This window comes from Myodes glareolus, chromosome 10, assembly GCF_982192425.1.
Source record: "Myodes glareolus chromosome 10, mMyoGla1.1, whole genome shotgun sequence".
Taxonomy (NCBI): Eukaryota; Metazoa; Chordata; class Mammalia; order Rodentia; family Cricetidae; genus Myodes; species Myodes glareolus.
Genome location: NC_142035.1, coordinates 21,565,638 through 21,636,595, shown reverse-complemented (window position 1 = coordinate 21,636,595; position 70,958 = coordinate 21,565,638). Strand labels below are relative to the sequence as shown.

The following is a 70,958-nucleotide window of genomic DNA, read 5'->3' as shown; positions in this document are numbered from 1 at the left end:
TCCTGACCTGTTGGCCTTTTGAAACAGGGACTTGCTGGCCTAAGCGGATGCTGGAGCTCTGACCTTTCGGCCCGTGTCTCTAGAGTAGTGTGGGATTACAGACTAGCCACCATGCCTCCTTTAAAAAATGTATTTAGTTAGTTGGACCTTGTTATCCACGGTGAAATTCTGTGCAGGCTTTTATCTATTTTATTTTATTGTAGTGCTGGGGGAATCCAGGGTCAGGGGGGTTCTACTGCCGACCTGACCCTTCGCTCCATGTTTATAGCTATATTCTGTGGGGCTGTGTAGTTATATGTGTTTGTTAAAATCTGCACAGCAAAGGAGTGAAGGTCAAGGCCATGGTATATAAATTATACCTCAGCCAAACCAAGTTAAAAAAAAACAAAACTCTTTCTGTAGCGTGCCACTTGGTACAGCAGCTTTGTTAATCCCTGCAGAAGTAGCTCCATCCTGAGAACATGCCAAACAGAAGTGGATTATAGGGTCCCCAGGGATGGGTGCATTCAGAGTGTCCACAGCATCTTCACCTGTCACACCCAAGCTCTGGGAACCACCCACACACTCACCGACAGAAGATGGATAGATAGATGGGTCCACTGATGTATTCACACGAAGGAATCCTATGTGAAACGAGAAAGAACAGGGCCTGGGGCCGTGGCTCAGTTGATAACGTGCTCGCTGCACAAGCAGGAGGCCCTGGGTTCGATCCCAAGACCCTGTAAAAAGCTGGCTGTGGTATCATACACTCGCAATCTCAGCACTGGGGAGGTGAAAGATGGCCCCTGAGGAACAACACCCGAGATTGACCTCTGGACTCCATGTGTATCCACCCCCAGGAACACACATGTGCATGCACATACACACACACATGCAAGCATACACACACACCACACACATGCAAGCACACATACACACTACACACACACAGCACATACACCACACACTCACATACACACCACACACATGCAATCACACATAGGTACACACACGCAACTGACTCTCACAGATATACAACATACATTTCGTGAAAGAAGCCACTGAATCAATCACATGAAGTTCAAGAACAAGCAAAGCCCGTAGGGTGATAAAGTCTCCTTCTGGGAGGAGGGTGCAATAGAACCTTCTAGAGGGATGAAATTGTTCTATATCTTAGAAATTTCTATACAGCATGCAAACATCATTAAGGAGTCAGCGAGCCACACTGGCCAGACATGACATGTTCCCCAGATGTTTACCTAGGTGGCGGGCCAGGGGTGGGAGAAGAGGAAGAATAACATGAGGGTACCTACAAGGCTACCCTCATCCACAGACGGAGACCGCTAAGCCTCTGGAAGGACAGCAGGGTCACGTTCCCCATGAAAGAGAGCTGCTTTAATTAAGTCAGGCTCAACCTAACCCCTGTGATTATCTGATGATCCCTGAATCTGTATCCTCGGCTCCATCTGCTCTCCGGCGGTCACATGTCACATCCTTAATTGCTCTATGCCCCAGGCTCCCGCTTCTCAGAGCACACACATGCTCAGCTTGCCCGCTTCATGAGGACTGGTGTCCACAGGACCCACCCCATTCCTGTCAGTTGTTCTCAAATGACCCCTAAGCCCCCTCCCCCAAGCATTCAGGAGCACCGTTCCTTTCTGACTCCCGCCAGACTTGGCAGCTCACAGTCTTCGATAACCACGCCCACCTTCTGGAAACACCCTCCCTTGGGTGCCACGGGGACCCAGGCCCCAGCTCCTACCTGTCAGCTTCTTGAAGTTTGTCTTCAGGGATGCCCTACGCTCCCACCTGTCTCTTGCTGTGGTTCCAGGATGAGAGAGAGCGTACAGAACAATGGGGCTCTAGGTGGGAACCAGGGCACCCACAATGGAGAAAAAAGGAGGTTGTGTCTGTCTATTGCAGACTATTAGCGGAGAGACTGAGTTCCACAGCAAGGAAGCCAGGAGTCACAGAGAGAGGAGGAAGAATGGGGGACAGAGAAGCCCCTGCCTGAGTCCCCCAACCCTCATAGCTCTCTCCAGTCTAACACCTGCTTCCACAAAGTGGGGAGCTACTGAGATTAAAGGGCATGTCATGAAGGGGGCTCTCAGAGGTTTGAGGGATCGTGTTGTCCTGTGAGAAGCCTAGAACCCCTCCCCAGCATAGCCTCTCCTTCCTCAGCCTCCCTCTTCCCCCAGCTCCAGAAGGTTCAGTAATGTCCCCTTTGACACCTCAGTTGGTTTCAGTAATTAAGAAAGATTGAGCCACTTACTTTATGTGAGCATGTTTATTGGCCGCTGCCAGGCTTCGTGCACTTTGCCAGGTGCTGAGGCCCTTCAAGGGAGGAAGACGGGGGGCTCGAGCTATAGAGTGGGGTAGGATGCTGTGGACGCCAGTTGCTACCGAGCCCCAGAAGATGTTCAGCTCATGTTTCTTGGCAGAAGGAAAATGATTCAATTTTTTACCATTCAATGAAAGGCATGTCCTTGTCCAACACTCATTTCCATAGCTGAACTGTGTCCCCCAGACTGCTGGTGCCCCCCAGCACACTGGTGCCTCTGCTGCCTCCCTCACTTAATGCCATCCTTCCCTGAAGTGTCAGTATGGCAAGCGTATTCTCTGGTTCTAGGTTCCAGGTTTCTACAACATGAGTTTTATTTTCTGTGCTAGATGCCTCTGTGAAGGGGACCCAGGGGCAAGAAGGACAGGAGACAGGCTTTTCACCGGGCAGTGTTTTTGAGTTTTGCACCATATAAATCTTATTTATTTATCTATCTATTTATTTATATTGGTTTTTTGAGACAGGGTTTCTCTGTAGCTTTGAAGTCTGTCCTAGAACTAGCTCTTATAGACCAGACTGGCCTCAAACTCACAGGGACCCACCTGCCTCTATCTCCCGAGTGCTGGGAGTAAAGGCATGTGCCACCACTGTATGGCTATATCTTTTAATTTTTTAAAATACTAATTTTTAAGAGTTGAAAATACCTACCGGGCTGGGTATAGCGATGCATACCTCTAATCCTAGCACTTAAGAGACAGAAGAAGATTAATCTCTGGAGGAGTTTGAAGCTAGTGTGGTCTACATGGTGAGTTTCCAGGATAGCCAGGGCTACATAGTGAGATCCTGTCTCAAAACACCAAACTGTACCACCCGCAGCAATAACAAAAAACTTCTCGGAAGCCCACTGTCTTGGCGTTTGTGATCCCAGCACTCGGGTGGCAGAAGCAAGCAGGTGATGGTTAAAGACCAGCCTTGGCTACACAGCCAAGACTCTACTCTCCAGTTCAGCATCCCTCAGCCTAGAGTCCAGTTTGTCTCCTTTGGTCAGAGTTCCTTAGTGTCCCCTGGAGCTGCTCTGGAAAAGATCCCCAAAGCCTCTCCATGGGTAAGCCAGCTTCTTGGTCTCCTTGGGCATGGCCGCTGTTACTCAGCCTTTGGGGTGCTATGTGTCCTGAGCTGGCAGGCCCTCCAGCCCACATCTGTCTTCTGGCCTCGCCTTGTCCCTCCCCTCCAGCCTCTGGAATCTTGCTCTGTGTCGGCATCTCTGGTGCTGTAGCTCCTAGTGGAGCCTGTGACCTCTGGTGTACAGGTCACACCCATGTGTGTCCTGCCTGGGGTCTGAGCTTATGAAGGAGCTTCAGGGTCCAGTCCATCTGTCTCTAGGACACCCCACTTGTTTATCTCAGGGATGGCACACTGTGTGTCTGGATTGCCTGGCTCATGTCTGTCCTCTGTCACCCTCCTGATGTGGGACAGTTTCTCCTGTACCTGTTTCTGTTTGAAGAGACACTCTCATATAAATGAATAGGGGGTGGGTGGGGTGTGGCTCAGTTGGTAAACAGCTTGCCCAGTATGCATCAATCTCTGGGTCCTATTACCAGCACTGCAAAACCTGGGCATCCCAGAAGGCAGGAGGATCAGGAGTTCAAGGTCATCCTTGGCTACATAATGAATTCAGTCAGTTATGAGACCCTGTCTTAATTTTTTTTTTTTTTTTTTTTGCTGTAAACCAAGCTCTCAGGGCAGAACACATATGTGAGATGTCCCAAGTCAGCTCCCAGTCTTCCACTTGCAAGCCCTATCCTATGGCAGGACCAGTCTATTCGGAATGCAGGAGCCCAAGGGTTTTGCCTGACACATCCTTCCAGGGCACGCCCCATCATGAACGCTCTACCCTGCCTCTAAACTGTCTGTCACCACACCCTGCCTGGCCTGCGTCTCATGAACTTGTTCTCATTAGCTCATCAGTGTTCTACTAATTGCCAGATCAGAAGGAAAGATGCGGCCTTCATCGGTTTGGATTTTCTGCTGCATTTGGTCCTGCTGATCCCATTCTCCTAGAAATGGTTCACTAGCTCAGTTTCCATGGCAACCTGGTCTGCCCGCTCTGCTCACTCACGTGCCACGTGATGCTGTCATTTCTTTCTCTCTGATGCTGTTGCAAGTGTCCTGGGCTCCTCCAGCCTCTGAAATGGTGGTGTAAAGGCCCTGAGAATGCTGCCTGAGAACTTGTTACCTCCTCATTTCCCCAAGGATGGTTAGATTTTCAGTGAGCACCTCATATCTCAATTGAGATATCCTGAGAGCCAAGCTATTAGACCTAGGTCCCTGCTGGTCAGTCCTTCCAGGTGTCCTCAGACCTCTCAAAGTCAACTTTGGTCTGTTTCCTTCTCCAAACCCCGGGGAGAACTCCACAAAACCTAACTCAGAGGCTGGGGATGAGCCCAGTGGGCAGCGTGCACGCATGAAGCCCTGGCTTCAAGTCCCAGCACTGCGTGGTAACACTTGCCTGTAATGTCAACTCTTGGCAGGTTGAGGCAAGAAGACCAGAAGGACAGAAGCTCAGGATCATTCTTGGCTCCATAGTAAATTTGAAGCCAGCCTGAGTCACGGGAGATCCTGAATAAAACAAAGCAAAATAACTCATAACTCAGTCTTACCCACTCAAGTCTTTTCTGGCTTGGCATTGCCTACAAGGTTAGATTCAAGTTCTTTAACTGCAAGGGGCCGTGACACACGGATGTTTTCAGCTGCCCTTCCCACTGTGTCCCATCTCATCTGAAACTCCAGGGGCACCTAACAGGGCTGTAATACCTGCCACGAGGTTCCTGCTCTGTGCCTTGGTCTCCTCAGTCAAAGAGCCTGCTGGTCTCTCTCTCCAAGTGCCCATTTCTTGAGGTTGCAACTCAAGTAGCAACTTCTCTAGGAAACCTCTTCCTGACAGCTCACCCTCATTTCTGAGTCCCCAGAATGAGGTGACACTCCCCACCTGCATTCTTGGCACACTCTAAGCGGTAGATCTACTCTTCCCAGGGCAGTTCTGATGGCAAGCTACAGACACAGGGAGGGATTCACCGGCTCGAGGAGAGCAGAATTCTTTTGAGCTTTTGGAAAACTGAATGGAGAGGTGAGAGACGGAGGATGTGTAATAGAAACCATTTTATCCTTACGTGTGTGCTGAGGTCTAACTCACATGCAAATAAATTAACACATATAATGTACTATCAGATGAATTTTGACACCTGCATACACTTATAACAAGCCAAGAAAACGGCCATGCCCATCAACCCCTGGGATTCCTTAAGTCCGTTGTGACTCCTCACACTTCATCCCGCCTACCTTTCTCCCTCTGTTCCTCAGGCAACCACTGATCTTGTGGCTACAAATCATCTGTAGGATCTAGAGTTTTAGGCAGAAGGACCCATAGCCTATTTACTATAGTTTTGTCTGGCTTCTTTTCTCTGTGTCATTATTTGAGGTTCTCCATGTTGTGCGAATAGCTTATCCCCATTCGTTGATGGCTGGCAGTCCATTGTGATGGCTTACCCATTCTCCCAGGGATGAATGTGTGGGAAGTTTCTAGTTTGGGGGCTTTTACAGATAAAACTTCTCTGAATGGTCACGGACCAACCAGTCTTTGTAATGGTCCATGCTTTCAGGTCTCTGGTTAATTTCCAGAAGAATGACTGGACCACATCGTAAATGTGATCATAAATGGCCGACCTCTTTTCCAAAGTGGCTGTGCCATTTCTCACTCCCACCCTGCCAACCGTGAGCGTGCCAGTTGCCCCACGTCCCCACCCACACTTGACAAGGTCAGTGTTTTTAATTTCGGACATTCTAATATGTGCACCATCGGTGGTTTTCTCTTCTTTCCTATGTGTGTTAGTACATGCACGTGCCGTGTGTGTGGAGGCCAGAGGAGGCTGTTGGGTACCCCAACCTCTGTCATATTACCGCACACTGAACCAGGATCTCTCATTGAACCTGGATATAGTGGGTGGGTAGTAAGCCTCAACAAGCCTCCTGTTTCTGCACCCATGGTGCTGAGTCTTTAAGAGCACATGACCATGCCCAGCTTTAATACAGGCATCGGGGATTCTGATGTTTGAGAAGCGGCCAGGTGCTCTTACCTGGTGAGCCAGTTTCCTAGCCCGCCTCCTGCGGTTTTAATTTGAGTTTCTCCACGAACAAATGCTGTTGAGGCTTTCTCGTGTTTGTTCCAATCTGTGTATCTTAAAGGACATGTCTGTTCAAATTTTTTGCTTATTTTTTTTATTGGCGATTTTTAAAATGAGTTTTGAGACTTCAAACAAGTCTTTCATTAGATATATTATTTGCAAATATTTCCTCCCAGTCTGTGGTTGGTCTTTTTATTCTGTTAGGGCTCTCTCCAAGAGTTTAAGTTTTTATATTTTCTGCAGTACTGAGGATTAAACCCAGGGCCTTGGGGCATGCTGAGAGAGTGCTCTACCACTGAGCCAACTCACAGCGTAAAGTTTCTTGATTCTTATGAGCTGGTATATCAATTTGTTCTTTTACATTTTCATTTAATTTATGTATTGTGTGCGCATGCATGCACAAAGGCATGCCACTATGTACAGGCGGAGGTCAGAGGGCAGAGGGCATCCTGCAGGGGTCAGCAGGGGTCAGTTCTCTCCTTCCACCATGTGGGTCTCAGGGATGGAACTCAGGTCATCAGGCTTGACCACAGGTGTCTTTTCCCACAGGACCATCTCAGCCCTGTTAGTTTGTCCTTTTGGGGCTCATGCTTTTATCACTGTGTCCTCTCAAGGTGAATTTAATAACTGTTTGCCTAACTCTGGGAGGTATACATTTTCTCGTATGTTCTGTTCTTCACAGTTTTTGGTTTTCTCCATTTTATGTTCTGCTTTTATTTTTGTGGCTGAGTTAATGGGTTTTGGTATTGCCAAGAAGAGAGACCTCACGAACAGTCATCTGTGAGAAAAGCAAAAGCCCGAACCTTCCCTGGCTCCTCCTTGATTTTGGATTAAAATCCCAGGCTCTTTACAAAGGGCCTGCAACAGTGTCCTGGCCCAGCTGGCCACCCCTTTCCTCTCTGTCACCTTCTCAAGCACTGTACTCTGGACACACTGACCAAATAGCTTCTTTTCTGTAAACTCAGTGGCCCAGCAACCCTTCTTCTGGACCAGAGAGTCAGGCTGAAGCAAGACTCGGCTGCCCTCTGGTCCACAGATTTTGACTTGGAGACTGCAGCCAGGACCCACTGGGCACCTTCCATTTCTAGCCCTGCGCTCTCACACCAACATGGCACCCGGGCCTCACTCTTTGCTTCAGGGTCCCAGCACATTTGCAGGTTTTTTTTTCTGGGTGTAATTTTTTGTTCCCACGGTGGAGATTATAGCCTGTATACAATTTTCACCCTGGCTTCTCTGTTGCTACTCACTTTTTTTTTTTTAAAATATATTGTAAGAATTTTCTAGAGTTTTTTTTTTAAAAAATACAATTAATCCATGAAGAATAGTCCAGAACTTTTTGTAAAACAAAAACAAACAAACAAACAAAACCAATTAGTCTTTAAAGAATCGTCCACGTGAGTGGATCTAGAACAATCTGCTTAGCGCGTTCCCGAGAGCTGGTTATTTTGGTTCTTTCTATTTTTTATTATGAACAAGGCCACACTTCTCTTTGTACATAAATCTTTTGTCAGTCTGAGATGATTCCCCTCAGATGAAGCGCCATGAGTGTAATTACCGGGTCAAAGGCAGTAGTAATTTACATTCCCATCACCAGAATTGAGTGTTTCCTCACACCCTAGCCAGCATGGGGTATTCTCATTAAAATTTCCCTCTTCACTCAGTGACGGGCAGTGTTATCTTGCTGTTGTTTTAATTTACTTTTTAAAAAATAATTAGACATTGGAAAATAGGTTCAACCTATGAGCCGTAAGAAATTTATCTTCTGCTAATGAGTGTTCCTACCCGTTCACATTTATCCAGCAGTGACTTGAATTTTTAAAACTCAATTTGTGTGGGCTCTTAAACACCAAGGATATCAGCCTCTCCATGGGGCTGCATTGTTATTTTCAATTTTCCTACAATTAAACATAGAAATTTCAAACCCTCTCTCTCTTTTCTTTGCACTTGCTTCGTTTACTTTGAAGCTTAGGAGTCCCATCCAGAGAGTTCCGGGAGAGCCTCTCTACTTTATTCAGGTGTGCTTTTTGTGTTTTGCTTTTTAATTAAAATCTTTAATCCAGCTGGACTTGGTGCTAATATAGGACATAAAACAAAGAAGAACGTGGATTTGCTTTCTCAAACAACATCCGGATCCTTCCAGTATTTCCCTCACACCCTCTTCACTGCTGAGGGTGGGGTGGCCCCTACCACACTGCGGAGTATGCAATGATTTTTCTCTTTGGACTCTGGTTTTCATGTGCTTTTCCTCGCTCCACCCTCTGTGTGAGCTTCTGGGCACACGGCTCTGTAGACTTGGCGCCTCAGTCTTCTCCCCTGCTTGGGCCGAGGCACTTGGGTGGGCTTTTGTGAGTTCCAGGCACAGAAAGTTGTTAGGAGTATTGATTAAACAATAGCCAGGGAAATGAAAGTCTCAGCTCTCCAGGGCTGGCTCTGGGGCTTGAAAAAGCAAAGGTTCGGGAGTCCCCAAAGCTTTAAGATGGGAGTCAAAGCTAAACCAAGTGGCAGAGCCTACGTGGAGAGAACAGACGGGGAATAATTCACAATACTGTATCCTGCGCCCCAGGGAGGGGTAGGTAAAACCTGGGTAGGAGCAGGGCATTCAAAAGGTTCTTCTAGAACCTGATACTGCTTGAGCCTCCACCCTCAGAAATGGCCTGTCCCTTGTCTTCTAAGTTCCAAGGAGAGATTCCCCCAAACAGAATCCTCAAATCTAACCTGGTGCTTGTAGGGCCCATGGGTCTGCCTCTACTCCTGGGGTTCATCTTGAGGATAGTTTCTGGTCAGCCAGCTAAAACATCCTGTTTGTTCCTGTGCCCCCTCTGCCCAGCCTGGTGATTAGCTGTAGGGCATTGTTTACTCCATCTTGGGTGTGGCAATTTCCCCGCTGCCCTGGGGGGAATTCCTTGTGCAGCAGCTAGGTATTTAAGGTTTTCCCTAAATTTGAATAAACGGCATTCGGCTGATCTCCTTTCGAATGACTCAGGTCTCTTGTGTGTTCTTTCAATCTCCAGGCCCTTGCCTGGCTCGCATATGGTGGCGTGCGAACTGTACCGAGGGCTAACACAGACGCAGGTGCTACAGGTGCTTATAGGAAAGGCAGAATGGGAGCCCCAGCATAACCTGTGGGGATCATGGACATCTGAGGGTTGATGTAAGCAGACTGGAGTCCCCCTCTGTCACTCACACAAGTGCTGCATACCAGTCTCTAATCACTAATCTGCTCAATGGGCTCAGGATTCATCTGCCTGGAGAATTAGAGATGGTGATACCCTGGCACAGGTCAATGGCTACAAACCCTGGGTCCACAGTGGAGCCCTGTGTCTCACTGGGGTCCTTGCCCTTGGTGACCAAGCCACCAGACACACCCTATCCTCCCCAACCCCTTTCACTTGACCACACTTAGCTTGCATACACGGTGTTTGTGTATTCCACCAATTGCAAGCTTTTAGGCTAAGAATTTTTGACCTTACATTTCAGGCATCTTATTTCAAATCAGAACATACTTCTTTGGCAACCAGCCACCAGCTGCCCCAGGCTGTCTCATTCAAACACAAACGGGACAGAGATTCCTGACAAAGGGAAGACACACTTAAGTCACAAAGGGTCACATGTACATTCCCTGGAAGGAAGCGGGGCACAGGTTTCTCTATAAAAAACCACACATGGACTTCTATCTGGAAGATAGTTCCTTCCCCAGCGGCCTCCTCCCTTGGAAGCCTCATTTAGCTAATGGCACTTTGCTCTGCAGTGACTTGGGTCCCATAGGCATCTTCCTCTGGGAAAATTGGTACGCAGATATTCTTCTAGATCCTATTGTCTTCTCTGGCCTTTTCCCACACACCAGTGGTCCCTAGGTCACCCTCATTCCTGACTCTTCTTCAGGCCCTCTGCAACACTGCAAACTGGTCCCAAAGCCCAAGTCTAGGGCCATCAGTCAGCCCTTGTGTCCCCTGGCCTCCTGGCATGGCCTCTTTGTTCTTCTGGAAGCACTCTCCCTGCTGGGTTCCTGGGACCTTTCTGGCAGAGACCTCTGTTCCCCCCTTGTCTCTCTCCCCTCCAAATTCAGCCCCTGCTGGTCTGTCTGGGAAGGCCCGGGCCTCTGTCCTCTATGAACTCCGTTTCTGTGTGTGTGTGTGTTCATGTGTATGTGCATGTGTGTATGGAGGCCAGAGTTTGATATCAAGTGTCTCCCTCAATCATTCTTATCTTATTTTCTGGACACAGGGTCTGTCCCTGAACCTGGAGCTCAGCCAGGATGCCCCAGTCTTTGTCTTCCCAGAGTTGGATTTGCCTGGCTTTTTATGTAGGTCCTGGGCATTCAAGCTTGGCTCCTCATGCTGGAATGGCAAGCACATCACCAACTAAGCCAGTTCCCCGGCTCTCTATCTTCTCTCCCTCCCTCCCCCACTCCCTTCCTTCCTCCCTCCCCCACTCCCTCCCTTCCTCCCTCCCCCACTCCCTTCCTTCCTCCCTCCCTCCCTCCCCCCCTCCCATCCTCCTTTTTTTTTTTCTTCCCCCCAAGACAGGAAACAGCTTGTATAACAGCTCTGGCTGTCCTAGAACTCACTCTGTAGACCAGGTTGGCCTTGAACTCAGAGATCCACCTGCCTCTGCCTCCTGCCTCCTGAGTGCTAGAATCAAAGATGTGCACCATCATCGCCTGGCCTATTTATTTATTTATTTTTATCTTTTTGGTATAGAGTCTCTCCATGTACTTCTGGCTGTCCAGAAACTCACAGAGATCCTACTGTCTTTGCCTCTTGAGTGCTGATTCAAGGCATGTGCCACCATGCCAGGCATATACTTCATTTCTTAATGTCACCCTGCCTGCCTCACCACCTTCCCTGAGGCCTTCTGTCTCCACCTGAGTCCTCCTCCCTAGTCCCCAAGGCCTCTCAGACCCAGGGCATTCAACAAACAGCTCTTTGCCCCCAGCCTGCCCCTTCCTCAAAGTCTCCCTTCATATGGAAATACAGCACTGACCAGTGGATGGAAATAAAGCACTGACCAGTGGATGGAAATACAGCACTGACCAGTGGATGCTACTCCAAACCTCTGACCTCCCACAGGTGCCCCACCCTTCAGTTCTTTTCTGTTCCTCCACCTGTGTCCAGTCCAGGTGTTATCATTCCTCTGGGTGACAGACAAGAGGCTGTCCCCTCGAAGACCTCCCCATTGCCCATCTGTGCCCACCATGATTCCCTCACCAGAGCCAGAGGGAGGACTGCAACACATGGATCAGGACATGTCCTCACGCCTAAATGTCCTCATGCTCTGGGACAAAGTGCCAAACCTTCCAAACTGGATGACCCCCATTGGCCTGAGTCCTGCTTGACCCCGTCATCTGTCAGTTCTCAGGGACGCCTCAGCCAATCCTTTGCCCTGGTCATGATCACCATTTAGTCTGCTGACTTGACAAGGGTCTGTTTCCCCATCTGGACTAGAAGTTCTGTGAGGGCAGACTGTTTCCTCCCCACGGTCTCCCCATTAGCCCACTGGAGAGGCTCAAAGATCATGTATAGAATTGAGTTGAAAACTCTCTCTCTTGGAACCTAGACACCAAAAAGGACCCTAAGAGAGACATACATGGAGCTAAAGAGGAAGGTGAAAAAGACAAGATCTCCTGAGAAATTTGGGAGCATGGGGCCATGGGAGGGGGTAGAAGGGGAGAGGAGAGGAAGGGAGGGGAGCAGAGAAAAATATCTAGTGCAACAAAAACAATAAAAAATAATTGATAAAAAGAGAAAACTCTCTCTTGGATTCACACGTTGCTTTCCATCTCTAAGACAACCCTGCTCTAAACTTTTCTAATTATCTGAACTTAATTATCTAAACCTCTGCACCAGGGCAGTTCTTGCCTCTATCTGTCATCCTCAGGCAGTGTGGTCAGGTTTCTGCTCCATCACACCCCAAAACCACTCTTGCTGCGGGCCCTGATAACCCCCTAATTACCACCTCCAGTGGGTGTTTTTCCATCCCTGTCTTATTGGAATTCTCTGCAGGGTTTGATATTGTTGATCACTCTCTTTCTCAGCAGCTCCTCTCTCTTGGTTTCCATGACAACCCCCTCTCCTTGTTTTTAAACCACCTCTACGACGACTTTTCCTCCCCACTCTCATTAATCAGAGTTTCTGACTCAACAACCCCTGAAATGTTAGGGTCCTGAGGATTCAATATTGCGAAGCTGTTGACTTACCACAAATTAATGAACAAACTTGATGCCTTCCTCATCAAAACATCACTAGTTTTTTTTTTAAATGGTATTTAATACATCAATTCTGAAAACCATATGGTAGAGGAAATGGTCAAAGGCATTCAAGGATGGTATTAACAGAAAAACAGGGTTGGGAACATAGTAGGAGGAAAAGGTCTGGAGTTGCCCTACGAGGCGAGAGATGACACAGGACTGTGGGGATGGTGCTGAGGAGTGTGGGGAGGGAGGGAGGGAGGGAGGAAGAGGACTGAAGACGTTAGTGTCAGTCAGTCCGAGGAATATTTGCTAGAGATGAGGAAGGCCCTTTCACACAGTGGATACTGGAATCTAGGAGCTCAAAGGATCTCAAACACACTCATTTCTTACTTCTTGGCTACCTCCCTCAGGCTGGACTGTTTCCTTCCTACCCCGAGTCCCCATACTCCACCCCACGCCCGCAAAACTTGCCTACGTGAGAACCATCTCCTTAAGGTGACCCACTATCTTCTTCTGAATTGTTCTCTTGTTCGTTCAGGTTCTCTTTCTCCTTGAGTCGGAGGCAGCCCAGGCTGGTCTCAAATTCTCCAGCCAAGGTTGGCCTTGAACTTCTTTCTGCTCTTCCTGGATCTTCCCTGAGTGCTGGGGTCACGGGTGTGTGCCACTACACTCGAGTTTTCCTGCTGTGCAAGAACTGCACTATCTGGGATGGTGAGTGTGTTCATCCTACCGTCCTTGCACTCCTCTGTGCTTTTAAAATAAGCTGCCACGAAAGCAATAATACTTGAACACGCACAAAGTTTGAAGGCTACGCGAAGCTTGGAGAGTTTGAAAGTCTCGACTAACAGTTCCAGCACCCGCTGTCAGGTTCTAGGGAACACATCCAAGAAGCATCTCTTTTCATACACTCATTTATGCCGAATGTTTTTATTATATATCTATATAATCCTGCACCATAGCTTTACACTGATTATATACTAGACATTTCCCTGTTAGCCAACAGTCATTGTAATTATTGAGTTTAATGACTGCTTAATAATCCAGCTAATGAATGGAACATAATTTGGTCAACTGCTCCCCTGAAGCTGGAGCTTTTGGCAGCTTTCTTTCCCCTCCTCTTCCTTCTGCCTCTCTTTCTTTCTCTGTCTCTGTCTCGGCACAAGGCACATTTTTTTTGCACACATCTTGGACCATGGCTTCCGATCATTTTCTTGGGATGAATTTCAAGCAAATGGAGCTCAGAGTCCAACAGTCCGGATCTTCACGTCTGAGCAAACTGCCTCCTAGACTTCACAGTCTGGCCAGCTGTGTGAGAGAGGTCTGAGGCCACAGCCTTGTGTTTGTAAAGAGCTCCTCAGATGGCCCCAGAGTGCCACCTCTGCATCTTCATTTACACCGATTTCGTTATGTGTAAGCTCAACATTTGCAACCGAATTTACCCTTTGACCTTCATTTTTCATAAATAGACTCAACACTTTATTGTGCCAACATTGCGTTATAAAAATCCTTTCTGCCTCTGAATGTTTTATTTATGAGAATTTCTGTCACACATTCCCTCTAGTCAACTATATTTCTATTTCCCAGTGCAGTTCTCTCTACGGCTGTGACAGTTACAGTGGCCTCCCCGCACCACAGTTCGGAACATGAGCCATTTCCACTCTGGGTGGTTATTAATGAGATTTTTGATTTTGCATTTAAATTACCTGATATTGATTTAGGTACTTGGTACAAAGGGAGACAAAGATTGTAGGTATTTTTTTTTCTCAAATAGAGAAAATAACCGCACAGCTTCACTTAGTGATGAGCTCAGCAATTTGTGGAATGCCCACACAATCATCACAGTGTTAGACTCTGGGATTGGCTCTGGACTTCCTAGTCCATTCCATGGAGATGGCTTTCTCTCTCTCTCTCTCTCTCTCTCTCTCTCAAATCAGTCTCTTCCTTTATGCCAGAGTATCTGTTTGCATTTGAAACTGAATTCTCCATCTCTTATCTGATCAGCGGCTGGTGACTCCAGTTCCACGTCTCATTTCCAACTTGGTGTCTCGCCTTTTATTTCTCTGTGTCACTTTTCACACAGACATATTTTTCTAGTTGCTTCTTCCCCCTGAAGAAAGACCACAGTGATAGGGCAGTGGTGGGCCCAGCTCTGAAGTCACAGGTAGGGCCAGGAGACCCAGATGTGAGTCTGTCCCTGGCAGCTGGGTGCAGGGGTGGGCCACCCCACCACACTTCATCTGTTGGGTCTGTAACATGGGGTTGTGAGGCCTATGGGAGTCAGAGGGTGTCAGCCCAGCCTCATTCTTCACTCAGCCCACATGCACTGCTCCAGGAGGATGAGGGCAACAGAATGAGGTCTCTGCGGAGGGAATTCACAGCCGGTGAGGAAGAACTATTCAGAGAGGGAAGGGGCTGCCAATGCTGAGGTTGTCCACAGGACCCGGAGCCACACTGGGGAAGAAAGATGGGCAAGTGGCTGTGGGGTGTGGGAGGCTCCCTGTGGGGACACTGAGGCTGAACCCAACTGGTTGAGAAGTGGGTGTCTGGGAATACGTTTGCGGAGTCCACAGAGACAGTGCCAGGCTGGGAGGAACTGAAGGATTTCTCAGGGCAGGAGGAATAGGTGCCAGGGTTCCCAGAAAGGGCAGATGCTGGGGAACCTGAAAGGCCCCCCAAGAGGGGAGGCATGGGCCTTTGTCCTAGGGGCAAGTGAAAGGGCACTGGAGGATGGCCAGATCCCATGTGACTCCTTAGACACGGGCTTCCCTGTGTGGGGGAGCAGAAGCAGGAAAGCGCGAGGCTACTGCAGACAGAATCGGAGGCCGTGGGGAAGGACAACCCAGGATTGCTCTAGAGAAAGGATGCCAGGACTGGCTGGGACTGAGGAAGGGACAGTCAGGAGGACTCTCCCTTCCAGCTCAGCTGCCACCTCTCTGCCTGCCACCCTGCCACACAGTTGTCACGCCTTTTTGACAAAAAGCATCTATCTGAATCTCCAATTCAGATATTGGAGTTGAGACAGACGATGATTATTCTGCCCCTACATCAACAGCTGCCTGTTGCTAGGTGCCCAGAACTACAAAGAATGCTAAGACATGACCCCAGCCACCAGGCAAGAAGCAGCCACAGCCAATTAGAGCTGCAGTTAGAATCCACAGAGCAGATGAAGGCTCCCTGAGAACATGGAGATCAGGTTCCCCACAAAAAGGAACATGATTGAATTTACTCCTTCCACCAACACGACTAATCCCTTCCCATCAACACTTAATCCCACTGCTCTGGGGCCCTTTGCTGTCTGTCTCTACTCTGCAGGAGGCTGGCCCCGCCTTCCCATCCTGATGTGACCAATGAGCACGGTGTCTTCCTGGCTCTATAGCCCCTCCAGCCCCCTTCTCCCTCCTCTCCCCCACTTGGGGGACTTCTGTCCTGTTCTCAGAGCTGTGCAGCAAAGGTCTCCAAAGCCGTGTCTTATTCACCTCTCAGTGCCGGGCATATGGTCTATCAGTGGCCACTCATCCTTCTAGAAATTCCTCCCTGGCTTCTGGGATCCTTCCTTTCCCTTTCTCTCAGCCTCCTCTTCCACGTCCCGTACATCTTCTTGCTGGGTGTCATTTCTTTCAGCCTCATGAGGCACCAAAGCTTTGTTCGCTTTCAGGAGGCGGCTTTCCCAGAACAGTACTGAGTGCTGGGCTCCCATCCTCTGTCACACCACCTGTCCATTTCCAGGTCCAAACTCTGAGCACAGATTTTGATAGCAATTCCCTTAGACATTTCACTATGACCATGTAGGCATCCCAACTCCACCCAGACATTCCAACACTACCATCAAGTATCCCAGCATCATCACCTATATATCCCAGCTCCACCCAGACATCCCAACACCATCACCCAGTATCCCAGCATCACCACCTGCATATCCAGCTCCACTCAGACATCCCAACACTTTTCAGACATCCAGCAGCCCCACTCCCTTGATATGCCACATTTCCCAGACATTTCAACACCACAAAGACATCTCTATCTCTCAGACATCACAACATCACCACCTAGATACCCCTATATCTGCTGCCTAGGCATCTGGATATTCCCACCCGGACATTCCCAACACGATCCAAGACATACCAGCACCATCCAGATTTCACAACACTACTTACACACCCCAACATCACTGAGACATCCCAACACTCCTACACATACCAACATCCCACAAGCTAAATTCCATTCATTAAAAAAAAAAAAAGGTATTTACGTAAGTATGACCAATGAGTTTTCACGTCCACCACGTGTGTGCCTGGTGCCCACAGAGACCAGAGGGCCTCAGATCTCCTGGAGCTGCAATTGTAGACAGTTGTGAGCTATCTGATATGGGTGCTGGGAACCCAACTCAGGTCCTCTGCAAGAGTATCAAATGCTTTTAGCTACCGAGCTATCCCTTCAGGCCCTGTCCTTTCCAGCCGACAGTCTCTCTTCATTCAAATTTCCAACTTGTCTTTGTCCAGTCTGGCCTTGTCTGGTGTTCTGCCTCGAGGGATGGTTCCAGCACTGTGGTGGGAGATACTATCATCCTTTCGAGCTGGCCATCACCGATAGCTCGATCCAAGCTGTCAGCACACTCTGACCTGCTGCAACTGCCTGCTCCGTGGTCTGCTCAGATTGCTTCTGCCCCCTCTGCCCCAACTCCTGTTGGAGCAGCCAATGTTTTCTCTGAAACACATAATTTTAATATCCACCTCTCCCTTCAAGATTTTCAGCAGACTCCAGGAAGAGAGCAAACGAACTTCTCCAGCCTTTGAGCACCACGTCTATGCCAGCATAGACATACCTAGGTTATTCCTCCTTGGTTCTGGGAAACGGGGGCCATGCTCCCTGTCCCACACAGAGCAGTGAGCCTGGTCCCTCCGGGGTGGTGAATCATGATTGATAATGCCCACCGTTTTTGATAGTGATTGGTTTATGAGTAACAGGTGATGCAAATCTGGTTCATGAAAAGTAACCCTAGGTGGGGCTGAAGAGGTGGCTCAGTGGGTCAGAAGACTTGCTGCTCACCTCTCACCTAGAGGATCTGGGTTCAGTTCCCAGCACCACAGCTGGTGGCTCACAACTGCCTTTGACTGTGCGCATGCACACATACACACATCTTTTTTAAATGAAGTTTAGAAAGTAACTCTGGGGGCTGGAGAGATGGTTCAGCAGTTAAGAACACTGGTTTCTCTTTCAGAGGACCTAGGTTCAATTCCCAAAGCCCACATAGCAGCTCACAACTGTCACAGACATACATGTAGGCAAAACCCCAATGCACATGAAATAAAGTGTTTGTATGTGTGTGCCTGTCTGTCTTCTGTGAAACGTCTTTTACTCCCTTTGAAGAGGCATAAGGAAATGGATATAATGCCTGGAGTGACAGCAGCCATGCTGTGACCATGGGGTCAGGGATCCACATTCTGAGGTTTAGTGAAATAAAAGACCAACAGTACATAGGTCCTTAATGACATTAAAGCTGCCCCAGGGATCCTCAATGTGTGATAATAAATCTATTATTGTTTCAATATTTCTGAGTCCAGTCTTCTGTCTCACATCTTCCTGGAAAGTGTCTTGGGTGTGCTAGTTTTCTTCTGGTTTCTGGAAGATGCCACATTCTTACCAGAGTCCCTCCAACTATTGTTTCATGAGTCTTCCTCCCGCCCAGATAGTGTCCACTCCACTCCAGGTTTCCCGGTTATACCGATCAGAGTATAAAATGACGGATGCTGGGCTGGAGAGGTGGCTCAGAGGTTAAGAGCACTGACTGTTCTTCCAGAGGTCCTGAGTTCAATTTCCAGCAACCACATGGTGGCTCACAGCCATCTATAATGAGATCTGGTGCCCTCTTTTGGCATGCAAGCATACATGGAAGGAATGTTGTATACATAATAAATAAATAAATCTTTAAAAAAATGATGGATGCTTTTACGTGCCCCTCGACACCTGCCTCCCACTTGGCCTGGCAGCTCTACAGTCAGTGGGCAGGTGACAGTGCACTCTACACCCTCCTATTGTACTGGTCACGGAGCTTAGACCACAGGCCACAGACTCAGTCCCCCAACGTCCTGTAGGAAGGACAGTTACTGTACTCCAGTGATTTGACCTGAAACACATTAAAAGAAGGAATCATTCGCCGGGTGGTGGTGGCAGTGCACACCTCTAATCCCAGCACTCGGGAGGCAGAGGCAGGCAGATCTCTGTGAGTTCGAGGCCAGCCTGGTCTACAAGAGCTAGTTTCAGGACAAATATCAAAAGCTACAGAGAAACCTTATCAAGGGGGGAAAAAAAGGAGGAACCATCCAAAAGCAGGATGGAGCCAAGGGTGCCAGAGATGACAGTGTGCCCAGCATGAGTGACAGGTGAACGATAACACACTTTCCAGTCTGAAAAGGTTAGAGACAGGTGTGGTCTTTAGAGAAAGATGGGGACTTTAAGAAAGCCACCTCACCATGACCATAAACCAGGCCACACAGCCGTCTCACAACAACAGGGAAGAAAGCCAGATATCCTGCCCTGCTGTCCCTGACATCTCCTGCTGTGTTCTCCCCTGGAACACAACTGGAAGCCAAGGGGCAAGAAGGAGCCTGGTGGCCTTAAGGTCAGCTATCTAGGGCACAGCAAGACTGCAGAAGGACACAGTGCAGCTTCGGGGCTAGTGATTAGCCCAAACAGGCACAACGGCTGTCTGCCTACTCACTTTAGCACACCCGTTTCCTTTTAAAAAGAAAATCTCAGCCACAGGGCAGATTATGAGTGTACTGAGCCTCAATACTCCTAATCAGGGCCAGAAAGGGCACCGCAAGAACCCTACTGTGCTTCCTGCCTCCCATGAGCCATTGCCCATCTGCAATCAGACCCTCTCACTTCATTTCAGCCTGGTTCAGAGGATAGATGCCAGATGACTTCCAGATCTTGTCATCCTCTCCCTCTCTGCGGGCACTTCTTTCAATCCTAGGGGCATTCCTGTTTTTAGAAAGCCTTGATCACCCACATTTTTCTCACTACCACCCGATTCCTCTACCCATTTACTCCGGTGCCTCTGAAAAGCCAGCTTTTAGCCCTTTACCCCTCAAAACAGTTCTTGTCACAATAGCCCCTTGATTGCCAAATTCAAAGGACTGTGTTTGCTCCTTATTTTTCTGAGATCCGGGCACATAGCTGTGTTGATTACTTTCTCCTTGAAACCCTTCACTACCTTGGTTGCCATAGCAACCCCCCCTTCTAGTTGTTCCTCAAATCACTCAGGTCTTTCCTCTCTTTCTTCTTTGTTGCCTGTCCACACCTCCATCAGTTCCTGAAGTGTTTCTCACTCTGATTTCCCCATTAGCTGCTTTTCCACCCTCTCCCTGGTGAGCCCACTCATTCCTCAGATCCTCTCCTTTCAACCTTCATCCCTTTGTTGGTCCTTTCTAGAACCCAGGTGGGACACCATGCCTGCTGATTACCTAGAAGTATCCCAGTCCTAGCTCTGCCTGACAGTGGGTCCAGTCATGCCTTCCTCCAACTGACTCATGTTCTGGACCCCAGCTCCAACACCCTTCACTGTCCCCCAATGGTCCCACTGAGAGGAGAAGCACTATCGGTCCCACCCTCTTAACACAATATTCACCAATTGGGGACTTTATTCTCTGAATTGGTCCTCTTACCTAGAGGCTGTTATCTTCAACTATGGTGTTCCCATCTGCCACCACAGTGATCTTCCAAAATCAGACCTGTCACTATGGTGTGAAACCCTTCACGGGCCCACTGACTGTAGGATAGTGACCAGATGTCTTCACATGGTGCTGTGAGGCTCTGCAGGGCCTGGGCTTTGCCCTTTCGGTCCCATGAATTTCATTCTTCTTCCAGGACCATGGCAGTCTCTTTTCTTGTTTTTCTTGTTTTCAGTTTTCTTGTTCCTATGGCATAGAATGTACTGGTCCCTCTGCCTACAGTGTCTTTCCAGTCCCCTTTACCTTACAACTATTGGCTCATTTTAAAGAAGACAAAGAGTCTAACCTCTTCTAGAATATTCTGTGCCATATAAACACTCTACTACTGCAGTTCCCATATTGTATTGTAATGGTCTACTTAGGTGTTGTGTGGTGTAGTACTATTTCACATATTACTTGATGGTCAGCCTTGTCATTTTTTGCTTTGGTGTGTAACAAGCTGCCCCAAACTTCCATGGTATGGAGTATAACTTAGGTCTTAAAGGCTATGGAGCTTACATAGCTGAGCAGAGTGCCAGCTGCAGTTAGTTGGCAGCAGGGCTCCAGTCCTCTGAAAGCTTGATAGGGCTTAGTGTCCAAGAGGCTCAGCAGGACCAGACACTTCCATGAGCTATCTCTGCACAAATACACCAGTCTGATGTCTCAGCACACAGCTGCCTTGCACTAGGTGGGCTCCAAAATCAAGTTGCTTCTTATGACCCTGTCACCAACCCCAGAGCACCCTTCCTGCCACATTGTGTTGGTCAAAGAGGTCACTAAAGCCAGCCTACTTCAAAAAGGAGAAGAATTTTCTCGATGGTGGATGTATACACATAAATGGTGGGTAGGAAGGGACAGTGGGGTCTGACATTCTCTCCTGACTGGAGCAGGGCTTGGGGGAGGACATGGGTGTCAATGAACTCCAAAGTCTTTTCAAACCCACAGCTGGGAAGGCATCTGGTTAGTGGCTGGGTATTAGGAGGAAATCAAAGGCAGAGGGGCCATGGAGATGCTCATCCAGCAAAGTGCACACTGTAGACTTGAGGACCTGAGCTAGATCCCTAGTGCCCACCTCAAAGGTTGGGCAAAGTAGCCTGTCTCAGGCTAACCCAATTAATATAAAAAGCGAAGGACACGGGCAACCTCTTTCTGCCTAAATGGAAATGTTAGGGTCCAGTGGGTGAGGGACCCTACAGAGACGTGAGCAACTTATGTAGCATTTCTCAGGGCAGGACAGACCAAATGCTCCTAGCATGGACTGGGGAGACCAAGGGCCCTGGATGGAAGACAGTGACTGCGGAGGGGCTAGATGTTCTCCCAGCAAGTAAGCAATCAGGACAGTAGTAGGTGAGGCTGCCTATGGTCAGGATGGAGATTTAGCAGGGATGCCTCAGGCCAGGGGAAAACAGTAGTCACTGGTGGAGGTAATCTTGCCAGGAGTATGCCCCTGGGGCCAGGGCAAGAGAAGCTCATGGATGAGCCATGGGGAGAAGGGCAGGTGTGGTGGGAAGAACCTGGAAGAGGAGGATATTTGGTGAAACTCTGGCTGTTTTCTTGGGAGCAGCTAAGTGTGTGCTCTTGAGCAGAAATGGATAGAGCTGGGTTGTGAACTTGAGCAAAGCAGCCCTCTTTGGGGAGGCTCCATTCTGTGACTGTCCCTGGGCTGTCTTCTACCTTCCATTCCCTCTGTATCAGCAGCGAGCTGGCTCTGGGCCTCCACCCCTTCTCCATCCACAACTGGACTTCATCTTCTATTATGTAGTCTGCCTTTATTGACTATGACAGACTGGTTAGGGGTGGATCCTGACTTGAGCTGCTTCCTGGGAGCACTGGTTTGGAATTCTGGGACCATACCTGACATTGGCACACCTGCTTGGTGTTAGCCCTGAGCTAAGCATTTTTTAGGCACTGTCTCCTTGGACCTTGTGACATGCTGAGGTGGGCACTGCTATCGGTTCAGAGGAGACTGCCCTGCATAGACTTCCATACTCCTGCACTTCCAAGGCCATGTCTTTTTTTTTTTTTTAAATAGGGTCAGAACCCACATTGATCTCCAACTCACAATCCTGCCTCATGCAGTCTCCTAAGCATTGAAAACATCTCAGTGATTTTGGTTTTTTTTTTTTTTTTTTTTTTTTTGGACTGGAACTCACTTTGTAGACCAGTCTGGTTGGCCTCAAACTTAAGAGATTCACTTGCCTCTATCTCCTGAGTACTAGGATGAAAGGCGTGTACCACCACCGCCTGACCACCTTGACACCTTTAAGATCATAATTTTGAGTAATGTAAAACATTGGCACCCACCAAATCCATCACTGCCATGAAAGAAGAAGCAGAAAGCCTGAGGAAGCAGGCTGGTCAGAAGGGACATGAGAGGAAAACCTCCAGATCCTCACCCCATGAGTGACTCCCCTCCTCAAGGCTGCCCCACCCCAGCTCTAAAACTTCTTGTGTTAGAAAAGGTGCTTTTGATAAAATTTAACATCACAAATTTAAGAGCAGCTAACAGCAAGAGCATTTACTCAAGCGTGGGTCGTCCAGAAGGCAGTGGCTACAGGTACGCTGGCTCAGTTGGCAGTCTTGTACCCTGCTGATTGCAGGATGGCTGTCAGAGTACCCAGCAGCACCTAGGCAGAAATGGAAGGGAGAGGCCAGGAAAGCAGCCAGCATATGTCTGGCAAGGGAGTGAAGCGGGGCCCTGAAGCTACCCTTCTAAGTCCTACGGATTGAAATGGGCTCACAGGTCACAAAACTGCCTGTTATACACTTTTCTTATGTGTAAGACCTCTATGTCCCACACGACAGACTAAGCTTTGGGGCCTTTGGAAGTGACTCCCTGCCAGTACCAAGCCCACATATGGTTTAAAGCTTGGTTCTGACTATCTCTGACCCGTATGGAATCTATCTGCCCTTGTTCCATCATGTGTCCACAGCTGCTCAGTCTTCCTTGCAATGCTCCCCTCCCCAACTGCCACATTAGGCTAAGTGGCAATACTGACATTCTACAGCCTTAATAATGTTCAATGTAAAATCTGAGTATCAATGACAAAATCCTGTATTTCCTAAGAGTGTGTAATTCATACTTACAGGCTTTTAGAAAGGTCTCGAAAGGTGCATACTAAGCCCATCACAGTGGCTGCCACTGGGGAGGAGCAGGGAACCAGAAGGGACTCAGGCTCCAGCGGCGGTGCTCTGGAGAACGCATTCATGTTTCGCTTGTGCCATTAAACTTTAATTTGAAAAATTCCCATTCATTTTCATCCAATTACACTGGCTCTGTGCTCGGCTGTGCTTGTGTGTTTGTGCCCAGGGAGGAAGAATGTTTGCTTTGTGTGTCTGTGAATGAAGTGCAGGGATCAGAAAACAGATTAAAAAGAAATGTAGCAAACTAAAGCCAAACAAAGCGGGGGGGGGGGGGGGGGGGGGGGGGGGGGGGGGGAGGGGGCAGTGAAAATTCATTCACAACAAAAACGGAAATCAAAGAAATAAACTCAAGAAGGAAGCCACAAGTTTCTCAGGAGAAAGCTGGGTGTGTGGAAGACATGATAGACAAATGAAGTTCTGCCTCATTCCTGCAGTGAATGGCAAAACACTGTATTGATGTTAGCTTCCCCTGAGTTAATCTCTGAATTCACAGTATTTGACAAGCAGCTTTTAAAATTTGTGTGGAGGAGTGAGCTAAGACAGCTGTAAGGAGGCACGGTGAAATGTGGCATTTTACTTAACAGATATCAAAAAGTGGTAAAAAAAAATGGCAAATTAAAGTCTGGTGCTGACAGGAATAAACAGATCAGTTAAAAATAATAAATGAATGAATAAATAAATAGATAAATAAGCCACCTAGCACTGGGGCCTCAGTCTAGACGAAGCATCTCTTCAGAGTGGCAGAGAAAGGATGAACGAGCCAACCTGTTCTATTATGTTCTGATAATTGGCTGTACGTTTTGAGAAAGGTTAGATGCTGTCTCAATTCAATCACAGAAATACATTCCAGACGCAAGAAAGACTCAAGAACAAAAACTGTGAAACCATTAAAAAAAATAAAGGTTCCATTTAAACCAAACATGATATATATTTAAAAAGGAATAAAGGAGATTGAGGAAATACATTAGATCAAATTGGTAACTTCTGTCTAACACAGGATTCTACAAAGCACAGAGAGCCAGAAAAAGTATTTGTCTAAAAAGCACAAAAGCTTAAATCCTGGTTACATCAGAACATTGTACAGGTCAATGAAGAGCCCAATGCAAAACCAGGTAGCTCAGAGCTGCAGGAATAATACAAATGCCCAATGTTCACATGGAAACCCCACTGGCAAACAGGAAAATACAAATTTAAAAACGGATTTAACTTTTTCACTCATCCAATTGGCAAATACTGATAATTGTTCAGTTTGGGGATTAAAATTAGCCTCTGGCTAGATGCTTGCATGGTACAGAAACCATGGAGAGCACAGGGGAAGTCTGTTAAATGGAGAATGTACAGACCTAGCATCCTCCCTCTGCATCACTGCCAAGAGAAGGCTGCTCAGAACAGAAGAGAAACAAAGAACCACCTGGAGATGGAGACCGGGAGGGCTGAGGGGAAGGGGGTTCCGCTGTGATAAAGGACAAGACCTTTTGGAATCAGCATGGCTGTGTAGTAAAGATGCTAAGGTCAGTCAAGATGCAAGCTTGCAGCACATAGGACTCCCTCAAAGCACCCGCATAGATTTCATGCACGCCCCAGAAACAGATACACAAAACTGGAGGGGAAGGGATACGGGACTTAAATAAAGGTGACAGCAACTGGGTTCATGTAATTCCACCTCTAAAAGGGAGAATGTATTCATGCTTTGCTTGCTTAATTAAAGAGTGCACTTTGGAAAGATTCTAATTTGTTTTCAGCTAAGTATACCAGCTCTGTGTTCAGCGGTGTTCCTGTGTTTGTGCCCAGGGAGGAAGAAGGTTTACTTTGTGTGTCTGCAGAGCAAGCTCCCTGATTAGTGAGAGGTTGAGATTGAGAACACGGGTCAAGTAAGCAGGAGCAGAGGGCTGCTAGCAAAACCTTAAGTACCTAAGAATAAAACAAGAAACAGGCAAGGCTGTTACCAGAGGAAAAACACCAAACTTCTAAAAGGCAGGAGGATGCCTGGAACTGAGAGGCACCTATGTACAGGATAAAGATGTCCATTTCCCTGAGATTCATCCACTGATTCCCTAAAAATCTCAGGAAGGTTTTAAAGCTTGACCAGCTGGCTCAAGAATGTAAAATGTGGGGCTGGAGAGAGGGCTCAGGGGTTAAGAGCACTGACTGCTCTTCCAGAGGTCCTGAGTTCAATTCCCAGCAACCACCTGGTGGCTCACAACCATCTGTAATGAGATCTGGTGCCCTCTTCTGGGGTGCAGGCATACATGGAAAGAATGTTGTATACATAATTTAAAAAAATGTAAACTATGTGACAATATACAAGACTAAGAGTGGGTTGTTTCCGCTGGTATCAAGGCATGCTAGGGAGCAAATGGATGACTAGAGAGAAAGGGCCCGCGTTGGGCTCACCTGGGAGTTGTGCCCAATAAAGGGAGCAAGTCAAAACCTCGAGGGGAAGTGACATAGCCAGTAAGTCGCAATGGACAACTTAGTCACCCATTTTGAAATGTATCAAAACTAAACACCAATACCACACTTTAATAAGCTTCGCCTATAGTGATGTGTTAGATGTGAGAGTTGGAAAACAATCACATGATACAAATGTAAGATAAGCAGCAGGAAGTTTCCAGAGGAAAAGAAGTGGGAAATATTTGTGAGGCTGGTGAAGGGTAGGCAAGAGTCTAAGTCTGGCTGGATGTGGGACTGTGCGCTGACACTGGGAGGGAGACGCGGTGAGATAAGGAGTTCAATTCTTGGGTTACACAGTGAGCTTGAGGCTAAGCCTGGGCTCTACAGGAGATCTTGTTTCAAAAAAATCAAAACCAATAAAAACACGAACGGTGGACAGCCTAGGGATCACTGGAAAGTGTTCCTGGAGCCTGGGCCTTGGAGCTCTCTGATGTGCTCTTTCTGACTGAGGAAAAACTTTAACTTCAGGATGGTGGTATTTGGAAGGGAAAACAGAACCGATGGGTATGGCCCAGGTAGACGGTAAATGAGAGAGTATCGTGTAACACCCATGACCAAACCACATTCATTCCAGATACCCTCACCGTTGCTGAGATGTGTTTATTCTGAAAAGAAATCCCTGAAGCTCTGCAGAGGCTTCTGGGAGGAGAAGGGCCCGATTTCAGGTGGCAGAGATAGCAGCTGGGTACACGCCATTCCACCTTTAAAAGGGAGAATACATTCATGCTTTGCTTGCTTAATTGAAGTATAATTTGGGAAGTTTCTAAATTGTTTCAGCTAATTATACTAGCTCTGTGTTCAGCGGTGCTCCTGTGTTTGTGCCTAGGGAGGAAGAAGGTTTACTTTGTGTGTCTGCGGAGCAAGCTCCCCGATTAGCGAGAGGCTGAGATGGAGAACACGGGTCAAGCAAACAGGAGCACAGTGGCCCTGCCATCCAGAGCTGCTGGAAATCCCTGGAAAAAGACTGAGGAGTAAATCCATCAAGAGACAAAAGGCAAGCTGACCCAGAGAATGCAACCATCATCCGCAGAGTGGGGAGATGCCACGAACAAAGGGCAGAGAGACTGATTTCCCTCAGACTTATCTGTGGATTCAGTGTAACTTCAACACAATTTCCTAGCAAACGTTCCCTTGAAAACTGATACATTTTAAAATTCACAGGGTGGGACCGATGTGAAAGGATGACAATGTGAAAGGATGATGGAAGCAGTTCTGCATAGCAGAGAAGGTAAGAGCAAGTCTGGGAGCAGACAGGCAGAGGACCAGGGCGGCCTCACACAGTGCCCCAGGCCAGCGGGGTGATACCAGGTAAAGAAAGCAGGCTTATGTGACACCACCCACATTCCACAAAATAGTAGGGCGGTAACATTGGACAATAAGATTTGTGCATACGGAATTTATTCTTCATACAAGACATAAATATACATTTACAAACTGTATATGTATATGCTTATGTTTATATAAACTATAAATGCCAGAGAATATAGGAAAAATGCCTTGAAATTAATATAAAGAAGGCCTCTTTGTCCTTTTTGTTGTTGTTGGTTTTTTTAAAAAGATTTTATTTATTTATTATGTATACAGTATTCTCAATATTCTGTCTGAATGTATGTCTGCAGGCCAGAAGCAGGCACCAGATCTCATTACAGATGGCTGTGAGCCACCATGTGGTTGCTGGGAATTGAACTCAGGATCTTTGGAAGGGCAGTGCTCTTAACCACTGAGCCATCTCTCCAGCCCCCGTTGTTTTTTTAGATAGGATTTCACTGTGTAGCCTTGGCTGTCCTAGAACTTACTCTGTAGACCAAGCTAATCTTGAACTCTCAGAGATCTGCCTGCCTCTGCCTCTTGAATGCTGGGGTTAAAGGCGTGTGCCATTAATGCCCTGCTAAAGAAAGCTTCTTAAGATTGCCAAAAGAAGGTGTAAAAGTAAAAACCTACAGATGACTGTATCAAAATCTTAAATTTTTCTAAAAGCAATTCAACTAAATGACAAAAGAATCACAACGTAAATTGGGAGGTGGTGGTACATGCCTATAATCCCAGCACTTGGGAGGCAGAGGCAGAAGGGTCTCTATAAATTCGAGGCCAGCCTGGTCTACAGAGCGAGTTCCAAAGCTACACAGAGAAACCCTGTCTTGGGGGGAAAAAAATTACAATGTAGAAAAACATCTGTAACAACAAAGCATTAGCATAAAATGCTTGAAACAGATGAAGAACCAGAAACCACTGAAAGAGAAAAATATCTTTAAAAAGAGAAAGAAAATAAGTGGGCAGGATGTGGTATCATACCTATAATCCCAGTACTTGGGAGACTGAGGTTGGAGGAACCTGAGTTTGAGGCTAGGATAGGGTACATAGTGAGACCCTGTCTCAAATAATGGGGGGAGGGAGGGAGAGAGAGAGAGAGAGAGAGAGAGAGAGAGAGAGAGAGAGAGAGAGAGGAGAGAGGAGAGAGGAGAGGAGAGGAGAGGAGAGAGAGGGGAGAGAGGGGAGAAGGAAAGAGAGAATGAAAGGAAGAAAGAGAGAGGCAAGCAGACAGGCAGAGGAAAAGGAGGAGGAAGGACTTGGGCACACAGTGCAGATGGAAAACTAAGAATGGAGGTAAACAAAAGCTTTGGCTGTGGCATGACACAGGGCATACTAACCTGGGACAGTATTTTTACCCATCCACCATTCCATTGGTGAAATGTTAAGTTGGAGATGCTCTGGAAGGAGAATGAACATTTTGGAGAAGACTGTAGCTGTTTTGATCTGAATTCAGGACGTGTCTTCCCTGCGGTCCAACAGTTTCGAGTACTTGTCTTATAGAAGTATTTGTATGTGAGCAAAGGGACTAATGCACGGTACCTCAGGGTGTTTGTTATGACCACCACTAAAGGCATTTTCACAGTCAATCAATAGGAAACAACTGAAATAGAAGGTGATATGCTTGTTTGCGGCTGTTTGCGGCCAGCTGAGTGGAGCACTGGAGTGAACGGAGATGCAGAGAGCCACTCGAGGAGAATCCTGTGGGGCACATAGCTCAGGAGCACTTCCAATGTGGACACCACCTGCCTATGTAGACAGACAAAACAAAAGGACAGAGGCATGTTGGAAAGGGCACAGGCAAACACTAGACAAACAGGGGTACTAATATCAGCTCCCTTCCCTAAATGTCCAAGGACCTGAGGCAGAGGCCAAGGGCCAAGCAGGGATGCCCCATCTGTAATGTGGACTGTATTTAAAAGAAAATGTATTCGTGTTTTACTTGTATAATTGAAATTTAATTCAAACATTCAAATTCATTCTTTGCCAATTAGCTCAGATTTGCATGTGTGCTGTGCTCTCATTTGTCAGGGACAAAGCACGCTCACTTGGTGTGTGTCTGTGAAAGCGGCATAGTGATTAGCAAACTGATTAAAACTTGGAAAGTAAAATGAAAAACTAGGCAAGTTTTTCCATTCACGAAAGCAACAAAACTAATAAGGTGTTCAGGAGCCAAGCCATTAAGAAACGTGGAGGACGCCTGCAACTTGCAGGGCCAGCTTTTATCAGAGGGCATTAAAAGCAAAGCAAAACCAAACAAGAGAGACTGACCATGGAAGATGGCGCCGCTGTCGCAGATGGGAGAAGCTGATGGCACCCTAATGATGCCATTTTCCTTCCAATGCAGTCTTGCTTAATAAGATTTTTTCCCCATGGAACTTTGACAAGTTAATTATAAGATAGATAAGTAACCAGCAATATAACAAGGTAATTTTTTAAAAAAAGAATGGAGGGCAGGGTAAGGGTACTTACCGCATCAGGTATTAAGACACTATTCAAAGTTTGGCTTATTAAAATACAGCCTTGGCTCAGAAAAACACACAGAGATGAGCAGCATGAAGAAACTAGTCACAGGGTCCACGAGGAGCATCGGGCAGGGCTGTGAGGAGAGCTGCTCTGAGTGGAGCTCACAAGCTTGCTGTCTGTCGGATTCAATCTCTGTCACATCACACAACTGTGCCTCAGATGGAGCAAACACAAAGACACAACAATGATACTGGAGAGTCTGGGTACAAATACAGAATGTCTGCCACTGGGGAGGACCCTGTCTCTAGACCATACCAGTGGAGTAAGATGGGACCCTGATGGGTCACTTTCAGAGTGGACAGGGCTCCAGGAAGACATGCCTTCTATCTACTGCTTGGGTCTGCTGGCCTGAACCTCCAGCCTATTCCCATTTTCTTTTCTCTCCTCTGTTTCTGTCTCTCTTAGACTGGTTCTACCACACTGGCTGGGAATCTACAAGCATGTCTTGTCCCTCGTACAGTGTTGGCACGATCAGGTGTGTTCTCTCTGGATCTTGTGAGAGAGAGGAAGTTCATGTGAGATGGTGAGTGTGAACCTAAAGATCACAAGGATGAGCGAGGCAGACTTGACTTTTCTCCACCCAGTCACCCAACGGTCTGCCTCCCCAGATTTAACCGCTCCATTCACCTTTCTTATGTTGTAACAGTCACACCTTTTGGTTGGAGCAAGAATACATGTCGATTTTCAGAATTCCAGTCTAAGGCAGAAGACACTGGCTCAGCACCTAAAGAGTTCTGTCTATTGCACACAAAATATTAAGACATGATCCCAGCCATGAAACAGGATCAAACTGGTGTTAATTAGACATGTAGGCAGGATATATGGCAGATGAAAATGTTCCCAAAAGAACATGGGATCATATTACTCTCTAAAAGGCAAATAATTGAGTTTCGCCCACATTTGGTCATACACACATTATTGCCCCAAACTAATTTATTTTCCTCTGCACTTCATCCCAGTCCCTTTGGGAACTTATTTCAAATAATTGTCTCTGTCCCTAATTGTTCAATTACTCTGGCTCCACAGCCCAGAATAGCCATGTATCAGCATTGCTCTTTCCTTCACTATTAAGATGAAAAAGGCTAGGGTTCTGTTTGCTCCTTTCTCTCCCCAGCTCCTTCCTGTCTGTCTGCCTCTGTGTGCTTCTGTCCTTCCTGGGGTTAGCCTCTGGCACAGGGTTATCCTTGACCCAGAATACTTTCTGCTGGATTCCCTATCTTGATCTGGAGCATGATCCTGCCAGAGCACCCATCAGTATGGGGCACTGTACACGGATGAGCATGACTGATTCTCTGCTCCAGAAACCCTACTGACTGCCCGTTTGCCCTCAAAGAACCCATCGTGTTAGGCACACTGCCAGAAACACAGCAGAGGGACACTGGAAGGTATGGCTGTATACACTGGCTAGTGAACAATGTGCTCATCCTTCCTAGCTTCACCTTCTACACCCACATCTCTCACATCTCCAAGTTTTCCTTCTTGGTTCCTTAAAGGACTTAGTGACAGTCTCACACCCCCTTACATGTCAACATCATCCCCCTTCATGTTCCTACAACTCCCCACAAATGCTCTTTTAAGTCCAGTACAAATCAGCTAATCCTGAAGTCCAACAGGGAAATTCCTGTGTTGATCCAATTGAAATTCGCTGCCAATTTGACAATGTTGATTACTTTCTCCTTGAAACTCTTTACTACCTTGGTTGCCATGGCAACCCCCTCTCCTAGTTGTGTGTTGCATCTCTCAGGTCCTTCTCTTTCTGCCACCTCGATCAGCTCCTTGAGTGTTTCTAACTCCTTGTCTTGGCCTCGGCTCTCTGCCATCTTCTCCACATGCTCCCTAGCAAGTCACCTTCTTAGGGTCCCCATTACACAGTGGCAATAACTCCAGGCCAGCTGTGTCTTTCTTCAGCCTTCAACCTAGGATTCAGGTGTCTGCCAGACCCACTGTTGTGTTCCCCACACCCTGGCCCATGTGAGCCACTTTCCAATGTCTCTTGACTGTCTTACAATACTGTGTTCCCCAACTCATCAGGGCTGCCCTCAAGACAGGAGGGCCACTCCAAGACTGACCTTCTAAGTGTGTATGCATGCATATGCAAATGTATGCCAGCGTGCATGTGTGAGTGCAGGAGCCTGAAGAGGTCAGAAGACCCAGCATGGCATGGGTACTAGGAACCAAACTTGGATACTCTGCCAAGAGCAGTATGAGCTCTTAACTATGGAACCATCTCTCCAGCCCCAACCTAACAGACAACCAATCTAAGCACTTCTGGTTTCTGTCTACCATGAGGTTCTGATCCATTCCTCTGCAACCCTACTACTCTAATTGAGAGTTGCCTCTCATACAATTTCCTGCTTCTGAAGACCATGTTTAAAGGAAATGAAGGATCCATGGCTGTCTAGCACCCCCATGCCTCACACAGCTCTAACACCCATGAGACTTCCTGGTAGGAACTTCCAGGGAGTTGAAATGGAACCTAGATTGCCCTACTATGCAGAAGACACATAGTCTTCTATACCCAGTTCTGGAAGACACATGCTCAGGCAGCTAAGCCACAGTTCACTGACTTTGATTTCTGTGCAATTACAGAAGAGATAGTTACAATTCAGTACATACTGTTTAGGAGAGACCAAAGAACTCAAGACTGTGCCCTCGTTCCACTCCCTGTACTTCTCACCATTCTATCTTTTTGCTTTATTTCTCTGGGTCTGTTTCTTTCCCTATGAAACAGGCCAGCTGGTTGACTGCCTCACTGTATGCAGGGGAGGGGCAGTAGGGATCAGATGAGACAGTGCCCATGACCCTGTAGCATACACTTTGAGAAGTTGAGCCCACAGTGAGGCCAGGGAGCATTCTTTGAGATCTAGATAAAGTAATTATGAATGTTATGCCATTTGTTGATTCCTTGCATGACATAAATCTTTTTTGACAAAAAGCATCTATCTGAATCTCCAATTCAGATATTGGAGTTGAGACAGACGATGATTATTCTGCCCCTACATCATCAACTGCCTGTTGCTAGGTGCCCAGGGCTACAAAGAATGCTAAGACACGACCCCAGCCACCAGGCAAGAAGCAGCCACAGCCAATTAGAGCTGCAGTTAGGCTCCACAGAGCAGATGAAGGCTCCCTGAGAACATGGAGATCAGGTTCCCCACAAAAAGGAACATGATTGAATTTACTCCTTCCACCAACACGACTAATCCCTTCCCATCAACACTTAATCCCACTGCTCTGGGGCCCTTTGCTGTCTGTCTCTACTCTGCAGGTGGCTGGCCCAGCCTTCCCATCCTGATGTGACCAATGAGCATGGGTGCCTTCCTGGCTCTGTAGCCCCTCCAGCCCCCTTCTCCCTCCTCTCAGCCAGAATAGATGTCAATTGTCCCCCACTTGGGGGACTTCTGTCCTATTCTCAGAGCTATGCAGCAAACTCTTTACCAACTTTAGGAACCTATGTGCTTTTGTGGTCTCTTCCAGTGGCCCCTTCTCAGTCTCCTCAGCAGGGTCCACGTTGCAACTGCCCTTGGAATGCCTGTCACAGACTGGTTTGGGGCTTGGTTCCTGTGACTCTTTTGTTGGAGTTCAAAATTTGCCAGACTGACTGGCCAGCAGCCCCACTGATCCTCTCTAGTCATCTGATGTGTGCTGCCAATCTCTTTTATAGAGGACTGGGGATTGGGCTCAGGTCCGAAAGCTTGTACAGCAAGCATATCAACTAAGCCACCTTAGTTGTGTGCTCTGAGGTGGATTTAGAATAGAGCTTTCCTTGTAGTAAACAACAGATCAACAATCTGAACCTTGGCTTTGGACAAGCCTTCTCCTCTTGCTCCAGCTCTGAGTTTAGCTATTACCAACTGATGTCCACTTCTGAAGCTATGTTCTCAAAGAATGTGCCATCTGGACAGAGAACCAGAAGGCATGACTGGAAACAATGACAATGAATACAGGACGTCATTTCAAAGAAAGAAAGCCACTGAAAGTCTGCCAGGAAAAGTGTGTGGAGAGACGGCTCACCTACTTTGCCAATTTGGATGGATCCATCTAGTTGGCATCTACCAGTCTGAAGACATCAATTCTGCAAGGAAACATTACTCAAGGGCCACAGAGTGTCAACCCCACCCTCTCCCTCAATTGTGCAGACCTACCTGAATGGTTTGCCAAGACATTTCACCACAAGCAGCAGAATCATCTCAACCAGTTCCTGGCAAGTTCACCTTCTTGGGGCTGCAGCCATCTTGATCCCTCCATGCTCCAAAATGTGGAGCTGAGAAAGTCTGGGGTCTTCATTCCCCTCAGTACCGTCACAAGCCTTGGGGCATCTAAAGAGGTGATGCTAGCTCTGAAAAGGAACTGGGGATGATCTAGAAGACAGGCCTAGTGAGTGAAGGTGTATCCCAGCAAGTCAGTGCAGAAGCATCCTCACTGGGAAAAGCAGGATTACTTTGCCTATCTAATCTTGATTGAGAACAGCACAGGAGTGGGAGTGATGGCTCAGCGGTTAAGAGCAGTGGTTGCTTTTGCAGAGAACCCGGCTTCAGTTCCTGACAGCCACACGGCGGCTCACAATTGTCTGTAACTCTAGTTCCAGGGGACCCAATACTGTTTCTGGCTCCATGGGCACCTGGTAAACACATGGTGCACTTACAGACATGCAGGCAAAACACTTATAAAATAAAAATAAATTTTAAAAACAAAACAAGAAGAAAAAATGTAATGGAGCTATGAGTTGTAAGACTCAGGTAGCAAATTCCTATCTATCCGGGGAAGTGGCATATTGTGTGAAAGGGTGCTACAATTAGAGAAGACAGGTTATTTTTGCTAGTCCTTGTTGGAGGTCCCTTATGTGAAATCTGGATGATTGAGAACCCTAGATGATGAAAACAAACTCATCCAAGACTGGATGAGTCTCTCTAGAGGATCCTCAACTCTCAAGAACCATAAGGGCATAATAACCCAAACACCCTGTAGACCTGTGGTCAAGGGAGAGTTGTCTTCCTAGTCTTGACCACTGTATGTATTAATTCAAATGACTCAGGTAGCCCTACCTAGCTGGCCAATAGATGGAAACCCTGGTTCCCTTCCCTTCCATCATCAGCAGCTTAACACTGGAGTTTCAATTGAATGTGTACTATTTATTATTTGAGACAGGGTTCCACGCACCTCCCTCCCTCCCTCCCCCCCCCCCCTCTCTCTCTCTCTCTCTTTGGTTTTTTTGTTTGTCTGTTTTGAGATAAGATTTCTCTGTATAGCTCTGGCTGTCCTGGAACTTGCTCTGTAGATTAGGCTGGCCTCAAACTCAGAGCTGCCTCCTAAGTGCTGGGACTAAAGGAGCATGCCACACAGCTCTGGGCTCTAATACTTTCTGCAACCAAGGATGACCCTGAACTCATGACCCCTCAACCTCTCCCTACCAAGTGCTAGGATGATAAGCATGAGCCTCTATGCTTGGCTACTTCATCTGATGTAATTTCTCACTTCAGATGTTCATTTCCTATCAGCAAATTTTTATTTAGTACCTCCCAGCAACGGTTACAGAATAGACGAGGTCACTGTCCCAGTGCTAAGTCACTTTGGTTTGGGTGGGTGGGTTGCTCCACGCTCGCTATTCCAGGTTAGCCTTGATTAAATAGTTCAGTCCATTCCAGGCCATCGGGACATGGACCATCACTTGTCCTTGCTTACTGTTGGCCTTCACTTTCCTGATGCCATTTCTTTGTTTTTTAGTTTAGATACCTTTTCTAATTCTTTCCTGCATCCCTAACTTTTAACAGGTTCTTATTTCCAACTTAACTTGTTTTAAAAAGTTCTCTACCCTCTTACCCCTCCCTCCTGAGCAGATGTGTTCTAACCCTGGAGTTCCACCAACCTCCTCCATCTTCTCTTGCTCCCACCCTCAAACGCTTCACTTCTGTTGCTCCACACCCCTTCTCCACTCATGACTGGGAAGAGGACAGTAGCTAAGATAAGGCTCTGGAGGACAACGGGACAGGGGAAAGTCCCAGGGCTGCTTTTACTGCTGGGCAATTCACATCTAGAGGGCATCTGTAGAACAGACACGGCTGTGCCATGCTCACTAGAGTGCTATGAGGGTTCAGGAGGTCCTGAGGACAGCCGCTCATGCCTTCCGACCTAGGAAAGCACTTGGTGAATAACAGCCATACAAAAAAGAGCAGTCCAAAAGGTGTCACCCTCCAGCTCCCTTCCTCCAAAGTCGGGAAAGCCATCTCCTCCTCTGCCTCTCCCACTCTGCTAACCCTAGAGGGATGATAAGATCCCTAAGTGATGCAGTTGATTCCTTCTTGGCCTTCATGATGGTAGCAGTTGTCACTTCAACCCAGACACCTTTTTGGACCACCTCCTTTGAGGATAGGTGAGTGTCGCTGATTGACACCTGGTGAAGGAGCACAGAGGTGCCAGCCAGACTGTGAGCACTAGCTGCTCCACTCATAGGGAGCATGTCATCCTTGTGGAAAGACAAAAGTTGAGCCAAGTGCCACAGAACATGTCCTAATATGGTAGAGAAACCCAATAGCTACATGGACCATGAGTTGAAAGAAGTTGGGCTGTATCCTCAGAGACACAGGTGCAATTGAGCAGTCAGAAATGACTAGATCCAAATGAAGAGAAGGCCATGGGCCTGGGAAACACAGAGGGGCCAGAAAGACAGGCATACAGACAGGTACAGAAGTAGTGACAGCTAAGGAGGGCTGTGGAGGCCCAGTCTAGTCTTACCAATTCAAGTATTAGCCACAACCGCATACCAGGTTGTAGATGGGCAAAGTCCTGAGGGCCATTATGGCAAGAGCTGGGTGTGTTAAGCCCCTGTGGGCCACAGTTCTTGTCTGTGCAAAATGGAATCCAAAATGGCTAAGTGTAGAAACACCTAGTTCATACTTGACCAGTAAGTAAAAACCAACCAACCCTTTTGCCATATACTAAAAGCAGCCCTACAAAGGGCCCTGTTCATCTGTGAGCAAGTGTCCTCACAGAGCAGAAGCCCGAGGGCTACAGAGGACATGGGCCTGGAGTAAGACTAACATCTGGGCAGTGTGTTTGCAGAGATGCAGGTATACAGCAGCAGAGCGAGGCCGAAGAGAGGCAGTTCTGAGCCCATGTCTGCTGACAATGCTCATGATCTTTGAGGAAAGGAGATGGAAAGGCAAGATGAGCAATGCCAACAACTAACTCAGTTTATGGTCTATCAGAGCTCAGGAATCAAGAGTCAGTGGGTCGCTGTCAATCTGTAGGCAAACAGAGAGCAACTTGCCAGAGCTGACCTTGGCTGTAGAACAGGAAGTCTGTACTCTACACTTGGTGCCAGCTCACCAATGTACTAGAAAGGAGGGACAGTAAGAAGAGGAAAACACTAAGTACATGGGGTTGAGGGCACAGGGCAGGGAGAGAGAAGGATACAATCAGGAATCCACTACCTCAGGCCTGACAGGGGCTTGCCTCATGTGCTGTGCTCCACAGAAAGGATGTTGGGCTGTGTGCTTTTGATGAGGTTCTTCTCAAAATACTAGTCTGGAAATTATCCTCATCACTTCAGAGTTGCCAAGGAGTCTTGGGAGGCGATTCCCTGCCTTCTAGCAAAGACCAGTCACCTACTGCCTATTTATCCATAAAGCCACAGACTGACAGGCGCTGTGCCAGGTGGTCAGGCAGGTTCTGTGACTGGTTCAGAGACAAAGCCTCTATGACTAAAGGTCACACAGGACCTCAGTGATGCAGCTAAGGAGTGGGAACCATTGCACACCAGGGAACCACTGAAATGTTTCGTCTGTTTCCCCCCCTCATGGCCCCTTCCACATCTGCCTTGGCTATACATGAATGTTCTGGGCACTTCTGCACCCAAGAGTAAAATTCAAGTTTATTCCTCTAATATAAAATCCTTTGATTAAATACCTCATTGCCTTAACACACTTTCAGCCAGCATCTTTTAAGACTCAAGTAACAATAATAAATTAAAGCTCACCAATGTCTCACAGGAGATGTCTCTGGAAATGTTAAAGACTTCTTTGACTAATAAATGAGGTAACAGGCCTCAAGGAACACGAACAGTAAAGAACAAGGTCACATGCCAAGGGGTGGGAATCAAGTCCAGGGCCCTATAATCTTCTACGTCTCCCTGTTTTTGGAAGGCTGCCACCATTAGCATGGGACAGGGGAACAGCAGCATGGACAAGCTGTCCAAGTGTGTGTTCTCTACAACTGCCCAGGGAAAGAGGTGAGAGGCCGGGACTACCCAGAGATTTGTCTTTAGGGTGGGTCTTGTTCAACCAGATCCAACAAGGCACCCTCATACATGCCCCTGCACTAACGCCTAGTAAGGAACAGGAATGCCCACACAGCCCCACTGGCAGGGGTGGCATCCAAGACTGCCCTGAAGCTGATGTTACTGGCCTCCATTTTAAGGTGAGGAAGCTAAGGTGGTGGTGGTGGGGTCTGGACAGGTCCAAGTTACAAAGGCAGAGCATAAGACCCAGGGCTCCTTGGCTCCTCACAGAATGGTTTTTGTTTGTTTGTTTTTTTGTTTTTTGTTTTAGTCTTAGTCCACTCCTGACCCTAATGCTTGAGACCCTTTCCTGGATTCCCAGAGGGAGACAGGCCGATATAGAACCTCTAGCTACTTGGCTTTGCCTGACCTGACCAGGATGTACACTGCTATTTTCAACATACTCCATTCACCCAGTACTAGTTTGCTAAACTCATCATTGCTACTTCTGAGCCCCTTCTCCTCATTCCCAGTGACGTGGCCTTCCCTACATCCCTGAGAGACAAATCCCATCTCACATGCTGCTAGTATACTGGGACGGCTCCTAGTCAGCTGGAAACAGGAGTTCTCAGGGATGACTGGGGGCTTGCTAACAGCAATTCAACTTTAAACCCTCCCTTAGTGCTCCCCAACTGTCAGTGCTTTAGGTTTAAACAAACTGTTATTTTTCTCCAGAAGCTTTTTGGGGTCTGTCTCTAAGGTATCTAGTATCTAGCCAGATACTAGTGGTTCTTCATTTTACTTTTCAGTTCAGTCTCTATCTGGAAGCAAGATGTTGGATTAGATGGTGATCCAGCAATATCTCATTTATTACTCCACCGCTCAAATATTCACTCTTGATCTTCAGGTCTGAAAGCCAGTCCTCTCACGTCTGCATCAGCTCCTTTCTGAGACCCTCAGAACCCCTACCACAGTGCCTAGTCAAGGATCTTTAGGACAACTTGACTGATAAATACTATCCCCTTTCTCTTTACCCAAGAGGACACTGTGCTGGTGGAAACTGTCCACTGCTGTAGGAGCACATTTCGCTCCCTCAGCCAATAGCATTTAAGATACGGTGCTGTGGGCGCTCCTTCAGCCAACAGTCTTTAAGATACCAGCCCACTTGGGCGTGGTCTCTTAGACTATAAATGCAGCTTTAAAGCCTGTGCTTGCTCTCGTTTCTGGCTCTTGCGTCTGGCTGCTAGACTCTGTTCCTGTTCCCTGTTCGTGCAGAGGACTGTTATCTAGGACAGTGATCTGTAAGTCTCCCCTAAATAAATAACCCTTTATTATTCATAATTCTGAACTAGTGTGGGATTATTTTGTGACTTCTGCCATCATTGCACTATGGCCCCAGGGTCTCATCATACATGAGATTCTGACAAAAACTGGAGAATAGTAGGGCTGGCCTCTGAGCAGGACTCATGGGCCACGCCCTCCAGGAGTTCAGGCTCTTAAAAGGAACTCTGACACCCCTGAGCAACAGCATGCATGAGGGCTGAATGATGGGCCATAGACAAGTTCTCAATACAGAGAAGAAAAGAGATGAAGGGAAGTTCCCTGAGACAGGAAGTATCTGGGCATATATGCTACACTGATCAAAGTACATGCAGGCAGCTCCCAAAGTCCCTTGCCACCAACTCACTCCTGCCACCTACCTCAGTTGGGCTGCAAAAGAGCTTACGATTTGGGAAGAAAAGACTCCCAGATCACTGGGGCTGGGAAAATTGTATTTGTTCCAAATACCACATTTTACCTATGCAGAAACTGACAGTGGAAGCAGGACATCTCAAAGAGCTACAGTGGCAACAGAAGTGCAGGGTGAGGTCCTCCAAGGCCTTTCTGCAAAGGAAGTGTCTCTGTTTTCCTGGAAGACAGCTCAGGAAGAAGGGTGGCATCCTAGGTGATATGAGGAGTCCTGTGGGCAGAGAGAACCCCCAGGTGGCAAGCACCCTGTCAAGAATGGGCTCTTAGCACCACAAATCTTTTGGAGGGTAGCCTATACGTGACTCTCAACCACAAGATCTAAAACAGAAAGCTGCTTTCCAGGGGAGAGCAAAATAAGCAATGAGCTTGGCTTCAGTTACCATCCAGGTGCCTCCACAGGAGAAGACACAAAAGCATCTGCTTGTTTGGTTTGTTTTTGCAATCTACAGTTGTCTATTTTGCTAAGTTTCCCCACTAGGCTAGAATCATGGGGTCCTGGAGTGTCAGGCCTGTTTGTCCTGAAATTGCGAGCAAGCCTTGTACAGGGTCTCTGTGTTTGTTGAACAAACCGGCCTTTCCCTATGCCCAGCTCCTCAATTTGTCAAGCTCTTTAGAACCCCAGTTATGCACAGCAAAGACCTCAAGAGGGAAGGTCAACAGCAGACAGAAAAGACATCCCAAGAATGGTCACTGCAATTCCTCAAAGAAAAATTCCTCTAAAACAGACACATCTTTGGGAATTCTGTTTTGTTCTGTGTTAGCTAGGGTCTCACTCTGTAGTTCAGGCCAACTCCGAACAATCCTCCTGCCTCAGCTTCTTGACTGCTAGGATTATAGGTGTGAACCACTACACCTGGCTCTTTGAAAAGTTATATCAAGAAGAGGAAAGCATGGACCAGCAATACCTACCAGGAATGTAAAAAGGGCAGAAGAATGGGAATAAATCCATACATCTTTCCCACAATAAAGGAAATGTCTAGGTAGGTCAATATGAATTTCCCTAAAGTCACCAAACCATCTTCAAACTTTACCTTGGCAGCCTTCACAATTCCCACTTCTCAGGAAGTGTTCCTGTTCCGCTTTTTGAGAGGGAGACTTGCAGGTGAATACCCAGCAAAGGGCCCTGGCATGCTGCCACAACTGAGTGTCCCAGGTCACAGCCACAGTTAACACGTGCACATCCACAGCAAAGGGCTTATCCCTCTGTGCTTCTAGCTAGCACCTAAGGCATGCTGGGTGTGGCAAGCCTTATTTATTTTCTCAGTTGAGATGCCATGAGGGGTTTCACTTATTTTTACTTCAAAAGCAGCATCATAAAAATCTTTGATGACCAGCTGTCCTAAATTGTTTATCAAGGGATCCATTACTCAAGTCTTCTATGGAGTGAAGTTTCAGGCGGGAAGTCATGGGAGCTGAGAAGTACAGATGTCTCATCTCTGAAAACTTTCAGACTCTCTCCTGTTCACTGCCTGGATTGCTACTACCCCTGCCCTTCCCCCAACCCCACCATCTGCTCTCCAGAGAACAGATCAAATTCTCTAGCTAAGGTACTTTGGCGCCAAGGACTCAGACCCATGTGTTTTACCCTGCCCCCTACCAACTCAGAAATCCAACACCATGAACCAAATGCTGCAGTCACATAAAACCACAAAGTAAAGTTTATAAAGCTTTATTAAACATTTCAAACAGCTGTAGAACGAACACACCGGAAAAAAGCTTTACAACAGCAGTCCGAGCGTTTCACAAGTGTGGCCTCGAAGTCCCACTTCCCAGTGCTTGCGTCCAGTTCTGTGCCTGGCTCACCACCCTCACTTGCACACAAGAGAGGACATTTCCGACTGGAAGAACAACCATGCTGATCCCCAGTGGGCAGGGACCAGGAAAGTCTCATTTGCCAACACTTGTTACTGAAGCGCAGAGAATATAAAACAAGTACCAAGTCACCAAGTCGTCTTGTGTGTTCTTCATAGTGTAGTCTATGTGTGCAGGAACGAAGAGGCTCCTGGCAGGAGGGCGATGGCCACTGCTCCCCTGGGTCTTGTCTGAACCACCTTGGAGTCCACTGTGCTGGTCACTCTGCAATCCCCATGCCAAATAAAAACTGCAGTGGGACCTACTAGCTAGTTACTACTACCAAACCTCAAAATCAGAACACATTCAGTAAAGCTTCTTCAAAAGGAATATACACATGTATTTGTACATGTACGCATATGTACGCACATGTATGTACACACACACACACACAAAACACACATTCTCACACACATGCGTGCACACATATACAGAGCACATCAAAAAATACCCAAACAACTACCAAGGGAATCGTGGCTGCTATGAAACACATAATACTTTCTCATTCACTCAGCTGGGGTCCACTGATCTACAAGAACACTGCATACCTCCCTCCTGAAGAGCATGCACTGCAAACAAGAGGTGGCCCCCTTAGGACGGCTGAGAGGCAGAAGGAAAAGCAAAGGGAGAGAGGCTGGACTGGAAGGCAAGAGCCCAGACACCCAGGCCAAAGAACAATGTCTCTCCACTGCTTCTTTCTTTAAAATGAGGCAGAGAAAATACTGGAGGTTTGTGGACAACAAACAGTTGAGACACAATTCCGTCTCTCCTGCTTGACAGGGAAAGAAAGATGAAAAAGCGAGGCTCTCGGGCATCAGCAATCTCTTCAAATTTGAGATAAGTGCAAAAATAAGCCCTGTCTTGGACAGGTGCTTCCCCCAAAAGGAAAAGGGTGGGAGAGAACCAAGGGGAAACCAGGGAAAGGGACTGAGGAGGAAAGCAGGACGATCCTGATGAGGAAGGGTCACGGAGGTGACAATGAGACTAGCATTGTATCTGCCCAAGGGTGGTTGACCAGGATGGGTGTAGATTCTCCAAAACGATGAGCAATGGGATGGGCCAATCCGTCAGCCGGGACCCAGATGGTGACAGAACGCACAACCGTAAGACCACCCACGACTACAGGACGTTACAATAGAAGCACCGGTCAGTGCCATTATTCACATTATAAGGATAAAACATCACAGGCCAAAAGGCTCCATTAGGAATGTGGCACCCGCAGGGCTGCGGGATTTGAAACTCCAATGCTTTATGACCTATGTCAATGCCTCCCCTCCCGTCTTCTGCTTCCTTAGAAAGCTATTTCGGCAGCTGTTAAGTGCCCACAACTCCAGGGTCATGGGCTGATTCCGGAAGCGGGGAATCGGAGCAGTGGTACAGGAAACAATTTCCCCAGCAGCTATAGCAGATGAGGAAGAGGGCTGCCAGGAAAACCAAGGCACATATTGTGCAAGGTTTCCGTTCCAGAAGGAAGCTGAGCAGGTAGAAGCCCATGAACATGGAGTGACTGAACCACAGAGCGGGGTTGAGGGGCTTGGGGATGAGGAGGACGGGCAGCAGCCACTGGAGGCAATACATGATCTCTGCCGGGCAGGGCCTTCACCAAGGCTGCCAGGCACCGCTGCAGGAACCGACCTAATGGGAGCCAGCAGGCACAGGTGGCTGCCCTCCGTTTTCTTCGACTCTCTCTCCAGGAGCTGAGCCGCTGTGCTCTCTGGCTGTCAGCCTGGGATCACCAAGGCAGCAAGGATCCTGAAGAGAAAAGTCAACACAACAAACAAAGAACAGACAGACAGACAGACAAAAACAAAAAACAAACAAAAAAACAGGAACAAAATGTATACTTATTTGGGGAAATGGATCATGGTTAACAACAGCAAATGTGAATGCCCCTTCCTCCCCACCCACCCATGAATGTCTATCTTATCCACATTACGAGTTTAAGGTGGCCTTCTGGGGTGTGTCTTCCCTGGGCTTCTACTGGGGGCTCCCAGGAGGGCACGGTCCCCACAGTGGACTGGTTTTGCCTGGGCCCTGCCCAGCAGAGATCATGTATCGCCTCCTGGGGCTGCGGCCCGTCCTCAAAGGTCCCAGACCTCACAATACCGCCCTGTGGTTGCCACAGGACACCATGGACTTGGTGTTGTGCCCCCATGTGGTAAGAAATGGCTCTGTATCTAGTCTCATCTGTAACTGTATGCCAAGTTACAGCAATTATCTGTGAACTGCTAACCTGGAGATGCCAGACAGTGGATCCTCTGATCCTGGCAAGCTATGGGAAGACAGAGTCAAGTGGCGTCAAATATTTTAAGATGGCAGATTGATTGGGCCATGCTTGCTTTTTTCAAATAGCCCAGTAACATTTAGCCCAAATCAGTCAACTTCAAGTCAATGTGAAAAAACAAACAAAAAAACAAAACAAAACCAAAAACCAAAAAACAACCTTCATCTGTTACTGACATTGAACAGAGCTGGGTTTCTGTAAGGTTTCTGTCCACATAGGGGAATACATTTGGCCTCTGTCCCAAGTAGCTTGATGGCAATTTGGCCTTTCCACCCAAGTCGCGCTTCACTAGAGATTTAAGATCACACTAAGAGAAGGACACTAGCTTTACTCTGAAACTAGGCGACAGTAGCCATATTAAGACATAACCCTTGGAGGCTATTGAAAAATACTGTTCTGTGCTCCAGATGCGAAGCAACCTGTACAAAGAACCAACCCATCCCAGGCAGATTTACTAGAGATTGGGGGAGGGGAGCACAAGACAGAGATTGATACCATCTGTCCCACAGAAAACCAGTCCCAATACATTTGGATCATTTCTTCAAAAATCTCGCTCCTTCGGCGCACACAAAGGGCATCAATTCTTCCTACATCCTTTCCAGAGTAGACACAATCACTTTAGCTACTAAGAGCAGAGGGGACCGCAGCCACCACCGCCTGCTGGGCGGAGTGGGGAAGCAACAGCCGAGAAAGTGGTATGTAACAATCAAGGACTTTCACAAAAAACAGTTGGCATGAGTTTAAAATGTGCAGACTTGGGTATGTCATACCAAAAGGCTTGCAGCCCTACCCTCACTCTAAACTCTAGAGCCATGACTCCCCTCCATTTAACACTGAATTTCAAAAGTGGGCAGAGCAGAAGAATCTTCTGGAAGGGTGTTACGAGCGGACTCGGGAGGTGGGGGTCCGTGTGGAAAGAACAGACGGATTTTTTTTTCCTCTCCTGGCGAATGAGGAGCGCCCCCCCGCCACCCCTCCTCCTCAACAGCTCCCTCCCCACCAAGCGCGCATGCGCACTCAGATGGCAGGAGGGTACACAGCCACCAGGGCTGCGGCAGTGCGCCCAACAGCGGACTCCGAGACTGAGATCGGTAGACCTCGGCGAACCCTCGCTCTCCACCACCCACTCTCAGAGCCATGGCCGCAGTGACAGCAGCTTCGGCAGAACTGCTAATCATCGGCTGGTACATCTTCCGCGTGTTGCTGCAGGTGAGTATATGCCCGGGCTTTGGATGGGAGAGGGCACCCGAAGCGCACCCGGACCCAAAGTGCCACAGTGGTACTATTTGTCCCCGCCCGTTCGCGTGCGTGCCCACATCCTCGCACAGACCCTGTCCCCAGTGCGCCCCCGCCCGGCCAGGAACAAAGACTCAGGGGTTCGGCGGTCGCCCGCTGCGGACGATCACAACCAATGCGGTAAGAATCACCGGCTATACTCAAACTCGATCCCAGGAGGGAGGCGGGGCACTTTGTGCTGCGAGACTTTAGAGCTCGCCCACAGAAAATTTCCGCCTTAAAAAATTGCGCATTGCGGGAAATTTTTAAAAAATAATACACTGTATACAACACTTGTGGGGTGGGATGAAAAATAAGTTAGAAAATGGCACTTTTCAGGAAAAAAACACTCAACAAAAAGAATCTTAATAAATCAGAGGAAACAGTAAAGGGGAGGAAATAAAGAAAGTGCACAATGTAGGAAAAATAACCAGACAAAGGCACTTAGCAGGGAAAAAAAACATTAGATAAAGAGCATTGGATGAGAAACAAAGGGACAGAAAAAATAACTAACTATATACACACGTTGAATAAAACAATTAGAGGAAAATGCCTTTCGCAGAAAAAAAAATGGAAAGAGCTTCATTTTATGGAAAAAGAGAGCGCGCGCGCAAAAGTGCTTTTCTTAAAGCCGAATTCGAAGAAGGCGCTTTGTGCAGAAAACCATCTACCCCAAGAGTTCCCTTTGCAGGAAGAGTTCCCTGCTCAAGGAATCCTTTGCCAAAGGAATCGCACATTTCCTTCAAGGTGTTCATGGAATGCTGTCATTTACTGGGTAGGATTCACTTTTCGAAATCCTCCAGGGACACAGCCCACTGTGAAAAGTGAGGTATACCTAAGTTGTGGGTCCAATCAGCTCGCAGCTATGCAGCTCTCAGCACAGCTCTCACACACAGCTACCCTGACTCGTAGACAAGCTGTGTCGGCCGCCACTCCAGGCTACACCGGACAGGCGGGCGTGGCCGGCAGCGGGGCTGGGCGGGAACACAGCAGGACCAGCAAGCAGCAGTAGCAGCAGCACAACAGGGAGTCACGGGTGCTTCTCTAAGAGTGGGTCCTGGATCTCTCACCGCAGGTGTTCAGGTACTCCCTGCAGAAGCTGGCACACACTGTGTCCCGGACCGGACGGCAGGTGCTAGGGGAGCGCAGGCAGCAAGCCCCCAACTGAGGCTCCAGATCCCAGCCCTGGGCGGCCATGTCATCACGTGCTCCTATGCTTTTCAACAAGCATGGGAGCCAGTGCCGCGCAGTAATGGGGGGGGTCCCCTGTGCTCATTCGTCAGTGAAGCACTTGCCAAGGTCAGTGAGGGGCCAGTAGGCCCCTGGAAAAGCAGCACCGACAATGATGAAGATATCCGTTCCCTTCCCAACCCCTCTGACCCTGTCCCACTACCGGAGGGTGGGAGAGGAGGGGGAAGAGGGGAGCAAATTCTCGAGATCTGGGCATATGCACCACATTCTGATTTGAACCAAGTCGTAACAGCACCATCTCAGCCACATGACAGATCCTACCACAGAGATCCAACATCCCAACAACCAGCAGAATGGACATTCTGACATCACCAGCTGAAGCCCTGAATCTCAGTACAGAAGAGAAAACATCGACTGCATGCCGTGTGGTGTGGTGGGACTGGAGGGCATGGGTGGGGGTGGAAGTGGGTTAAGAAATTCAGAGGAGCCCTCTTGCTGTCCCTTGCCTATGGCACGCCTATTTCTGCCTTGATCCCTCATTCCTCCTTTCAACCCTGCCTTCCAAACCCCTCCCCAAAATGTGTCACTTGATTCAGCCCTATGTAACTAGTAACTGAATCCCACCTTCACCAGAACACCTTCTCCCACCCCTGGGCCTTCACTGATCTTGCTGTCCCTGGTCTCATGCAGCAGTTGAGGTCAATATTGTGGTAGTCGCTAACTGTACTGGTTTACATGTGCATTAGTTGTGTCTCCCCAGCTAGATTGTAAGCTCCTGGAGATCAGGGACCACCTCCACAAAAAATAAAATCACCTCTCCTGTCTTGTACAGTGTTAGAACCATGCAGGGCAGTGGGGTACACCAAAAAGTTCCTTTGTGGCTTCTTTTGCGACAGCATCACACATCTCTAAAGCTGGGCAACGTATCTATTGTGTACCCCTTGGGAAAGGGGGGGTGACAAGAAGACAAGAATAAACAAAGACTCTCAAACCTGCCTCACTTCAATAATGTCCTGAGATAAAGGACTATTTCTCATCCCCAATCAAAAAAGTGGTATTCATCTGTCTCAGAATAAGGGACATTTCCCCTTCCCCAGGATAATGAATGCATTTAGTTGGTGGTCCTGAGATAAGGTACCATGCCATGGCAGGTTATCAATTTGGGAAAGATGGGGAGAAAGTAAATGGGGATGGCCCTCTAAATGGGATCCTGAGGACCACAAGGGCTGATTTGAGAATAAAAAGCTATACCCCAGAACTCCACCCAGGAGTCCCAAGAAACAATTGCTAGGGAGGAAAGGGGGCACTAGTTTGGACAAAGACATGGCTTGGCAACTCCTCCAACCAGCTCAATGCTCCAGGCCCCAGAATCACCCCTAAGGTCATCTTGCCTGGCGTTCTCAACCCTCCAGCTAGACAACCCCTGCCCCCAGTTTTCTTGGTACATCCTTACTAGCTTTAATCAGGTCGCTAGTTTGCACTTTCCTTTCCCATTGACTGCATCAGGGAGAGCGGGCTGGCTGCTTAGTCCCCTCCTTGGTTAGCCATGGCTCTTCCTGCAAGTGTCGGTTGCCTCACCCAACAGTCCTGCCCCCTGTTAAGCTGTTTCTCTAGTTTTATCCCTCCCTGTCACTGCACACCTGTTCTATGTCACTACTAAAGGAATGAGCTGGAAAGCCACCAATCCCTCCTCCTGCTTCCTCAAATCCCTTAGGCACATCACAAATACACAAAGCACCTTCATCCCCTTGAACCTTGACCTGTCTCCATCCCCTGAAAAAGCCTGATGTTCAGGCCAATCATTGGCACCTCTGAAGATACATGCAATTTCAGCACCAGGAAATTGGGGCAAGTAGTGTAGAACTATGTGTGGCCTTGGCTTTACCATCCATTAAATCAGTTGGCTACCCTATCAGGTCGCTTTTAGTTCCCTACTAAGGTCCAGATGAACCCCACACACATCAGAGACAGTTGGAATTCCACAGGATTTGGATGCAACATGCATTCTAAGACTCCATCTTCCTCAGCAGGGTGGACACAGCTGCTGCTCAAAGTTAGGTCAGGTCTTTTGCCCCAAGGTTACTTATCCGCAGTCAGCACCTACCTCCTTCATGACTGGGAATTTCTGTGGTTTGCCATACTAAATTCATTGAGCCATGAGTAGATATCAACACAGGCTCCCAATGAAGGTTGACCCTCCTCTTGGAGACATGAGGGGGGGGGAAGTGGGGCACTGCCATTCTACTGCTCCATATGTTCTAACCTCAGCCCAGCTAAATGCCAGCTGAGTTCACAAAGGCAGTCAAAGCAGGGAGAAAGGAGTCTGGCTACTCTGGACACAGTGCATTTTGTCCCCTCATCCCCCAAACCAAGAGGCTACTGAACCCCAGGGCTTTCCAGATGATCTTGGCAAAACTTTTTCCTTCCATCTACTCTCCATCAGTGATACGTGTGGACTTCCAGGCAAGGATTACTCTGGAGGCTCTTAGAATGTGAAATATCCACTATTCACTTTCTTCTCCTGCCCCATACCCTGCTGTCCTGAAAGCAAACTAAACCTAGAGAAGGCAGAAGGAATGTGTTCATGCCCCATCCTTATGTTATACCTGCAAGCCTGATCCAAATATACCTTATTTATACAATGTTTCCACAAGCTATATACTATTAAAACATTTTACTCTCACATAAAACAACAGGATGTGTTCTTTTATTGCAAAGCCCTTAGTACCCAGAGCTAGATATCCCTTTTTCCTAAAGGCAAGCAGATGAACTGTGAGCGAAGTGGAATAGCTTTACGGGAATCTAGCAACACATGAAGATGCCAGGGACTAATGCCGGAGAAGGCTATTTCTTGGACTGACCAGTGCAAATTCAGGAGGGTGGAGGTCACTAAGTACCAAACTTTTCGAGATGTGGGTTCTGGGTGACTGTTACCTCTATCTGTAGAGTGAGTGAACTGTGGTTGAAAGAAGGGATTCCTTTGAGGGACAGGGCAGGGATTAAGCTTTTTTTTTTTTGGCTTGGGTTACGGGGCCAGCCAAAGATAGCCTAATTACAACAAGGCCACTTCCTAGATATCTACTTTCAAACTTGGATCTCTTCAGGAGCCAATATCCCAAAGGGAGAATCTCAGCTGGCACTTGATCGCCCCCAGGAGATTTAAATGTGTACACACAATACTGGTCTATCAAAGTCTCTTTTTCCAGGTGACTACTGACTTCTTGTACATGCCAGAGAGACACGTTCGCCGCAACTTCTCTGGAAATGATCCTGTTCCCCTTCCACAGGGCTCATACCACAGTAGAACGGATTCCTGAACATTCCCAAGGTAGAGCCGGAAGACAGAGAGGAAGGCAATACATGGCTCCTGGTAGATCATACAGCGGCACACTTGCAATGCAATGCATACGTTTCAAAGACAAGAGAACAAGAAGAGAGGACAGTCTAACTTTGATTCCTCTTAGAAACAACAGACAAGAAGTTAAACTGTTTTGGAAGCAACTCGAAGATGCCCATTTCCAGATACAGAATTAAACTGATGCCTGGAAACTGACCAAGGCTCCAGAAACCCAATCTCTGAACAGGAATTCTTGATATTAATGAATCGTGATTTAAAAGAAACAAGCTCGTTCGCTCTAATACTTGGCACAAGCACCTAAAATGGAACTTTTTGGGGCTCCTGGCTTTGCTGTTGAAGTCCAGAAGGCTAACAGGATGGTTGGACCATGTCAGGCTGGGCAGAGAAGCCGTCCCCAATACATTAATTCCCTGAAAGTGACAAAGGGGGAATCGAACCTATAAACCAGAACAGGTCGCAGTTTCCCAACTAAAAAGGGACATGAGAGCTAGACAGGAACTAAAGGTGGTTTGGAAGGAGAAGGAAAAATCGATTGTCCCCATCCCCCATTCTTCCTTTCCAGGCCAAGGCGAGTGTGACAGGCATGCCATTCCTTCTGCTGCCCTTGAGGGCCACTCCCCATACACCGGAGAGAGGGAACCGGTGTTCAGAATCGATGAAAAGTTGGTAGGAGAGTACCCGGGACCCGAAGCAGCTAGTCACCAAAGAGAGGGAGGGTTCAGGGCCTGGTTCTCCCTTCTCCCCACACTTCTTTGGATGGAACAAAAAGAGAGAGACAGAGACAGATAGATACTGAAGTGGCGAGGAAAGAATGGCCGGCCTCTCAAAAGCTGAGCCCCTGGTCAAAGGCCCAAGCAGCAGAGGTGGTGGTCGCGCCCCGAGCTCCCAGTCCCACCCCGGGAGCTCGCTGACCTTGGAGGCCAGAGTGACAGCCAGGAGTCTCGGAACCCATCCTCGGGACGGAAAGGGAACCCCTCCCCCAAGGCCCAGGTTGGGGAGAAGCGGGGCGGTTCGGCCGACGTCAGACAAGAGTGCGCCCGCCCCCGGCCGCGCTGAAGGAAAGCCCCGGCGAGAGGCCAAGCGGCGCCTAAGGTGACCCCGGACGGTCAACATGGCGCCGCGGCCGCGCCGAGGACCTCTCACCCCGCCCAGGCGGGCGACGCTACGATACCTGCGAGCCCCGCCATGGCACTGCCGCCACTGTCGCCGTCGCTGCCGCAGCCTGCCTCCACCTTAGCTCGCCACCGACGCCGCAGAAGCTGGGGAGACGCCCCCTTCGTCTTCAAGTCGGGGCGGCCCAAGGACCCCGTCCAGAATCAGGCTGTCCGTCGCAGACGCCTGATATACAGGCCCAAAGTGGGGCTACCCTCGGGCACTCTTCCCTCAGTATCTGCCACAGAAGATCTTTTATAGACTTTGTATGCTCGTGAATAAAACTACGGGGCGCTGAGGTCTTCAAACCCGAAGAAATTTTAGTCAGGCGCAGTTTGGATAGCTCCGAACCTCTGGCCTATAGTCCTCCTCATGCATATGCAGCAGATTGTGATCCTTACTCTTTGCGAGCGGGGCGGGCCGGCGTTGCTTAGTTGCGCTGATTCCTGCTAAACTGTTGTACTTTGTGGTCTGTGCACTCCGGGAAGTTTTCTCGTGGCTCAGATCTGGCCCTTTAAACCTTGGGCGCAGACCCAGGCTATTCTGGGTGGTTCCTTCTGGATGATGAAATGGCTTGCCCCGGGCTTGTTAAAGTTTAGATGAGTCAACGTGCTCACTTAGTAGCTAATTAGACACGTTCCTGGGGCGTACTATGCTTATGCGCAAGCGCAATCCTACAGGCTAAGTAGGTAGGATCCGTCTCTTGACCCCAATTTTCTCAATCAAGAGGTGAGAGTGAGTGTTGGAGGACAGAAGAGAGACTGTCACCCAGCAATCACTATATATTACTACTGTTAATCAGTACATAATTAGGCTCTGTGCTGTTTAGTAAAGAGAGTTAGGGGAAATTAGTGGGATCCTGGTGTCTGGAGAGGAATGAGTGTTAGGGACTTCTTGGGCAGATAGAGTTTCTGTGTGCATTGTGTGCGAGAAGGAGTTTTGTTCCAGACATGGAGGTGACAAGCCTAGAAGGGCGGGAGGTGACCAAGGGATATGACAAGTACCTTAGTCGTGAGTTCGAAGTTTGTCTTGAGAGGCATGGGAAGCTATTTTCTTCAGGGGAATGAAAAGTAATTTGGGTCTCTCCAAGGCCACAGACTTTCAGGATTAGAAGATGTGGAGGGAAGGTTTGGGATTAGAGACCAGCTAAGCAACCTGAACAGCTTTCCAGACAGTCATGGTGACTCAGTGGCTCAGGGAGCTGGAAGAGATCAGACCGGATGTGGGTCAACAGTGAGGCGCAGGCTCACTGTGTTGGTCTGGTTCTTACAGCAGGGATTCAGTAGGAGATATCTACTCTGTGGGTCTGGCTGCTGCAGGCTCCCGAGGGAGACAAGGGATACCTTGGATTTGGGAATGAGATGGGTTTGTAACCTGTATTCTTCATGTTGCAAGTTAAAAATAAGAAAAAACGTTGTAAATTACTGTCTTAACAAGGAAATGGGTGACTGATGGAACGGCTCTGTAACATAAGAGCTGGCTTGTTGGGGTATCTGTTCCCGCCCGGTACCCCACAGCCGGCTAGTCCCAGAGAAAATCAATCACACAGAGATCTCTATAAATTATAAAGCTGATTGGCCCATTAGGTCAGGCTACTTATTAGCTCTTATAACTTATGTTACCCCATTATCCATATCTACGTTAGCACATGGCTCAGTACCTTTTCCAGTGGGGCAGCTTACATCTTTCCTCTCCGGTGGTCTGGGCAGAACTGCGGAGGGAGCTTCCTGCTTTCTAGAATACTCCCAGTCTCTTTGCTCCACCTCTACTTCCTGTCTGGCTTTCCTGCCTATACTGCCTGCCTGGCCAATCAGCGTTTTATTAAAATATGATTGACAGAATACAGATAATTCTCCCACACCACGGCTCGGCAATGCCGCAGAAGACCTGGGTTCATTCCACCTCTCTGTTGTCCTGCGTGCTCACAACAGTTCTAGGCGTCACATCTGAGTCAAGACAGTATTCACTCTTCCTTCAGATGAGACCACAGCAGGCCTATGTCCCTCTTGTTCAGTTGCCTCTGAGTCCATAATGATCAGTGTCCCTGTACCTGGTGCTCCTCCATCAACAACAGAAGGAAACAGAAAGCCAGGAAGTCCTTGATTTAGATGGAGGAGGAGGCGGGGGGGGGGGGGGGGGGGGGGGGGGCGCTGAGCGCTGGCAGGAGCTGGGCAACTAACATTCTTGTGCACAGCTAATGGTGGTGTAACCACTGTGGAAAACTCTCAGCAACCCCTTGTGCTCATCACCCCTGTGCTGTGTCTAGATTCTCCACCGCTGTGGACCGTCTGGGTCTGCCCGAGGACCTGCACAAGACTGTCTGTAGCAGAGAAACCCCTGGTTTAACTGGTCTAGAAACAAGGTAGTGTCCATCCACAGGAGAATGGGCCGATCCGTGGTGCAGCGCTCAGTCTGGGGGTAATGTTTGACACTTGGTAGCCACAGCTTCTGGATGGGAGGTTCAAAATGTTTTCTAAAACATTTAGAAGAGGAAAATTACCCCGACACTGACCATGTACAGGCGTTCTTGTCGTCAGTCCCGAAGGAAACATCGTGGAACGATTGCTTATGTGGCTCTTAGGGGTTTTAGCACAACCATCTAGAGCTGGGAGGATGTGTGTGGGTTACCTGGAAATGCTGCATCGTTTTATGCGAGAAACTGGGCATCCTCATATTTGGGGACTTTGGAACCAATCCCCTCTGAATTTTGAGGGGCACGCGTATTTTATACAGAAATGTGACTAACTACTGACTTATGAAACACTACAGATTATTCTGACCTACAGGCGGTGGGTTAAAAGGAGCCAGAGCCCAAACCAATGCAAACAGCATGATCCCGTTGGTCTAGTTCAAAGGCAGGTGAAACTGGTCTATGGTGATAGCAATCAGATCAGTGGTTTCAGAGGGTCAGGAGAGGAAGGGAAGGTGCAATGACTTGGCTCAGGTAGGGGAAACCCCTAACAAGTTGGTCCTAAAGCCAGGAAACTCTATATAGGTTATTCCTCAAGAAAAACAAAATAGGAATATTTTAAAAGACCCCAGGCACGGCTCAGAAAGTATGTTTCTGGTACTTTTGTGGCAGGCCTGGGACTGGCAAAGATCTAGTGATCAACTTTCTTATGTGAGCTCTGCAAAGCTTTCGAAGCAGGCGGGGCTTCTGAGCCCTGCTCACTAACCCGGTGCCTGCCCCATCCTCAGGCTTGCTCCACTCGGGGTCCTGTGATTTCGAATGACCCAGAAGCCCTTTCTGCCCTAAAATTTGGCCAAACCTACCATGACTTCATGCCGGGGCCTCCCAAATTGTCCCTGCCCACCTGACCCTCCCTCCCAGGACTCCGGAGTGCTGTCTTCACCTCTGCTCCCTCTGAAACGGTCTTTCCTTTGGGACCCCTGCCCTCTTTGTACCTTTTCGCCTTCACTGCCCAAGTTTGGTCCTCGTCCCCACCCTTCCTCCCTGGGGCTTGCACTGGCCTCTGTGTTCTGGCTCCTGTCACCCAGCATGGTCCTTGGGATTGTTAGTTTTGTAAACGTGACCTAGAGTCACCTGGAGAGAATGCCACTGAGGGACTATCTAGATCAGGCTGGCTCATACAAAGTCTGTGGAAGCTGATCTTCATTGCCTCAATTAATATGGGAAGACCTGACCTGAAAGTTGACAGCACCATTCTCTGGTTTTGGAGCCTGGACTGTTGTATAAGTAGAGAAAGTGAGGTGAACACTACACTTGTGTGCATTTATTTCTCTCTGGTGTGAGTGTGGTGTGAGCAGTTGCCTCAAGTTCTTGTTACTTTGACTTCTCTGCATTGATAGATCATAACCTGGGATTGTAAGTCACATCTCCCTTGAGTAGATAGATCTGTTATTTTTTGGTATTTGTTTGTTTGTTTTTTGGTCTTTTGTCTTTTTTTTTTAAACCACAATGGTAAACAGAGTCCCAGGCATCCTTCACACAGCAGCCAGAGCTGTCCTGCTAAGATGACCCTGTACTCTTCCTCTGGAGGTGGTGTCCCTTTCCTCTGTAGTCACCTGTCAAGGTCCTCTCTACCAGCCATCAAAGCCCCAAGGCCACTGGTACCTCCCCCACCAAGCTTCTGCCTTCAGTCAGCAAATGCTGACCCACTGGGCTCCCACAGGACTCCAAGCACCGCGTAGTGAGCGGTGGGGAGGACAGCACCCCGCCCCGTGGCCTGATTAGATGGCGTTAGTGCAGGGTCAGGGCAGACTCACTTCCCCTGCCAGGTGACCCCAGTACAGCGTCATGACCAGCAGCAACTTAGGAAGACTTTGTTTTGGCTTCTGGTTAGGGCAGGGGAGGTGGGGGTTAGGGTGGGAGATGGTGGTGGTAGCTAGAGTCCAGAATGGCCGGGAAGGCATGGCAACAGGAACGGGAAGCTGAGAGATCACATCTCAACCACTCATAGGAAACAGAGCATAAACTGGAACTTGGGCTAGGCTGTAAACGGTCAGCATCCATCCGCCCTCATTGATGCACTTCCTCCAGGAAGACTCACGTCCTAAAAGTTCCAAAACTCCCCCAAACAGTGCCAAGCGTTTAATACATGAGCCTAGGGAGATCCTTCTCATCAAAGTCCAGCAACAGGGCAGTTGTGGGCAGGCAGAAGGAGAAGGCAGTGAGTGGTGGATGGTGTGTAATAGGCATACATTATATTGGTAGACTCACATGCTGAGAAGCTGGTTCTGAAAGTGCCCCCCCCCCCCCGTTTCAGACCCAAGAATGTTTCTGTTAACTGTGTTCCAAGAATCCTCGTCTAGAGATGGCCAGGCCCTTTAACTGACAGAACAATGGAGCAGCCGAGTCAAAACTCTGTTCTTGAGAACAGCTGGAAAAGTAACCATTTCCACCCTGCCGGGGTGGTGCATGCTTTTAATCCCAGCACTCTGGAGGCAAAGGCAGGTGAATCTCCCAGAGTTTGAGGCCAACCTGGTCTATAAGAGCTAGTTCCGGGGAGGGGGGAGCCTGGAGAGATGGCTCAGTGGTTAAGAGCATTGCCTGCTCTTCCAAAGGTCTTGAGTTCAATTTCCAGCAACCATATGGTGGCTCACAACCATCTGTAATGAGATCTGGTGCCCTCTTCTGGCCTGCAGGCACACATGTAGGCAGATATTGCATGCATAATAAATGAATAAATATTAAAAAAAAAAAGAGCTAGTTCCAGGACAGGCTCCAAAGCTACACAGAAAAATCCTGTATTGAAACCACCCCCCCCCAAAAAAAAGAAATGAAAAAAAGAAAAGTAACTATTTCCAACAGTTTACCCCATGATGAAGAAAGCTCAGCAGAGAGAAGTCCCAGCCGAACGCCCATCCCCTACACGTAGCTTTCTGCTGAATGCTTTGACAGCTAGCTGGACCTACTGGTTATGGAAGATCATTCTCCGGACCACATGGAGCACCAACGAAAGACTAAATTCCACTTTTTTTTGGCTGTTGTTGTTTTTTCTGGGCTGTTTATTTTGAGACTGACCTGGAATTCGCTGGCTAGCCCAGGTTAGCTTCAAACTTCTGCCTCAGCCTCCTGAGTGCTAGCGAATCTCACCGCGCTCAGCTTCCCCCCTTTTTAATGATCCCCAGTCCCTACTTAGCTGGTAACTAGAGTCATAGAAGTCTGTTAAAACCGCGGGGCAGGTTTGAGGCCCAGTGACTAATCCTCAGGGAACTTACGTCACAGATGGGAGACCGGAGAGTAAAATCAGGGTGTCTACCTTCCTATACCAACGCTGCTACCCAGCTCTGGTTTCTGAAAGTTAGCGTGATTTTCTTACCAAGAACCAGATCCAGGAAAATGGACCTGTAGTGGAACACTAACGTTAAAAGCACCAAAGCAGCCATGTGACATCAACTGATTTAAAATGGAGCCAGAAGTTTTACCAAGGTGATTAAAGATGTAAGTTCTGGAAAAGAGGCTGCAATTAGCGTTACAGCTTACTGCCGTTGCTTACTTACCAGCTGGGCATCCTCAAACACACTAATTGACAGCCCCGTGACTTGTTTTCCCCACCTGTAAAGTGGGACGAAAACATTAGCCCTCAGCCGATACAGTCTTTGGTGAAGACTCGGTGAGCTCATATCAAGAGTTCAGGGCAGCGCCGGTCAGCTGTTACTGCGAAGGATTATGAAGCCGGCCACTACCTCGCTACCGTTGGCCACGCTGAGGAAGCCTAGCAGAGAAGGCCCCTGTTTTAAGTCTGCTTTCTATTGCTGTCACTGAGTACCTGGGACTCGTGACTTATCAAAGAAAGAGGTTTATCTGGCCCATGGATCCCAGAGCTGGCGTCTGTTGGCATGTGGAAAGGACCTTCTTTCTGGATCATAATGAGGGAGGAAGGCAGCGTTGCGGGAGACTGAGCTAGCTAGTCAAGGTTTCTTTTCATGTTCTTAGCCAGAAATGGCACCATGAGGGCCTACCTCTTGAAACCTCATTTGAGTTTAATGACTTCCCCAAACCTTGGTCCCATGAATTCACCAGATAACTTTTGAGTGTAGCATTTAGGTTTTGTCCACAAGTGATCTTTAGGGACACATATGGAGTAGCCCTTCCCAGAGCTGGCCTCTACTTTCAGTGGGGGTGGTTCCTTCCCTCAGTCTTAGGGCTCTCTTAGTTTGGGAATCTAGAAGGATTATTTTAGCCAAGTCTATGGTGACACCTAGTGGTAAAGTCTGGAACTGCCTGACTTTTTAAAAACTATCTCCTCTAAGATGTTACTGTGTCCCAGACACTAAAATGAAATTTGTTAGCTAACTTTCAACATAACCCTGTAACATATAGACTATTATTTTGTTTATTTTACACAAGATGAAATGGGCTCGGGAAGGTGGAATCCCTTGGCTGGGGCTGCACAGCTACAGGTGGTGGCTAGACTTGAATTCAGGCCATATGGGCTTGAAGTCTAAATCCCTAGACCCTAGTTCCTCTATGTCAGACCATTTGGAGACCGTGGGGTTCACCCTTGCCCTCACACAAAACATAAATATACAGTCTGTGGGGGGGGGGAATGAGCTAAGGGCTAAGGATCTACCTTGGTCTTGCAAAGATTGTGTTGAAGTGGGAACACCCACCCACTGTGTGGGGCTCTAGTCCCTGGCCGGGATCCCGGACTGTGTGAATGAGGAAAGAGAGCCGGAAACAGCCTGTGTTCACCCTCTCTGTGTCCTGATGAGCTGTGATGTGATCTGGTCCTTCAAATTCTTGCTGCCTTGACTTCCTGCTCAGATGGTCCTGTGCTTCTAAACTTGAGCCAAAATAAACCCTTCGTCCCTTATGTTGCTTTCGTCAGAGTGTTTTGTTCTTTTTAAAATAAATTACTTGTATTTGTGTGTGTGTGTGTGTGTGTGTGTGTGTGTGTGTGTGTGTGTGTAGAGGTGTGTGTGAGAGAGCATTGTGTGAATGTACAAGCATGTGTACACAAACTGGGAGAGGGGTCAGGTGTCTTCTTTCACTCTCTGCCTAGGTTGCTGGCCCTAGAACTCCCCAGAGGGAATGGATGGGCTTTCTAGGTGTCTTCATGAAGGAGGTCTGGGAAGAAGGAAAGGTGAGAACCGGGTCTTTGGTGGTCTCTTTTTGTGATTAGTGTCCCTTCAACCCTTCATCCCACCATAGCCCACGGTTACTGCGCAGCCAAAGATGACCATGAACCCCTGAGTCTCCTACCCACTCCTCCTGAGAACAGGGACCACAGGTGTGTGCCGCCATGACAGGCACAAACTCATAGGGAACTAATTCTCAGTGTCGTCGTCTATCAGAGGAGAGGGTGTCTGTCTTTTCAGAGCTCCAGGCTCATGCTGACTGCCTGTCTTGCCCCTTCCCTCAGTATCTGCTGGTCTCTCAGTGATAACAGCGCCGAAGCCAAGAGCAGATCCTTAGCAACCGCCTCACCTATCCATCCACACCACTCTCCCTCCCTGGTGTCCTAGGTGTCAGTCTCTCTGTTTGCAGGCGAAACACCTGGAGTTGTCCTTGTCCCACCCCACCCCTCCCCACAACTTGCCAATGTCTAAAACTCAGTGCATAGAAATTGTTTCTCACCAAAATGATCTTCAAATTAAGCACAATCTCAGGCAAGATTTTAAAAGACTTTTCTATAGAAATTGACAATTTAATTACACAATTATATGGGATGTACAGGGATGTAGAGTACAGGTCAATACAAGGGAGGAACCTTACTGTTTATGGCATCAGTTTCCATTGCACAGATTTACTGTTACTCACAGATCTGTGAGTGTGAAGCCATTCTGGTCTACATAGTGAATTCTAGAATAGCCAGAGCTGCATAGGGAGACTCTGTCTACAAACAAACAAACAAAAATGTATTTCTTTTGAGACAAGGTCTCTCTATTATGTAGCTTCTTCCCTGGAGAAGACTGTTTCTCCCACTCCTAGAGTTCCTTAGCTGCCCGTGGTTCTTTGTGTAGAGCTGAGGCCTCATAAACTCTCTTCCCTTCTGTCCACATTACCATGTCTGTTGGTGTCATCCTTGTTCAGGACATGCATGGGCAGCTTGTTGATGAGACTTTATGGCCATCGGTTCTGACATTTCTAGGAGACACAATCTCACAGCCAAATTCCCTTTTCACCTGGTTCCTAAAATCTTTCTGCCCATTCTTCTGCAATGAGTTGTAGTTTTTCTTTTTCTTTTCTGTGTAACAGTCCTGGTTGTCCTGGCCCCAAACTCAAAGAGATCAGCCCGTCTCTGTCTCCCAAGTTCTGGGATTAAAGGTATGCACCACCTGGCTCTGGTTTTCCTTAATGGTCTCCATCTGTTGCAAAGAGCTTCCTTGGTAAAGCGTGAGCGTAAGTGTTACAGCTCTGCTCAGAGACATATCCTGGCAGTGGGGAGCCCAAGAAGACCACAAAGTCCCACCACACAACAAACTTCACACAGGAGATTTACTGGGAGGGAAAATAAACCCCAGGAGAGTGGCTGCCTCTGCTCTAGTGAGAAGCAGCCGAAAACTGGGAAGAAAACAGGGTTATTTAGCATTTCTTGGGTGCTTTCCAGGATGGAGATTTCCAAGGTGAGGATTGGTGGAGTCTGAGCTTGGGCCAAGTTCAGGTATTGGTGGGATTTCAAGTCCTGAGCTTGGGCTTTTTACTCTGTAGGACCATTAAGACAGTTAGAGTGCTCTGTGGGTGGAACCTGGGGGCTGGAGGGCCTCAGGGGAGGGACCTGGCTACTCACATTCCTCAAAGGTTTTGGATTCTCCCATTTTTGTTTACTATTGATAAACAATCAGGGCTAGGGGTTAGTAATTCTGTAATGACAACTGACTAAAATTCTGGTTAGAAATCTTTTGAATCTGTTGTTGAAGAAATCTAGAGACATTTACAAGGCAGGGTATGACTAGTAGGATCAAGGAAAGCAGGAGCAAGGGGGTTCAGAAGGGCAGTATCCAGTTCCACATTAGACTGTCACTGAGTCATCGGCCAGAGGCATTGAGCTGTTTCTTACATTTTTTGGGATCCATCTAGAGTTGTCAGATCTTGTCTTTTACCACACCCGGCTAGTTGCCGCAGAAGCAGCATTCCTCCCTGAGGAAGAGAATAAGACCAACTCCCTCTGCTGTTAGTAAATCTAATCCTCTTTGATTTTGTAGTACTAAGGTGGCCAGTGATTCTATTTGGTAAGATTGGTCTGAGCCACCCCTCTGAGATCCTAGATGATCTTAGATAAAAAATGCTTGTAGATATCTAGGGGGGTAGTCAGTCCCGCCACTCTGGTGGTAACACCAGCGGATACGACCCGGAGAAGAGATAGGATCAGAACTGCTCATTTGTCATACTGTGTCACTATAAACTCTGTGGTGGGAATCGGCAAGGGTTCTTCACCAGGCTCCACCCCTAGCTTTGGAATAAAGGAACACCAGGGCACAAGTCCCAGATCAGCCGGTGGGTGCCACAGAGAATGGAGGTACTGTGAATGTCTGGGCACAGGGGCTGGTAGGATTAGAGTTAAGGCATTGTTGCAGTCTGGGGAATACAGTGTGCCCACAAAGCGTGTTCCTCGGAAGTTAAAGCAGTCTGTGATACCGAAGAGGGAGATGGGGAGAGGTAAGGGGTGGTAATGATATTTGGCTCAGAGCAATTAGCAAGTGGCGAAGTGAGAGAGTCAAGACAACGGGCGAAACCACGGATGATGTTCTTGAGTTTGACCCATGAGGGGCACACAACCAGAACTCTCCAGAGCTGCCAGGCAGAGTATCATTCAGCAGTTGATATGTAATTAGGAGAGCCCAGATTTGTCCCATGATCTTTGCAGACCCAATATGGGTGACATCTTTAAGTTTCTGGATACTTTTCAGGGGAATATTCTTTTTGGTCATAGAGGAAGTAAGAGAAAGGTGGATAAGGGAGATGTAAGAGACTGAATCAGCCTTTGACAGCCCAATAGAGAGCAGCTTCCTGATCCTATTAGGATGGTTGTTGGTCCGTGGCTTAGGCTGGAAGGGTCTATGCTTCAATCATTGTGGTATCCAGAATCACTATATTGTTCAAAAGAATTTCATACCCCGCTTTTCTCACCTTCATGTAGGAAGGAGCTGCTATCTGTGCACCAAGTATCGCTGCCTTGAGGTAGATCTCCCTGTGTATATACACACGATGATGGAATAACTCTTTTAGGGTCCTGATACAAGAGAGAGATGGGGAGCATTCCGGGATGGGTCGAGGAGGAGCTCTGCAATGTTAAGAGGTGAGCAAGGCTGGAGGGTAAGAGTTATGTCCTCTACCAATGCTTCCTGAAGAGAGAAAACTTGGGAAGGGGGTAGTGTTTGAAGACCCTTGTATGTTAGATATTGGGACAGGTGCTGAGGAGAAAAGACAGTTACAGGTGACCCAAAGGTGAACTTCTTTGATTTGCATAGAAGTTTGGCTGTGGCCAGAGGTACATTCTTGTATATAATGCATGTAGACGTAGCTTTAATACCTTATTGAACAAACATTGTTTTTAAATCCTATCTTTTGTAAACTGAATCCAGTGACCAGAAATCCCAGAGATAAATTCTCAGCTCTGGCCATCAAAGCAGCCAAGGCAAGCAGCATTAGTAGTGGTGACCAGTCCTGGTAGTGGCAGAGAAAGCAAAAACAAAACCAATAAACACAAAACATAGAAAGCTCACACACTCAAAGATGAGCTATAAACAAAACATGTGGTAGTTATCATCGCTCATACATTCAAACAGGCCAGACAGAGTGCTATCTCAGCTTCCATGATGACAATGAAAATTACACATACACCAGAAAATAGGTCCATGTGCACACAGAAAACAGACAGACAAAACTTTCCAAACAACCAGAATCAGGTGGGCAAGGTATGTCTCTCTTTTTGCCCTGGATGGAAACAAAGGGGTTTTGTAATTGGATGAGAGGGGACTAATGTTTGGCTATGGAGGGGTTTTGAGTGTCCCATACCTGGGGATCTACCTGAGAAGCTGGTAAGAGAGAAGGTATGTCAGATTGTGTGGTTTGGAGGAGAAAGAGGAGGGGGGCTGGTGAAGCTGGGGTCAGGGGGAAATGGGGGGAGAAACAGAGGCTCTTACTTTAGCTAGGAGATCCCTTCCCAGCAAGGAGATGGGACAGGCTAAGTGGTAGGGTTTGGTGAGGCTGGTAAGGCTGTCATCCTATTCTGACAAGACAGAATGAGGACAGGTGGATTCCTAAAACTCCATCAGGACCACAAAAGTGGCCCCAGTGCCCAGAAGAAAAGAGATGGGTCACCTTGATATTATGATGACTACCTGAGGCTTCCCGTTGAAGATGGCAGCGGTTGAGCCAAGGGACCCCAGGCCCCCTCAGTTATCCATGGCCAGACCTAGGGAGTCAGCTGAAGAGAGATCCGGGCTTGAAGTTCTTACACCGTGATGACATGAGGACAATCAGCATCTCAGTGTCTCTCTTGATGGCACCGTGGACAGGGGCAGAATGGTTTGCAAGGGTTTGGGCAGACCTGGGTCTAGCAACCCTTCTGAATGCATCTGAAACAGGGACCTGGAGGTTCTTGGGCTTTGAGAGTCTGGGCAACTGCAATGGCCGTATGAAAGACCATAGCCAATATCAGGGAATTTTGTTTTTAATCTCTCCTATAGTATACTTTGAAGGCCACTGCTAAGCCTGTGGAGTCAGGGGTCCTTTCTCCAGACCTAAGTTTGGCCCTAATATCAGGGAAACTCTGGGAGAAGAAATAGATCCCAAGAAGTTGGTTTCCACCTGGGATCTCAGGATGCAGATTGGTAAGTATATTGTAAGAGGGCCTTTGTAAGGTCGTATAGGGATTTAGACAGGTTTTCATGTTTGTCCTGGAAGACTTCTTGGATTTTTTTCAAACTTTACTGCTTTAAGGGTGGCTTTGTAGAGACCATTCAGGAGGCAAGTTATAAATTGAATGCTAGCAAGGATGCCCCCTGTAGTATTCTAGTTATATTCAGGGTCCCAGTCATGGACTGCCTCAGCCCTGGCTGGGTGGGTAACATTAGTTTGGTGGACTTGGTCTGCATGCACCCTAGCATATTTCCATACTTGCCAGCACTCTTCAGTGAGAAACCTATAGACATCATGGAAGGTGAGGTTGTAAGATTGGGTAGCATACTAGAATTCTTTACTAAAGGTAGAAGAATTAGCAGTGTAGAAACCCAATCTCTTTTCTATTTGAGAGAGTTTACTTAATGAGAAGAGAAAATGGTAGCTGGTTTAGGCTAGGTAGGGGGAGTGAAGTGGAGCAGGAAGAATAAGGGCTTCCGGTGGGCTGAAAGTGGACATCTGAGTGAAAGTGTCACTGAGGAAGGAGAAAGGGAGACCGTAGAGGCCAGAGAGGGAAAGAAGGGTTGAGGCTGGTAATGAGGCTCATTAGCATGTTCAAAACAGTGAAAGAATCGTCTGGTTTGGGTTTCATAGCTAGGAGGAGTGGTTTTTCCTTGGTTGGTTTATACCATGTCGTGACTTTTAATCAAGATGGGAGTGAAGTCACATGACAAAAATCCATCCTTTCCTACCCTAGCAAAGACGGCTGTCAGTCACGTAACTGTCTCCATGCCTCTAGGGGCAACAGCTAAGATGATGCAAGCCATACGTTTCCTTTAAGATTAACTATGTATAAACTTTTAACTATCAACCCTGTGTTATGAGTTTGAAGTTAACCCTTTTGTTACAGATGTTATACCTTTTCATTTGTTTGCTTGTTTTGTTTTTCGAGACATGGTTTCTCTGTGTATCTCTGGCTGTCCTGGAACTCACTCTGTAGACCAGGCTGGTCTTGAGCTTACAGAGATCCACCTGCCTCTGCCTCCCTGAGTACTGGGATTAAAGGTGTTTGCCCCCATAGCCCACCCAATTGATGTTATATGTTTTTAATTATATCTAATATGCTTACAAATCTTTTTTTTGTTTTTTTTGTTTTGTTTTTGTTTTTTAAGTAAATTTTATTAAATTATAAAAGTTTCCATTTCCGCCCCCCCCTCCCAACACCCTCCCACTCCCCCTATGCTTACAAATCTTGAGGTAAGATTTATAACTTATCAAGTTTTAAAAAGTTAAACCAGGACCAAAGGAGTATGAGATGAGTAGCAATAGTCCTCATTAGAAACAGTCTGTCCCTTTAATTAATTTTTGAGGATTTTATCTAATTATTCTTTATTAACAAAAACTTGGGAGCCATATATTGGGGTAAGAACTTGAATGATCAGAGAAGTGGCCAATAAGAGACCAATGACCTCCTCTCTCTCTTGTTCTTGGATCCAAAAAGGGTCAAGACCCTCTCTAAGCCCTGCTCTACTACTTTCTGTGTCTATCTGTCTTCAGTCCTCCAAAACCTCTGTGGTTCATTTTGGTCAGCTAGTAGCTGGCTCTGCCCTCTGATTCAAGGCAAATTTTATTGAGCATCAGAATGCAATCACAGTATCACATAACATTTTCCCGTTTTGTCTAAATAAAAATGGAGGTTTTTAACTCTGATGTAGAAAAACCATACATAATTTAAAAAAAAGTAACAGTTACATTCACAATGCCCAGTCCATTTGCATTTGGCAAATTCAGAGAAAATGCTCCATTATCTATCCTAGTTTGGTGAGTCCAAAATTTTGTACCTAATTCACTTTCTATTCTAACTTGTACTATCAACCTAAAGCTATTTTTTAAGACCTCAAAACATTTTCTTAAACAATTTAAGCTTTTATATCTCTCAGTCTTATAAACTTTAAATCTCTTATATAACTTTCTTTTTTGAATCTGGTAACAAGAAAAACTGTTAACTATAACTATCTAGTCTTCAATTCTGTCAGGGATCTAAGAAGGACATACTCTTACCTGAGTAAACAGGAAGTTCAGAACAAACAACTTCCAAAACTATAGAAATGACAGAAACAGTGGCTGCCTGGAAAGTCCCCAAGGTTCCACTGTAATGTTGGGACACCCGTCTTTGGCCTACAGGCCTATAATATCTGACAAACTTTTCTGTGAAGAAGGAAATTTGAAGGACTATCCTACCTTGTACTGACAAAGTTCAGCAGTCACTTTCTTTTATGTCCTATTTGTTCAATTTGAACAGTATACTGTCAAGTGCGGACCTGGTGCCTCTTTTGTGAAGCGGCAGCTGAGGAGACTCTGGCGTTTGCCATGGCCAATGAGAAACCCAAGGAAGGAGTCAAGACCGAGAACAATGACCATATTAATTTGAAGGTGGCAGGGCAGCATGGCTCTGTGGTGCAGTTTAAAATTAAGAGGCATACACTACTTAGTAAACTAATGAAAGCCTATCGTGAATGACAGGGTTTGTCAATGAGGCAGATCAGATTCTGGTTTGATGGACAGCCAATCAATGAAACAGACACACCTGCACAGTTGGAAATGGAGGATGAAGGTACGATTGATGTGTTCCAGCAGCAGACAGGAGGTGTCTACTAAAAAGGGAACCTGCTACTTTACTCCAGAATTTTGTTATAGACCAAGAATACATTCGCAATTAGAAAGCCGCAATTTGGTTCCACCACATCCTGACTACTACAGGATGTAGTATAGTTTATAGTATAGTTTTCTCTATTTCACTTCCCTGTCCCCATTTCTTTATTGCACATAAAGTAACTGGTGTATGTGCACAAGCATATTGCGCTTTTTTTCTTTCTTCTTTTTTAAACTAAATGGCCAGTGTTCTGTTTTGATTGGCATCAGATGGAGGTGGTCAAGGGAAAGTAAAAATACCCCCCTCCTCCATTAGTGGCATGCTCATTCAGCTCTTGTCTTTATATTCCAGGAAGTTATTTTGCTCTCAATATTTTAACAAAAGAACCCAACCACAAAATCCTTGCACACCTTGTTCGATTGGAGAATTTTAATGTTTTTCATTTATCATTGTAAAACCAAGGACAATTTTATAACTTTTTTGTATGTCGCTGTTACATGCAGGGCAATCTGTCTTTAAGTAGGGATAAATTACTCTTGAACAAAATGATCCTAGGTAGTTTTCCCTTCAAGTCAAGCGTTTTGTTGTTTAAATAAACTTCTTGTTTAAAAACAAAACAAAACAAAAAAACCAAAACAAACAGTATACTGTCAGCAATCAAAGCAAGGGCAGCTTCTTGCCCAGTGGATAACTGCCACAAAGAGAGCAAACTCCATATGGAGATTCTTCAATGCCCATCATCTTCTCTGAAGTAGATTGGTGCTGCCAGGAGCAGACATGTCTCATAAAAAGCAAACTTTATGTTCTTACCACTTCTTAAATGCCATATTATGTAGATTTCGGAAGTATTTGAAGACCACCTGGATATCTAAAATATATCTCTTTTTGACTTTGAAAACATACTTAATGTGGTCACAAATTTGATTGTTATAGATGACTAACTACTAACCTAGATTCTTAATTATCTTAAACAGTTTGTATAATAGCCTTTAAGGTCTAGAAGTTTACATTACATTTTAAAATGAGCTGCATATATAGAATCTCTTAAATAAGAATAGAAACATATTTACATTGTATCCTAACAAAAATAACCTTACATTTGTATCAATACACAAAAATTCATATCAAGGTAAAATATTTAAGACTAATACTTACTTTTTTAGTTTAAAAGTAGATTCAATAAGCAAGGTGGCAAACCTAGTAGCAGCAGCCTGATGAAGGGTCCAGGGAAAGCCCACAACCCATTGGGAAAAGGATTCAGGGAGCCAGGGAATGTGTGGAATCAGAACACGTGATAGTAGGAAGTAAAAGCCCAGAGCTGCCTGAAGGCAGAGCTGGCTAGTGATGGGCAGCTAAGTCTGGAGACATTTGGAGCCCAGGCACTTGTGGAGTCTGGGGCCTGTGGAGTTTGGGTAGCAGCTGGAGGCTTTTGTAGAGGCTGCAACAGAAAAATCCCAGACTTGGCTCAGAGGGCTTTGGGCAAGGCAGGAGAAGCCAGCCAGCTCTGGCAGCAGTAGCAGCTGCACTTGTTACTGGCAGTTGCGGTGGCTGCAAAGCCGGAGGGAAGCAGTTATCTCGTGCTTTCATACCCCATGTTGAACACCAGGTGATGTGTTTATCTAATTATTCTTTATCAATAAAAAAAAAACAGGAGTCAGATATCGGGATAAGCACCTGAATGAACAGAGAAGTGGAGAAGTCACCACCCATCTCCTCTCTCTCTCTTCTGTTCCAAAATCCAAAAGGTTTGAGATCTTCCCTCAGGCCTGCCTAACTACTTCCTGTGTCCTCAATCTGAGATCTCTATGGTTAATTTTAGCCAGTTAGTGGCTAGCTCAACCCTCTGACTCTAAGCAAGCTTCATTGTCAGAATACAATCAAAATATCACGTAAGAGTGTCTTTTCACAGCAACTGAAACCCTAATTAAAGATTGTGTCTGGGGGTACCCCCACCTCCAAGAGTACTAGAGGGGTGCTAGGCACTCAACAGTTACTTCCCTGGACTCAGGGAAACATTTACACTGACCAAATGGAAAACTTACTTAATTGCCACTGGTGGATGGGGGGCTGAGCAAGCAGTGAGCTGGAAGGTTAGTGTTGTGGGTAGTCTGGAGATGAAGGATAGGGTCCCCATGCAACTTAGACCCCAAGGGGGATGTACCACCAGAAGAGCCTATCCAAGTCACAGCACCAATGTAAGTGTTACATTGGATGGAAAGGAATCCTGGAAGTGGAGCGTAGCAGGATTTTTCTTTCAGCTGCCAGCTCACAAAAAATGACATGAAGACTTAACTATTAACTGTGAAATCTTGGCCTGTAGCTTAGACTTGTCTCACTAGTTCTTATAACTTAATTAACCCATTTATATTAATCCATGTTTCTCCTCATTGCTTTTTTTTAAAGTTTATCATTCATTGGGAAACACACTTGATTTTCTTTTTTTTTAATATTTATTTATTATGTATACAATATTCTGTCTGTGTGTATGACTGCAGGCCAGAAGAGGGCACCAGACCTTCTTACAGATGGTTGTGTGCCACCATGTGGTTGCTGGGAATTGAACTCAGGACCTTTGGAAGAGCAAGCAATGCTCTTAACCATTGAGCCATCTCTCCAGCCCTCCTCATGGCTTTTTACCTCTCTTCCATCTTGTACCTCTTATTCCTTTCTGCCTTCTCTGGTATCTTTCCTCTTCTCTCTCTCTGCCAAGAAGTCCTGCCTAACCTCTTTCTGCCTATTGGCCATTCAGCTCTTTACTAGACCTTCACAAAGGCACATCTTCACAGTGTACATAAAGATTATTCCACAACAGCGGGGAGCCAAGGAATACCAGAAAGTTACACATCACAACAAATCCCACACAAGAGATTTACTGGGAGAGAAAAAAACCCAGGAGGATGGGTGCTGCTGCCCAGGTAAGAAGCATCACAGAACTGAGTAGAAGACAAGGTTATATGGCATTTCTTGGGGGTGGAGATTTTCAGGGTGGAGCTTTCCAGGGTGGGAATTGGTGGGATTTCAAGTCCTGATCTTGGACTTTTTACTCTGTAGAGCAGGGTCTCAGACTGGTCATGAGAACAGTTAGAGTTTTCTGTGGGTGGAACCTTTCAGTTGGAGGTCCTCAGGGAAGGGACCTGGCCGCTAGCGCTCCTCCAGGGGCACAGTAAGGACTACTGGGGAATATTACTTTACACTGTGTGAATATATGCCACTGCGATTGGTTTAATAAAGTAGCAGATTGACCAATAGCTGAACAGGATAAAATTAGGCAGGAGAGCTAAACTGAGAAGGCTGGGAGGAAGAAGGGCAGTCAGACGAGTCACCAGCAGACACAGAGGAAGAAGAAGATAAACATGCCATGCGGAAGGAAGGTACCGTTACATGGCAGAGGGTAGATAAAAATTATGGGTTAATTTAAAATGTAAGAGCTTGTCATTAATGATCCTGAACTATCAGCTAAGCATTATATAAGCGTCGGTGTGGTTACTTGGGACTGGCAGTTAGGAAAGAAAAGTCTGCCTACAGATAATGTTCCAACATGGAGCCAGAATTTTCACATAAGACCTGACAAAGCTTTAAAAAGGATTCTGAGCACACAAGATGGAGTCAAGAGTGGCTTCTTGGTATTCGACTTTTCTCAGGTAGACTCTGTTTGCTGTGACAAGGAGAGGCATGGCTCCTGTAAGAGATAGCTTCCTGACTCAGTGCTAGCAGTAAAAAACAAGCACAACTCTTTTAGAGGCCCTGTTGCCAAACATTTAAATGGGTCTTAAGAGCAGCAGGCAGTGCACTACTTGGTGGCAGTGTGGACCCAAAAAGTCCCTGGAGTTGGAGCGGTAAACGTGGCTCTTGCCAGCTGGTGCCTCTGCTATGAAGCTCAGCTAGAGGAAACCAAGCGGGTGGAGCCAGCTGCCAAAACAGGGAGAGAGGTTCTAGCAATGCTACTTAGCAGTTTAAAGGCTCATGCAGTCAGAAAAAGATTACAGATACACAGTGAAGACAGATTCAGATGGAAAATGCCTCTAAATGGGTTACAGTGTGTTTAAAAATATACATAGGCTTGGGAGAGAAAAAGAAATGGTATAGACAGTCATAAAAAATATAAATACATTTTTAAAATAGTGAAGTCCTTAAAAATGAAGTAAAGTAAAATAAAAGGAAAAAAGACACATAAAGAAGGAAAATACAGCCAGGTGGTGGTGGCGCATGCCTTTAATCCCAGTACTTGGGAGGTAGAGGCAGGCAGATCTCTGTGAATTTGAGGCCAGCCTGGTCTACAGAGCAAGTTTCAGGACAGGCTCCAAAGGCTACACAGAGAGACCCTGGTGTGGGAGAATTGTCTGTATTCTGTCAATCATATTTTAAAACGCTGATTGGCCAGGCAGGCAGTATAGGCAGGAAAGCCAGACAGGAAGTACGGGTGGAGCAAAGAGACTGGGAGTATTCTGGAAGCAGAAGCTCCCTCCGTCATTCCTGCGCAGACCACAGAGAAGCAAGATGTAACCTGCCCCGCTGGAAAAGGTACTGAGCCACATGGCTAACATAGATAAGGATAATGGGGTAACATAAGTTATAAGAGCTAATAAGTAACCTGACCTAATGGGCCAATCAGCTTTATAACTTATAGAGATCTCTGTGTGATTGATTTTCTCTGGGACTTGCCGGATGTGGGGTACTGGGAGGGACAGATACCCCAAACAAGCCAGCCCTCATGTTACAAGACCCTGTCTCAAACAAACAAACAAACAAACAAACAAACAAACAAACAAGATGGAAAATGCACAGAGGGTCTGCCTGTATGTTATTGTGTTGTCTTTAAACTTTGTAGCTGCTAAGAGACGCTGGATTATAAAAACTACTGTTAAACCAATCTTTATTTTTCAAAAATGTCTTAACTTTAAAAAAAAAAATAAAAAAGTGTTACTTTGGGGAAGAGGTTTTGCTTTTATTTCCATAGGAAACGAGAGGCTGTGGACTCATTCCAAGCTGATATGGATCAGGTTTGATTGGGGAAGAACCCCTAAAAATTCTGGCTGCAGACATAACAAAATAAACATAAAGAACTACCAGACATGTGATGTATATTTTACCTGCTTAAACAAAACAAAAGTTCATTTTTGGCTGATTTGTGTACAGTGCGGTCTATACTTATATTAATGCCGATATGTATGTTTCCTGTAAAAGTTTATATATTTTCAGAGCAAG

At 47.2% G+C, this 70,958-nt stretch overlaps 2 protein-coding genes and 1 pseudogene across 7 annotated transcripts; 2 read left to right on the top strand and 1 right to left on the bottom strand.

The window, feature by feature from the left end:
- Positions 1 to 41,392: 41,392 nt before the first annotated feature.
- Blcap (BLCAP apoptosis inducing factor) lies at positions 41,393 to 52,612 on the bottom strand. Of its 2 annotated transcripts, none has more exons than XM_087911060.1 (2): positions 52,511 to 52,612; positions 41,393 to 43,342 (listed from the first exon to the last, which is right to left on the bottom strand). In XM_087911060.1, exon 2 carries the CDS (start codon positions 43,166 to 43,168, stop codon positions 42,905 to 42,907), a length of 264 nt encoding a protein of 87 aa, XP_087767186.1. In that variant the 5' UTR covers positions 43,169 to 43,342; positions 52,511 to 52,612; the 3' UTR covers positions 41,393 to 42,904. The 2 variants fall into 2 exon arrangements, with proteins under 2 accessions (XP_087767186.1, XP_048296855.3); XM_048440898.3 differs by lacking the exon at positions 52,511 to 52,612 and adding an exon at positions 50,870 to 51,424.
- On the top strand, positions 44,894 to 47,209 carry Nnat (neuronatin). Of its 5 annotated transcripts, XM_087911056.1 has the most exons (4): positions 44,894 to 45,083; positions 45,203 to 45,290; positions 45,712 to 45,924; positions 46,225 to 47,209. In XM_087911056.1, the coding sequence occupies exons 1-4, from the start codon at positions 45,012 to 45,014 to the stop codon at positions 46,704 to 46,706; spliced, it is 855 nt and encodes a 284-aa protein (XP_087767182.1). In that variant the 5' UTR covers positions 44,894 to 45,011; the 3' UTR covers positions 46,707 to 47,209. The 5 variants fall into 5 exon arrangements, with proteins under 5 accessions (XP_087767182.1, XP_048296853.2, XP_087767184.1 ...); XM_048440896.3 differs by lacking the exon at positions 45,712 to 45,924; XM_087911058.1 differs by lacking the exon at positions 45,203 to 45,290 and having other exon boundaries at positions 46,225 to 46,465.
- Positions 52,613 to 65,470: 12,858 nt separating the features above from the next.
- LOC125404722 (small ubiquitin-related modifier 2-like) lies at positions 65,471 to 65,857 on the top strand (annotated as a pseudogene).
- The last annotated feature ends 5,101 nt before the right edge of the window (positions 65,858 to 70,958 follow it).

What these genes read in the sequence shown, in the direction of transcription:
- Blcap (XM_087911060.1), bottom strand. Translation starts at nt 43,168, where the DNA reads ATGTATTGCCTCCAGTGGCTGCTGCCCGTCCTCCTCATCCCCAAGCCC.
- Nnat (XM_087911056.1), top strand. Translation starts at nt 45,012, where the DNA reads ATGGCCGCAGTGACAGCAGCTTCGGCAGAACTGCTAATCATCGGCTGG. An exon ending in TCTTCCGCGTGTTGCTGCAG is followed by an intron (nt 45,084 to 45,202) that starts GTGAGTATATGC and finishes ATCCTCGCACAG; the next exon opens with ACCCTGTCCCCAGTGCGCCC. An exon ending in GGACGATCACAACCAATGCG is followed by an intron (nt 45,291 to 45,711) that starts GTAAGAATCACC and finishes TGCCTTTCGCAG; the next exon opens with AAAAAAAAATGGAAAGAGCT.